Raw genomic sequence first — 71,293 nt, 5'->3', positions numbered from 1 at the left:
AGGGCAGGGTAACCTGGGAGCTCTCAGGGCTAGTTCAGGCACGACTGATCTTCCCTTGGGGCAGAGGGAAGGACAAGGTCACCTCTTCACGTCCTTCCCAGTCTCGCTCTCAGTGCTTTGAAGATCCACCCAGTTACTTTGGAAACAAGGCCCTCCCACCTGTGATCATACAGGTTCCTTTTAGTCCTCCTGTTTATGTCTTACTGATGCTCTTGTTCCCACAGTGTTTGCAGTGCTTGTGGCTCTGGGGTTGCGAGCGGAGGATTCAGGGAATGACACTCAGAGAAGTCCTTGATCCAGGAGCTCACCCACCAGGAATGTGAATACCTCCAACACATGTCACCGAGGATAGGGAATGCAGAGGTGCTCCTGACTCCAGGGCAGGGAGCATGAGTATCCACTGGCACATTTTGGGGCTCAGAGCGAGTGTCAGCATTGTGGCACGGAGATTGTGTTTGTTGGGAGGTCAACAGATAACGGCCAGGGCTCCCTGGGTGTTACAGGGAGTCTCGTGGGTGGGAAGGTGTTAATTTCTCCTTGGGTGTGGAGGGCAAAAACTGGGTGTGTGTCAAGTAGGCACAGAGTGTGAAGCACAGAAATGGCATTACCTGGGAGATCTGTGGCTGGATGTGTTTCAAACAGCGGCTTGAAACCCCTCCAGATAACTCAGCTTTCCCAGAGGACCTGCCACAGCAGGGTTTGAGTCCCTGGGCCAGACTGGTGTGGGGTTGCAGAAGCAGGATGGGCAGGCTGGGAGACCCGCCAGTGACAGACCTGAGGTCCTGGGAACACGGTGTCTGTCCCACCTTTGCCCTGGTGTAAATGATTAAACAGGGCACTGAGTAACAGAGTCCTTTCTGTGGCTCTGGGCCAAGAGGAGAAAATCATGAGCCCCACGGAACAACCATCACCAGTGTTAACTCCTGGGATAAGGAGACAGTGGTTGTGTGGTCATAGTCCAGAGCTTCATCGTCCTCGTGAACTAAAGAAGGAAAGGCGGCTGTAACGGAGTCATTTAGGCTGTAAAAACCTCGAAGATCATTGAGTCCAACAATTAACCCAGAACTGCCAAGTCCACCGTTAAACCATGTCCCCAAGTGCCACATCTACACATCTTTTAAATCCCTCCAGGGATGTTGACTCAACCACTTACCTGGGCAGCCAGTTCCAATGCCTGACTACCCATTCCATGAAGAATTTTCCCATAATACCCAACTGAAATCTCCCCTGATGCAACTTGAGGCCATTTCCTTTTGTCATGTCACTTGTTACTTGGGAGAAGAGACTAACCCCCACCAGGCTACAACCTCCTTTCAGGGAGTTGTAGAGAGTAATAAGGTCCCCCTTGAGCCTCCTTTTCTTCAGGCTGAGCCCCCCAAGCTCCCTCAGCTTCTCCTCATCAGACTTGTGCTCCAGACCCTTCCCCAGCTCTGTTGCCCTTCTCTGGACATGGGTTGACTGTTGTTATCTCCTTGGCTCACACATAAATACTGGTCACAGGTCGTGTTGCTAAAAGCCCTGTTCAGAAGCAGGAAGGTCAATGACCTGCTGGAGAGGGACCAAAAGCAACACCCTGGCCCTGTTGTGCTGTTGCCCAGCGTTGGATGAAGGTGGTGCTGGTGCCACACCTGTGGCAGGCTTTCCACAGTCAGGTCTGCACAGGCCAACCTGGGCTTTGCTGTCAGGGCAGAGCCCCCCAGGCCTCCTGGCATAGAGGAGATGTGAGCGAAGGACAAGTGGCACAAGTGATGCTGTTCTGTAATCAAAAAAAACTGCCCCTTAAAGAACCCTTCCTGACATGAGGTCACACTGTTCACATCAGGCATCCATGCTTTGTTGCGGGAGCCTACGACTGTGGGATAATTCAGGTTGGAGTGGATGCTGGAAGGTCTCTGTTGCAATCTGTGGCACACCTCGGGAAGAACAAGGGGAGTCTTTTCTCATGTGTCACTCCTGGGGAGCAGAGGGTGACCAGAAGAATTTTCTGCAATGTTCCTGACTGGTAGCTGGTGAGTCGCTTGTAGAGGTGTGGTCAGCAAGGGAGCTGTGCTGTCTTCTCACCTATGGATGTTATAGGCTTCCAGGAGGGGTTGAAGTGTGCAAATCCATGCAAAATATAGATGTTTGGTGTTTGGTTTACCTTGGGATTTCCACCCAGATGTGAGGTTCGTATAGAAGGCCAGGACTGAGTTAGGTCAGGTGCTGAGCATCATGCCTTTACCACAGAAAAAACCCTGTTGTGTTGTGATATAACTGAAGTCTGTCAGTCAAGTGCAGAGCTCTGGGCTCCTCTTGGCATGGGGGATGGTATGTCAGAACACTCAGTTGTAGAGGAGCAAGCTCCAACATCTCCATGTAACTGGTGAGGGGCCACACCATGAAGAGATTCTGTGGGTTTCAGTCAGAGGGACATCCAAGCATCTCAAATAACAGCTGGTGCTTTTGTTTAGGCAGGTGGGTTAGCTGTACATTCACCCAGTTAAATTGCTAATTAGTCTCCAGTGACAGTGCTGATCAGCTCCTTGGTGGCTGTAACGTGAGATCAGGCACTAACACCCACAGAGACACCAACAACTAAGCATTGTAACCTGCAGCTGCCTACTGTCCCCAGTGGATTTCCAACTACCTGTTTGGAGGTCATGCAGGAAGGTTGTGGTTCAGATGGGAACACCTCTGGTTCTCCTGGCTCCCTGACTTGCACGCTAATGCCCATTCCCTTGTGCCAGGGTGATGACACGTCTCATGTCCCCACCTTTCCACCTCCATTCAGCATCTCCCCAAGTGGCCTCATGGCTTGTGCTTTGAGGCTTGGGCCACCGTGGCCAGCTTGACTCAGAGGAAACCTGGAAGAGGGGTGTCCTCACCAGTGCCCAGCACTCTGAAGTGCTTCAGGGTTACAGGTCAATGACCACACCATATAATATCAGCAATAACTCTATTACTCTAATTGCCAGAGGAATAACAATGATTATTATCATTAATATCAATAGCAGTGACAGTAAAAATAGGTCTCAATATCTACAGTTAATTACCATTACTGTGAGAGCCTCATGAAGTTAAACAAGGGCAAGTGCACAGTCCTGCATGTGCATTGGGGCATTCCCAAACACAGATACAGGCTGGGTGTGGAATGGATTGAGAGCAGCCCTGAGGAGAATGGGTTGGGAGTGCTGGTGGATGACAGGCTGGACATGAGCCATCAATGCATACTTGCAGCTCAGAAAACCAGGGGCTCCAAGAGACCTGGAGAGGGACCTTTGACAAAAGGACATATAGTGATGGGACGAGGGGTAGTGGCTTCAGACTGAGAGAGGGTAGATCTAGATTAGACATTAGGATGAAATTCTTTATTGTGAGGGTGGTGAGGCCCTGGAACAGGTTGCCCAGAGAAGCTGTGGATGCCCCATCCCTGGAAGTGTCCAAAGCCAGGTTGGATGGGGTTTTGAACAACCTGGACTGACCAGGGTGGTCAGGCATTGGAACAGACTGCCCAGGGAAGTGGTGAGTCACCTTTATTTAGAAGATGTGTAGCTGTGGCAGTTGGGGACATGGTTTAGTGGTGGACTTGACAATGCTGGGTTAGTTGTTGGACTCAATGATCTTCGAGGTATTTTCTAACCTACACAAGTCTGTGAATCAATGGTTCTCTGTGCAGAGATAGCAGGGACATAGTAACAGGGGCAACTTTGTCCACAGTGGGGGACAAGGGCTCTCTAGACCTCCATTAGCAGGTGAGTCCTGCAGGTGCAGGAGAGTCACTTCTGTGGCCGTATCCCATCCTGCTTGATGGTCTGTCACCAGTAAATCATATCCTGGGCACTTTGGAAACTGAGCACTGAGAATCCATTTTTAGTTGTGTGGGGATTGTGCCAGCTCTGGGATTGCACCTGAAGCTCAGCAACGCTGCAGCTTGTAAACTGCTCTGCTGACATCTGCTGCTTGCTGCTCCATTTCCTGAATGGATTTTGGGTAGCTCTGCAGGAAGGACTGGATGTGAAGGGAAACAGACTCAATTCTGGTCACCTTGATGGAGCCTGAGCACTCATTATTGCCAGATTGGTTGCCTGGATAATTCATCACTACAGCATAAGGATGCTCTTACCATGCCTCTGCTGCGCGTGCTGCCCAGCAGTGACATGTTTTGTAAAACTGGTGGATGTGGAGCGTGTTACAGACCTGCCCAGGATGGGGCAGAGAGAGCTTCTGCTCCATGGAACAGTGCTGGAGGGGAGAAAGGGAGCATTTCTGTTGTCTTAGCCCTCCCTGAGATAAATTTATGCCAGTGCTCTACCAGCAAAGGAGAAATGATGCCCTGAGGACAGCTCGGTGTGAACATACAGCCCTGGCTCAGGGTGTTTCTCAGCTGATTACACCAGCGTGGCTAAAACCTTACAGTTGTTTCTAGCAAAGGGATTTGAGGAGCAACAGCCTGAATGTGTTGATCCTGCAGTATTTCCCACAGGAGCTTGGGACTATATTTGAAATGTCTTGGATGTACTTTGCTGTGTGTGCAGATTCCTGCATGGCAACATCCTGCCCCATCATGAAGGTGGTGTTGTGTTGTCAGTGGGAGAAGGGATTTTGCGTGTGTTGGGGAGTTATAATGGAAATGTTGGGATGGGAAGGAGTGGAATTTGGATGATGATGGGTGTAGAAACACCAGAAGGGACAAACAGCAGAAGGACTGCAAAAATGAGAGGTGTAGATGGCCCCTAGATGAGCAAGTCAGCAAGATCCCAGCACAGCTACGTGCAGTGTCTCAGAACACCCAGGCTTGGAGACAAAAATCCCAGTGACTCACAGGATGGAGAGGCCCATCTCTAGCAGCTCCTTCAGGGATAAAAAGGTACATTCAAACCCAACACACTGTCACCAACCTGAGAGAGATCCAAGGGCTTGAAGCCATTGTCCCCTGTGCCTGGAGCAAAGAAATAGTGAAGGGTGATGGACACCCACGGTTTAGGATGTGACAAGATCCCAAGAGGGTGCTGCGGTGGGAGTAAGCCTCATCCGTTCATATTTCTGTAACCAGTGAAAAGTTGTCCTTGGATACAAAATTGGATCTGAAATTGCCTTTGCCTCTGAGTCATTCCTGAAATCTCTCCCCATTGCTATTTGTCAGATGCAATCACTCCACAAATAGCAAGTAGTGGCAGAAGCAGCAGCTGTGGCCCAGGGAATACACTGTAGACTTCAGGAAAATGGTGTTTGTAATGTGCCCAGCTGATGCAGAATTAATCAGGTTTGAAAAAAGAGCACGGCTCTCACACCCTGGGGGACTGTACCTAAAAATTCCTGCCTATGTGGATCTTCCCGTTGTGCTCCTTGACATAACTTCTAAGAGAAATAAATGAGTTTATCTCCCACATTACCCGCAGACCTTTCACATGGAAATAGTGGGATTAAGGAGATTAAGATTTAGCTTCAACTTGGATAAAGAACAACAAAGAATGATTAACACTTGAAATGGTTCCCAGTCATTAGATCTGAACTCCAGTCTCCCTGTGTTTCCTCTAGTGAAGAGCTTTTCTGTTGTGTTCATTGCTGTCACATCTGATCCCATAAGACAGCAGGAGTCAAACAAATGGTTCCCTATACTGGGATGGGCCATGAAGGCTGTAGAAGGGATGGAAGAGAAAAAGGAGACTGGTGAGGTTTGGGGGGTGGATGCAGGGAAGGCTACTCCTGAGAAGGACAGGGACTCAAGGAGGACGGGGTCACTGAGGTGGAGAGCAGAGTCTAAGTGTTAGGGTCTTGGTTTCAGGTGAGCAGGAAGGAGAAGAACGTGGAAGTTCATAGACTTGAAGGGGATCTGAGTGATTGCTGGGAATTTTACCTTTCAGAGGAGATCCTACTTCTCCCTGTGGGATCCAATCCTTCCTACAGAATTCAGGCTTGCTTCCTAAGCAGCTGCTCACAAGAGCTGATGCTCAGTGTCTCTAACTGGATGCACCATATGAGGTCAGAAAAGGGCATGTTATCCTGGTTCCAGGTCTTGCATTTTAACAGAACTCTGGAATCTGCAGAGCAGTGCAGACCAGCTTGAAGCCTTCCTCATCTTGGCCTGATCATCAGGTCATTATTGGTTTCTTTGCAGAATAACTTGGTCTCTTTGTGCTGCTCCATATGTTAGATGACACACAGATGTTTTCTCTCACAATGAGTCATTACCACAGCTGTAGCTGTCAAAAAAAATGTGGGTTTTTTGCAGCTGGATCAGGGAAAGTCAAAGCCTTTAGCCTGCTTCAAACCACAGAAGTTCATGTGCTTTTTTGGGAGCCTGGGGTCAGCCAGACTCAGCAGTCCCAGCAAAGGAATCCCTGTCTGCGACTGTTGCAATAATAAATTTAGAGTGAAGGGGCTTTGAATCGCTTTTTCCCCTGCCCAACGCTGCCTGTGCCTGCTCTGCCCTCTCTGCCCTGCCTGTTTATCCCACTTGGGGTCAGGGATTTACCACGTCTCCATATGACAGTATAGCAGGGCCTTCCTGAGTCTGAGGTGTCCAGGTGTCACTGCCGTAGCAGTTCTAGGGTCACTCCTTGTGTGTGTGGATTGCATTTTAAAATAAACGAGGGGAAGGGACTGTCACTAGAAAAACAATTTGTGCTAATGGTTTTTATGATATGGTGACTTATCTGCAGGATTTGACCTTCACAAAGGTCCCTGGGTACATGTCTTGCTCGGTCTCATCCCAGCTATATTCTCATATCCCATTCCTATCTCCTCTGACACTCACTGTGGTTCTGGAATTTACAACTGTGTGTCAAAAACAAATTGTGTTTGCAGACCATTAAAAATAATTCATGAGCTTTTAAGCTGAGCAGACACTGCCAGTGCAGTCTTTGCAGTTGCCACTCAGAGCCAGGCCAGACAGCATGGGAAGAAATGGTGCTAGGAAGAAGCAAAAAAATGAGCAGAAGTAATTTTCCTGGTCCATTGCTGTTGTGCTGTCTGGCAATACAGGTGTGGTTGCTCTTAGGGAAGAAATGAAGCTCCTGGAACACTTCCTTCTCTTTACTAGGAAAGTAGAAAAGAGCCACTGGAACTTTCAGGGGTTTGTGTGTTTCATTTAGAGGGACAGCAGAGGACACAGGCAATGTCGCTGCTCTCTGCTATGGGTGTGCATAGAGCTCACACCCTCACACAGGTGTTGGGAACCCTAAAATAAGAGGATAAGTCTGAGAATGTTGGAAAAAAGCAAGGAAGGAATATTGAATTAAAGCTGTGTCAGAGAAGTGAGGGAAAGTGAATTTCTGCCCTTGTAAGGAGGGCATGGAGGTCTCCAGGGTGAGGGCAGAGGAAAATGGCACATGCCCCAAGGGATCCTAGTGTTCAGCTGTCCTGGAGAAATAGCCACCGCAAACCTAAAGAAGGGAAGTTATCCATAACCTAGAAAATACAGGGAAATATTTTCCGTGCCTCTCTGGGAGACCAGGAAGTTATTTTTGGTTTCTGTAGCACAGTGAGTGTCTTTGGGAGCATGTGCAACAACACAGTTTTCAGCAGCTCCCATTGTATTTGCTCCCATTGACCTTATCGCTAATAAGTGCAGGATGTGAATTATAACGGCAAAGATGTAATCAGAGAGGCCTGGAGACAGCTCGTCTGCTGGGGACGAGCAGTTGCCATGACAGAGCCTCTCATGTTGCTCCTTCTTGAGTGGAACATCAGGTAAAACAAGGACTGTGCCGCTTCTGTTGATTTCAGTGTAGTTTAGGGGATAAGTGACTTCACTCTTTCCCTGGATGTGGGAGGTGAGGACATTTTTATGATAGTGAAGGACAGGACAAAGTCATGTTTTTACACTCCTGGTGAATTACTTTGATATTCTGCACAGCACTCAGTCTGGGAGGCTAAATGTTATTCTTAGTTATTGCTTATTAAGTCACAGTACATGCAGGGATGCTCCAGAGGCAAAGGATGCACAAGATCCTTCCTGATTTACAGCAGCTTAAACACCTTTGGTGGTGCTAAAGTAATTTTAACCAGCTCAAAACCTGGACCAAAATTTCCAGGTGCAGCACCAGGGGTTTAAGAGGGTAAAACAGGCAACCTCTGACTAATGGCCCAGAGCTGACCTGTGCCAAACAGCCCGACCAAGTGAGCGAGGAGTGCCTGACCCCGACATCCTCTCTTATAAACAGGCCAAGGGAAAAAGATCTGGAGCTCTGCAACATGTGCTTTATGTCTGCTAGAGGAGCAGTCCATCAGTGCAGTCCCTCATGGCCCAAGGTGTGGTTGGAGAGCTTGGCCAGGCAGGGATGTTGCAGAGGGCTCTGAAGGGCTTGGAGGCACAGATGTCTTCCAGATGTCTCTGCCTGATCATCAGGGCTGTGATCCAGGTGGTTGTTAGAGAAAGGAGTCTCTGGAAGTTTCTGTGACCATGTCCTTTTTGTCCATCCTCCTGTTTTGTCTCTGCTGTGAAATCATCTTTGAAACAACAAGAACTGCCAGTGACTGTGGAGCCTCAGAGCAGGCTGAGGGAAGAGGTCTGGACTGGTGGGAGTCTCTGATCTCCAGAGACAACTGACAAGGGTAGTTTGAAATTTAGAAGCAGAGACAGATGCAGAAATTGTTCCAGTTCATAACGGTTTGAAAGGAAAAAAGAGGCAGAAGCCACCTTGCAATGATACATGTGAGTACCTAACTGTCTGCAGCAGGATTTATCATAAGATGGGAAAACAGCATCATAACCTGCAAATGTCCAGAAGGACAGTGGGAAAGGGGACAGATTGAAGGGAGATGGGCCAGCAGACAGTAATATTGTTAATGTCAAGTATATAAATACTAATGATTCTTGTTTTAAAAGCAAGGGACACATTGTCATTTTAAGGGGACTGATTTTTATTCCTTGGCAGTATCTGATTCATCTTGCAGAACCTGGATCCACCAGTGAAGACTTTCAGATGGGAATGAAAATCAGCACAAAGGAAGATTTTTCCAAAGTGCTAAAAAATAGAAATGTTGAAGGGAACTGGGGATTTCTTTTGGAAAAAAAAAAAGCCCTGTCCTCCCCTTTTGACCTGAGAAATGCAGTTCAACTACCAGATGCATGGACAAGGTAAAAAGTCCCAGGCATCTCACTCTGTCTTTAGCCAAGACCCCACAATATTTCACGAACATCAAAAGATCTTGAGGTGGATCCGACTGCTATTTTGTAAGGGAGGAAACAAAAGAGGATTTTGTCTGGCTGGTGTCTAAGCAGACATCTGCTGCAGCTCAGCCTGTGCTCTCCTCTGAGCCAGATTTCTGCCACCTCCTCCAGCCATTGTTCAGTTTATAATCACTTTTATGGGCTGCTCAAATTTTCCAAGTGGGTGTTATCCCCAAAAGAGGAGGATGGAAGCTGGTATCACAGCAGAGCTTGTTCTCCATGTAGGCCACCTTCCAATTCTGGAAGTGTCTGAGTTCCTCTGGTCAGATCCCAAGGAGCCTTGTCACTTGTTGAAGTTTTGTAGCAGGTCACTGATGACAGCAAGGCTGTTCTCCTGCAGAGCTTGGTGGGGTGAAGCGCAGGGTGCTGCTCTGAATGACACCCATGAGATCTGGGAAGGCACAGGGCACGACTCTGGCCTTGTCTGCACCAAGGCTCTGCCATTTTCCCTGTGTGTTTTCTTACATCTGCACACCTCAGCAAGGTATTGCTGCCAGTTTTAGGGCACTGCAGAAGAGGTGGGGCCATGATACGCCACAGCTATATTTTGCAAGAATAAAGAGTTGTTGACATTGCTATTTACACAAATCCCCCTGAATGTTAACCATTAATTCATTTCTTCTCATGGTCAGCCTTCCCCAATACATCCAGTGCCAGAAACACCATCAGGCCAGTGTTTGTGCTGCTGGATCATGACAACGGGATGGTTCATGGCCTGTGGAACATAAAAGGCCTCATGATAGTCAAGTAATGGCTTGTGTTGATCTGCAAAAAACTCAAGCTCTTTGGAAACTTCATTGTTTGAGGTCTAATACAGCAGTCCACATGGATTTGGGTTCTTCTCAACATCAGGGTGCAACATGGGATGCTCCCAGAAGCAAGGTCTGTATAAACAAACTGCATCACCAGCTCCTGCACCTGTTTGCAGCGAGCCAAACTCCCAGGTTCTCCAGAGCACCACTGACTCTTCTAACTGCCTGTGTCTCCCAGTGGAGAAGGCAGTGGAACTCTGTGGGTAAAACTAGAACCCTGAAGGCAGCCCCAGTGACCTCTGTGCCCCAAGATTCTGGGAACCATGAGGAGGAAGGGAACAATTTGCAAGTATTGTAACTCTTCACCTGTAGTGACCACGTGTCACCTGTGAATACAATCTCTGTGCACAGATAAGGTCTTGTGCTGTGCATGGAGGGGCTTGGATAGAATCCTAGAATAGTTTGGGATCAAGGGACATTTAAAGGTCATGACTTAAAAGTTTTGCAGCTGAGTGGCAGATTCATTTTATTCCTATAGCCTTAGTGGTTTATAAATGAAACTTATAAATAAACCTATTTATTTTGACCATTTGGGCTTTAAAAGCCTGTCAGAAACGCTCCTCACCAATTTGCTGTGGAAACAGGATGAAGGAAGGGAAGCTGATGGTAAGTGCTCATATATGCCTGTTGTCTGCATAAATGTTATGTGAAGTATGAGCTAAAACTCAAATGCAAATCCATGGTGCTTGATCCAGTGCCAAGGGAAAGCTTGAGTTCAATTGCTTCAAGGCACGTCTGTGTAGACAGAGGCAATTTGAGGTTAACTGAGATGAAGCCACTGCTAATTTCACTTATTGGTTATAACCTTGGGCAGACTTGAACCTTCTCCCAGAACCAGAATGTCAGCTGAAACACAGTGACTGCCTGTGCTGCAGCAGCAGAGTGAAGCCTCTGAGCAATTTGTCTCAGCTGGGGGGATTTTGGAGGAGTTGGTGTCTGGAGTGCACAAAGGCTTCCTTCAAATGATGCATTTCCTTGGTTTAACAGAAGACTACGCTTCTATGGAGATACATATCAGCTTGGACATCCCTGGGAATGCAAAATTTTCAATCCATGGGATATCTGATCTATAAGTACAAGCAGGGGCATAATTTACACTTTTAAAAATACAGTATCTATCTCATTTCATCTTACTCTGAGCTTCCCTTTGCATGCTTGATAGTCCTGAAGACATCCATCATGTTCTCTGCTTTGGAAGGATCTATGTGCACCATGATATAAGAAAGATATTAAGCCATTAAAGAGTGTCCAAAAGAGGCCCACAAGGATGGTGAAGGGTCTGGAGGGGAAGCTGTATGAGAAGCAGCTGAGTTCACTATGTCTGTTCAGCCTGGAGAAGTGGAGACTGGAGGGGAGTTGTTATCACAAAATACAGGTTCCTCACAGGGGAAGAGAGGGGCAAGTACCAACCTCTTTTCTCTGGTGACCAGTGATAGAATCTGAGGGAATGGCATGAAGCCAGCTCAGAATATTCTATGATTCTGTGATTCTAAGCTTTGCTGGCTCCTGAACTGTCAGCAAGCAAGAGAATTTGAGATGCAGCTGGGCCTCTTCACAAAACTATTAGTGCCTTTTCCTCTTCCTTGTCTTTGGCTTGGGGTCATCCTCTACTTGAGAGGTTGGCTTGGGTGTTGTTTTCTCTGGGAGTGAAGGAGGACGCCCTTCCACCACATTTCTGTGTGCACAAAGGATGGACTAAGAGTTTAGAATTAATCTGAGCCAGAGGGTCCTGCACTATTGCTCTCTGAGCTGTTAACACTCTCCTTTTTTCAACCACCATGGCCAGAGACTTGCCAACAACCCCGCAGCCTCAGAGGGATACCTGGTCTACCTAACATCCCTGCCCTGTTTCCATGCCCATCTGGTGAGCTGAGCATAACCCTTTGGATCTGAGTTGATACCAAAGCCGTGGTGTGGGGCAGGGCAGGGGTGTCAGATAGACCAGGTGTCCCATTCTGCTCCTGCCAGCTCGTGCTAGCCCCTCTCCCTGGATTGCTGTAGCTGTATTTGCTCTTCTCCCCATGTCTCTCTGCCCTCCCATATTATGGCTTTGGTATCAACTCAGATCCAAAGGGTTAGGCTCAGCTCATCAGGTGGACATGAGTAGGAAGAGGATTAGGTAGGATTAGGTCCTATGTGAACAAGTGGAGGGGAGAGTAAATACAGTCAACACTTACATTGAATCATCTCAGCTGGGATGTAGACAGCACCCTACAAATACTATCCAGGTTAGTCCTTACTGCTGGGGTTTCCAGAACTTCCATTTCCAGAACCATGCTAAACTAAAGCTCAGAGAAGCCTGTGATGTGCACTAAGGAAGCAGCACAGAGCAGTTAGGTGGGACCTCATCTCTGCAGAGACATCTTTGCAACTTAAACTGGACTACCCAAAGAGTTGAATTGAAAGGATGTTCATTAAACCAGGACAAAGTGAATGAAGCTATTTAGAAATAAAGTTACTTTAGTTCTCACAATGGTGATATAAAGGCTTAATAGTGTCTAAGCAAGGTGTCAATATACTGACAAAACCATAATATCTACCAGTGTAGGTTAATGTTTTAGGGTGGTGGGTATAAGGGACTCCAGAGAGCTGATGGACAACAGTGCCAGGGAGGTATCATTTCTCCACACGGATATTTAGCGAGATGTAGCCACTCACTGCGCTTCCTCCTTGGAGTCTACATTTCATCTGCAAGGCTGGGAACTCCTCTGCCTCTGAAATAGCAATGACCTGTGGGATACAACACTGCAGAAAAGACGGAAAGGAGGAAGGTTTTGGAAGGTTTTTCTGACTGATGCATCACCACACTTCTCTGCATTGACTTGTCACTCAGGGACAGATCAAATGGCCAACCAACCGAGCTACCCCCCTCCTTAGTCTAGGTTGTAAAAGAGGCTGCTTATGTCAGAGCCCTGCTCTGTTTTGGGCCTGTGCAATTTGCTGTGTCACCGTTTCACTGTGGCTCTGTGTTTGGAAACAGGCTCTGCAGCTGCCGCTCCTTCTCCTGTTTTATTTGGAGCAAAGCAGCGGAGAGCTGTCCTGGGCCACTCTGAGTGTTCTTCCTTTGTGGCACTTTGCCTGAGAACCAGATGAGTCACAGGCAGGTTACATGCCCTGTCCCCGTGAGTGTGGATTAGAGGGAAGGCTCTGGGATTACGGGTGATTGTCTCCCTGAGCACCCCACCGAACTGTGCATTTCACAGGGTTGGAGGCTGCCCGTGGCCTCCTGGGTCCTTTGGGTCCTGCTTAAAGGGGGATGAGCTCTTCTGTTCTGCTCTGACAGCTGGGAGCAAAACCTGTTAGGTCTGCCTGACCTGTCAAATTGTTAGGGTTCAAATGGATTAGGAAAGGAACGTCAAGAAATGTTCCCAGCATATGGAGGCCTCATGGCCTTGCAGCGGGCTGTGTGTCATGGTACGTGCAATGAGGGATGGAAGGGGGATAATAGAAATATTGACTCCCTTGCTGCATTTGGAATCGCTGAAGTTTCTGTGCCTAAGGAAAATCAAGGAGGAATTCAGCACTGAGGGTTACAAGCTGTGGAATTCAGCATAGTCTCAGAGAATTCAGACTACCCTTGGATCAGGGAAAGGGGGATGTATTTTTTGAGAAGAACATATGGATCGCGTAGTCAACCAAGGCTGAAAGATGCTCTTTGCAAGTAAAGCCAGAGAAGTTTGGAGGCAAAAGAAGTATTTATGTTAAATATGCTGCAGTAAAAAGTATTTATGTTAAAAGGTATTACCAGTTCAGGATCAGGTGACAATAAATTGGACATGAACATCTTCAGCTAGGGAAGGAGAATAGTATTTCTAAGCCTCTGAGATATTTTAGGACACCTTTCCAAGAAAGGTATCAAAGCTGTTTCAGCATGCAACAAGTAAAGTTGAGGAAGGGACTGCACAGGAAAGGTGCTGGAGTGAGGGTGTGGAATTTGTCAATATTCTCAGGAAGGCGTTGGAAGGAGATGATCATTGCTGTTCTCAGTTTGTCACATGCCATTTTGATTATGTTGAATTATTCCCATGTTTCAGGGTTTCTGCCAGGAGGAAGGAAACCTTTCCCTTAATGCAGAACTTAGCTTTGGGTTTAATTTGTTTCTGGGTTTTTTTTTCTTTCCTTTCCCAGCTAACATTGGACTGGCCCAAGTAAAAATCGGCTTGGGATGAGGTTGAGCACTTCACTTATGCTTTTAGAAGGAGAAAGAAATGTTTCAAGTGCCCAGCTCATCCACACACCCAAAAATGATCTCAGAGTCAGACCTAACGTCACAGAGGAACAGGGCTGGGTCCTTCCTTCTCTGTAATGCAGAGGGTGGGTGACATTATTTGACATGGATCCATGACCTTGGCAACACACTTGCTGTCTCCTGCCTTTTTTGCCATGGCACTTTGTCCTTGGAAGATTTTAAGTCCTTTTTATTTCAAACCTTTTCTTGACTGGGAACTGCTGAGGATGCCCATGGAGGGTGGTGGTCAAGTAAGACCCTGAAAGGGCTTTTTGGGGGCTCTCTCAGACTTGCAGTTACTGCCTGGGGACAATGCATAAGGTGACCATGGTGACCTGGTCTGGGGCTCTGCGCTCCAAGGTAAGTGGTTCCCAGGACTGAAGTGTGGTGACTTATTTCCATCAGGACCTTTTCCTTCCGTAGTGACTTCGTAACCCAGAGGAAATTCCTGATGCAGGCATTGCCCAGTCAGGAGTACTTTGTGTTTGAGAATGGAAGGGATAAGTCATAGCTCTTTTTTCCCCTTCTGATTTACGAAGAAGATGACAAATAAACCAATTTCAGACAGGAAACTATTAGAGTGTAGTGCTGTGTATAACTGTGCAGGTTTATACTGGAGCTGAAGCGTTCCCATATATGCTGCCTGTGATATGACTGACCCAGAGCATTTCCAAGTCCTGGATCCAGCAGTGCTCCTAGGCCATATAACTGCAGTTCTCTTGGAGGCATGGGCCTGGACCAGCTGTCCCTGAAGTGGATGAGTTCCAGACCATCACAGCAGCTCTAGACAGGTGTGTCTGGGACACTGAACACAGCCTGGAAAACAAATCAAGACACAGATAGTGACCCCCTCATGCTCCTAGACAATCAAAGGGGTTATTTAGACCAAACCAGGGCTACAGCAAGTACAGAGGAGGGATATGTAGAGGGAAAAGTTGTCCCACGGCTATCTCATGGGCATTTACACAAAAGTTTGCCAAGGCAAGAATGGGAGAACCCCTCTCATAAAGATGCCACCACTACTCAAAGAGGAGCAGGGTCTGTAGCAGGCTGACATCCCTTCCAGTGCTTGGCTTGAGTACCTGCCCCTGCATATCATCACCTAAAGCCAATTCCCAGCTGTGGCCCTGTCCAAAGACAGTTCTCAGCCCTGATCTTGTCCCATGTCTGGCTGCCACTGACTTTGGGATCACTTGGGCAGTTCAATGCCTGGAGCAGCTGAGTGATGGGGACAAACCCATGTTTGTTATGTGCTGGGGTGGGTGAAGAGAAAAGCATGTCCCGTTTCCTGTGTCACAGGCTGAGGGAAACGGGGGTGTCTGAAGCATCTTTAGGGTCCCTCTATTGCTGAGCCCTGAGTGCCTTACTATGGCCATGGTCCCAGCGGTCTTCCCCTTGCCCATGGCCATCACTATCTGTCCTGGCTTCTGCTGGACCAGTGTCTGGAGAGCTTCAACACCCTGGCTCTGTCATGGAGGGTATGGAGCAGGGGATCCTGCCCTTGAGGGGATGAGACCTGAGGACCCCACGAGGGGATGGAGTGGGGGTCCTGCCCCCGAGGGCTTGTGGTCTGAGCTCTACCACACGGCAGGGGGACCCTGTCTCTGCAGGGACATGATCTGAACTCCCTTAAATAAGGGACAGAGCAGGGATCCTCCCTCAGGGAATGTAGTCTGAGCCGGCACCGCAGAGAAGGGGAGTCCTGTCACTGGGATCGGGCGTCTGATCACTGAGAGGCCGAGGTCTGAACCCCCGGCAAGGGACCGGGGTCCTGTCGCTGAGGGGCCGAGGTCTCAGCCCCAGCCAAGGGACCGGGGTCCTGCCGCTGAGGGGCCGAGGTCTCAGCCCCAGCCAAGGGACCGGGGTCCTGTCGCTGAGGGGCCGCTGCCCCTCGGCCTCTCCCGCAGCGCCATCTCGCGGCCCCGCCGTGCCGCTCCCGCTCCCCGCTCGCCTCAGCCTCCCCCGCGCTGTCCCCTCGGCCCGGCGAGGCCCCTCGGAGCAGCCGTAAATCAGCTCCGAGCTCGCAGCTCGGGCAAGGGCTGAGGAGAATGAGGAGGGGAAACTGCCCGTCCAGTGTTCGAGGCCCTGCCGAATGAGCGGTGCCGATGAGCCGCGGGAGGGACATGCAGCTCCCTGCCTCTACCCCCCTTTCAGACACGGGCCAGCATCGACCCCCTCCCCTGCTGTGCCCACAAGATGATTTGGCTTGAGTCGCCACACAGGTTTTTTTTTTTTTTTGCTTGTCTTCATAAAACCATAGAAAGGTTTAAGATGGGAGAGATCTTAAAGATTATCTGTTTCCAAGCCCCCTGCCATGGGCAGGGACACCTTCCACTAGACCGAGTTGCTCAGAGCCCCATCCAGCCTGGCCTTGGACACTTCCAGGGATGGGGCAGCCACAACCTCTCTGAGCAGTCTGGTCCAGGGCTTCCCCACCTTCTATCTTCAGATAAAAGCAGCTCTGGGGTCCATTTCCATCCAGGACAGAGGGCCTGAAGCAGGGATTGCCCTGGAGGCAGTGGTGACTGATTCTCAGGGTTTTGGGGACAGGTATACAATGAGCTCTGAGGGGGCCAAGAAATCCCGGAATCACAGAATCATTTAACTGGAAAAAGACTTGTAGCAACATCAAGTCCAACTGTTAACCCAGCACTTCCGAGTCCACCTCTAAACCATGTACCTAAGTGCCACACATATATGTCTTTTAAATCCCTCCAGGGATGGGAACTGCACCACTTTCCTGGGCAGCCTGTCCCAGTTCTTGACCACTCTTCCTGCAAAGATATTTTTCCTAATATCCATTCTAAATCTCCTCTAGTGCAACTAGAAGCCCTCTTGTCCTATCACCTGTTAGTTGGGAAAAGAGGACAACCCCCACCTGGCTGCATCCTCCTTTTGGTAGTTGTAGAGAGTAACAAGGTCTCCACTGAGGCTCCTTTTCTCCAGGCTGAACAACCCCATCTCCCTCAGCTGTTCCTCATCAGACTTGTGCTCCAGACCCTTCCCCAACTCCATTGCCCTTCTCTGGACACACTCTAGCACATCAGTGTTTTTCTTGTGAGGGGCCCAAAACTGAGCATACAATTTGGGGTGCAGCCTCACCAGGGCTTACTGCCCTGGGCCATGCAAAAACGATGCTGTCTGTTGGCATCTGGAACTCAGGGCCAGGAGACCCCACCAGGGATTTCTTTGGGGTCCAGCACACTAAGGTGTGCATGAGGAAACCCTCTGGGGCTCCTGGGGTTCTCCTAGTGAGGGAAACTGAGCTCAGACTGTGCTAGTCAAGAGAGTGGTTATTCTGAGGTTGAAATAGGTATTAAAATGTGCCATAGAGATTCAGTGGTGCAGCAGGGATACACCACTTTGGCAGCTGCCCTGAAGGAGAGATTCATGATCTAAGACAGTAGTTTAAGTTTTCCCATCTTCCCAGCAAAACAGGATTTCAACCATGATTTCCTGGACGGGAGCTCTGTAGGGATTCTGGGCTGTGTTCAGCAGAGGGCAGTGGTTGGTTTGGTCACTACTTGGCTGGCAGCATCAGACCTCTTAAACCACTGCCACAGAGTATTTGCTGAAATCATTCTGCTGTGGAATATCCAAAAAAGCTGTAGACAAGGATGTGACAAACAGATCCTCCCTGCCTTGCATCAGTGCAGTGAAGAGGTATTGGGAGCCAGTGAAGTCTCTTGGGGAAATTCAGCAAACATCCCTCTTCCCATCCATGCACTAGTTTACAGATCTAAAAAAGAGTTTCCAAGGAGAAAATTATGATTCCTTGACCTTGTTTAAATCTGCAGATTTATTGCTGTTTTTCAAGAAGTTTGGAATTTTGTTATCCACAATTGAAATAAATAAAAAGAAAGCTTAAACCTGCTGTATGCGTTTATAAAATTTCCCTAAACAGTATCTGTAACCAGTACTGAAGTGAAGGATACAACAAAGTGTCCCATCACTGGGGCATGCTGTTCCCGTGGGAAGGGAAGAGATGCAGGAAAATGGAAAGATTCCTTCAACACAAGGATACCAGCCACCTGGACTGAGCAGTGCGTCCTAAGCAGCCTTCGGAAAGTCTCTTAAACACAGCAAAGTTGGTGTGGAGCTGCTCTGAGCTGCTTCAGAAAGCCTGGGAAAGGGATGCTGGGGGACAGCTCCTGTGATGGTCCCCCTGTGGATGCTGGCACGGCAGATGCTGCTGCGGGAAGGGAGCCAAGCCCAGGGATTCCTGGCCAGTTGCTCTGTACGGGGTTGGTGACATCAAATTTGTCGGTGCAGAGCAGCCTTGGGGTTGCTGGAGTAGCCCAGTTATAGGATCTCACCTCTGTGAAGGAAGAGCTGGAGTGCAGTTCCCTGGGTGCACTGGTGTGAGTGAGGATGGGTGAGAGGGGAGGGGAGGAGACTGTAACATGGGTGTAAAAGCAGAGCAAAGCTTGTGAGGAATTGGAGAGCCTGGGTGGACTGGAAGTGAAGTTCAAAAATAAAATCAAGCACTTGGCCACAACCTGCCTGCCTGGAGCACTTCATCCCACTGTGTTCCTGCCTTAGGCCTGTGCCGTTCCCCACATAGGGCTTTTAAAAAGTGAAACCTAGGTCAAAATCCTGCTCAGGAAAAATTATGTATGTTTTAATTATGTATGTGTTAATTTTAATCAATATGTTGTATATCATATATGTTCTAGCTGGGAAGAACTGTGAAAGTATGGAAAGATGAAAGGACCAGGGACAAATGGGACATTCTGTTCTGGTGTAATGCCCAGGACAGATGTAACACCAATCCTGCTTGGTGCTGAGCATCCTCTGCTCTGACTGCAGGCAAAGGGATGAACCTCTTCTTAGGATGAGGTCTGAGTCTAAAAAGAAAGGATGGGATATTTACGCCTATGTCCAGCAGCTTTATCTTCTCTCCTGTTCCTGGAAAGCCCTCAAGCAGTCTATTTCCTGTGATTTTATGCACTGCAAGCCGGACAAAGAGGCTCCCCTGGAGAGCCATTAAAACATTTAATCTGTGAAAGATTTTTGCTGATGGCAGGGATAAAAAGCATTGCACCTTGCCATGTATGGGAAAGAAATTTTGTCCTTGAGGGGGTTGGAGAGAGAATGAAGGGATCTTCTTCCTCACTGAACTTGCATTAAAAGGCTACCTCCCCCCAGAAAAGTTATCTTGTGTTTTGGATCTGCTCGTGTCATCTGCTGGTGCCCACAATACTGTCTGCTCTCCCACCACAAACATGACTCATGGGAAGGGGAAACTCGCCTTAAGGAGACCCATGGGTGTGGTGTGGATAAACTCTTCTTCATCTTTCACTAGAGGCTGAATGCAGAGATTGTGCCTCAGTTTCCTTCTTGCTTTCACCCCACACCTCCCTGCTGTACCTGTTTCCTGCCTCTCATCTCCATGGTCCCTTCAGGGATTGTGCCCTCGTGGTGGGGGTCTGTGAGTCCTCTCCTCAGCCGTGTTGAAGTGTCTCTTTCTCTTGTCACATGCACACTCAAGGCATTGTTGCACAGACTTGTCCTTTTTGAATTTATAATTCATTTGTTTTCTTGCTTTTTAGGTGTTTGTGTCCTCAGGTATTCAGCCAGGTGCTGGGGTCCTTGGGCAGTGGATCTTGCAAAGTCCCCAACTGCACCACACCACTGGAACTGCAAGTGAGAAGTTCTCCCAAGAACAGCCCAGAACAGACACCAAACACTGAAATCCTCTCTGGCTGCTGGTGGGTGCTGGATTGGGACTGGGTGAGGTCTTATTTGTATCACGTAGCAGGAATTTGCTGGTATATTAAACAGGCTCCTGCTACCTGCCACAGAAGAGAGGACTTCCCTGCCTGTAGCTGCCTCTGCCAGCTCCTTGACCTGTTTTTCCATCACACAGTTGCTACTGCAAACACACACTCTACATTACCACCCTTACCTGCACACCTGGGCCTCTGTGCAGGTGTTCTGCCCTCTTCTGTGAGTCTCTCCCATCGGATTCTCCTGCTACCTCATTCAGCATTGCTGACAAACAACCCTCCAGGAAACTCTTGGCAGAACTAATTGATTTTTTTTCTTGCCCCCCACAGGAGCTTGCAGGACAAACAGCTGTGCTATTGATTGTGAAAGTCAGGTTGTAAATGGCATGTCCTCATGCCTTGAACTGGCAGCTGCTGCTGCTGGTGGTATTAAACATGGCAGCTGTAGAGACAGAGTGCAGAGAACACCCTCCTACACACTCCTCCAGTCCTTGTGGGCTGGGAAGGGTTACACACATGGCTGCCAAATGCTGAGTATGTGGGTTTTTCTGAGCAGATCTGGCCAGATAGTGTAGGAGCTTAAAGGAAGGCAAAAACATTAAGGATACTCATTGATGCTGGCAGATCTGGAGCTCTGGGTGGTGGGTACAGAAGGACCATGCTCCTGTGTCCTTGAGCATCAGCTGTGTCCCTCAGTCCCTTTGTATCACCCCCCAAACTACTTGTGTACAGAAGGAGTTTAACTTATGTTAAATCAACTGAGGGACTAGCACCCCTCTGTCCCCCATTCTTCTCTGATGCCTTGAACTGCAAAAGGTAGCTGAAACATCTGAAGAAGCTCAGCAAACAACCACTAGAAAGTCTGACTCTGGAAACATGCCTCATAGGAAGAGACTGAGCAATTTAATTTTTTTTGGAATGCAGGAGTGGAGTGTTGTTTACAAATACCTTTGCTGGGAGGAAAAAAAAGTCTGGTATCTCGGTGTGTAGTTATCTGTTAGACAACAGAGCAAATATTCCAAATGGCTTTGGAATGTAACACTGAAAAGACAAAGAAGGAGCTGTATCTTCACTAAACCACAAAGAGAAATTAGAGCAGAACTGTGGGCTTTTCTGGAAAAAAAAGGACTCAAATTTAAAGGGGTTCATGCTGGGATGACTGGGAGAGGCTTTCTGATCTCTGAGAGGCAAACAGTAATCTTAGCAAGAAGTCCTGCTGGCTTCCAAGTCCTTCCAGCCTTGGGACACAGCAGGGTCGGGCCTGGTTTGATATTCCATGGGTTAATACACCATACAGCGCCTTGCTGAAACCTCTGCAGGCCAGGTACGGCATCAGCAGTGGCAGAACTGTTAGGATTGTATGGATAAACCATCCAATCATTGGCTTTAATTATGACAGTACGAATCTGTTTGCTTTATGCAGTGTTTGTCGTAAGATGAATCATGGTTACCAAAATTATCGCGTAGACTCCTCTGTATATAACAGCAGGCCAAGAGGTCAGGAGAGGAAGGGTTTCCGGGTTGGGCAGGAGGCACAGAGTAAAGCTACCAGATAAACAAGCCATAACTTCTGTCAAGAACCTATCAACAGATTCCCACCACACGCTCTGCAAGCGGGCAGCTGTGCAGAGGAGTCCGTCTGAACTGGCGTCTCCAGTGCTCCGCGTTTTCCGAGCGATGCGGGCAGGACGGCATTTCCAACTCTAAATAATATCAATCAAGGGAGGCATTCCCCGGGAAGACGGGATTTGGGCAGTCTCCAGGCTACCCAAAACATCAAGGGGTTGCACACTAGGCTTTGGTCTGGTCTCCTGTCTAATGAACTTCAGGGATGAATTTATAGGGGTCCTTCCCTGGCTGGAGAGATGCAGCCTGTGGGATCAAAGGATGGATGAGCCAACAGCTGGGCTCTGGCCCAAGGCTTTCATGCCATGCCTACTCCAGTATGGGCTTCCCCTGGGCAAGTCTCTTGGGGAAATCTGTTTAACTGACCTGCAGCAATCTGCACTTTTCTCCATCTGTTGAGACAAACAAACATTTCTAGGCCTATTTTAGAGGCCTCTTTTGGAGGAGATGGAAGTAAAACTGCTCTGAGTAAAACCCTTGCTGCTATTTTGCTCCTGGGTACTTGAACCACATAGAGGGCACTTTGGTTGGTTGCTTTAAGGTCATGTCAGGAAAGTCCCATTAAGGTCTACTGAGGGATGAAAGAGAAGCCAAGGGGTCTCCTGCAAGGCCTTCAGGACATCTCCAAGAATGCTTTTTTGGGGCTGGAGCTCAGACTAGTGCTTCTTCTTTGGCTGTTCCCACTGAGAAGAGCAAATTTCATGTGGTTGTTGGAGATATGTTTAGATCAGAGCTCTTGATTGATATTTAGACAAAATGAAACAGTTTCTGGCAATTCTGCCCATTCATGAAGCACTGTACTTCTCTACATGGCTGTCACAGAGTCAGCTGGTGCTCAGATATATTTCCCTGCATGACCCACATGAGAGCCAAACTCTGGGCCACATTTACTCACTGAGGCATGGCACTGCAGCCCACTCTGACCTCTGCCTATGTTTGTTTATCTTTCAGTGGGTAGCTGCAAGTCTGATCTCCCTTCTTGGAAGAGAACTTACATGCTGTGCAGCACCTACTCCATCTCATCTTGCATTCAAGAGTAGAGTGTTTGAGGAAGATCAGCTTTTCATGTCCCCTTCAGCCCTTTTACAGCAGCTGCAAATCAGATGTGTTACCTGAGAGAACTGGGCTGAGTGGGTGATAGGGTTGGAAGGAGGTCGGTGAAGGGATTTAAATGTCCAGCTCAAACTGAGTCAAAAGGACATAACATCAAGAGTGATGGGGACACCTCACCATGGCCTACAGCTTCCTCATGAGGGGAAGTGGAGGGGCAGGCACTGATCTCTTCTCTCTGGTTAGCACTGATAAGACCCATGGGAATGGCATGAATCTGTGTCAGGAGAGGTTTAGCTTGGATATTAGGAAAAGATTTTTCACTGAGAGTGGAGTCGGGCACTGGAACAGGCTCTCTGGGGAAGTGGTCAGAGCCTGAGCCTGCTGCAGTTCAAGAAGCATTTGGACAACACTCTCAGACACATGGTGGGATTCCTGGAGTGTCCTGTGCAGCGTCAGGAGTTGGACACAATGATCCCTGTGGGTCACTTCCACCTCAGGATGTTTTATGATTCCATGATTCTGCTTACCTTTTCACTGGAATGGCAGAAGTTCCTCTCTGTGAGCTTTCACTGAGATTGCCGTGAGGTGAACAAGAACTTTCTCCTACATGTAAACTTGGCTTTATTTCATCTGACAGGCTTTTTCTTGTTACATAGCAGCTGGAAAGAAGAACCTCAGCCATGAGTTGGGCTGTTAGCTCTATGTATAGCCACAAAAGAAAAGCAAAATCACTTGTGTTAGAACTCACCCATGCCTCCATGCCTGAATTAATCTGATCTCTGACACTACAGTCAAGAATCCTGAAGAAGGATAGTTTCATGAACTAAGACCTTGATATCCAGCCAGCACTGACAGTTTATAAAGCACTTAGAAAAACTCACATCTCTGCCAGGGAAGTTTTGGTGCTTTTTGCAGCATCTGAAGATGGAATGGGAAAGATGGGAAGTGGGTGAGTCACTGGAGATGTTTAAAAGATGTGTAGATGCGGCACTTAGGGAGATGGTTTAGTGGACTAAAATCCAGTGACACAGACTTGTCGGTGCTCGGTTAATGGTTAGACTCGAGGAACTTATGGGTCCTTTCCAACCTAGACAATTCTATGGGTCTGTGATTACAGTGACTTTTCTCCCTTGCACCCCTGTTAGGTCCCCAAAGCCAAACAGTACCCACCACAGAGCACTGGAATACTGCAGTGAAGTGATCAATCATTTCTTGTCCTTGGGGACATGCTGCCATCTCTCAGTCTGCTCTGCCTGGGATGCCCTGCAGAGCATGGGACGTGTGCTGTGAGGTGACATTTCAGATGGCACCATCTCTCATAAGTGCCACCCAGCACTTCCCAAGACAATCCTGCTCAGTATGTAGCCAACATACACAATGGATGCTGCTGCTGGTCCATGAGCACCCACACCACACCAGATCCAGCACCCACACCCTCCTGCATTTCCAGCAGACTCTTCCCAAGGGTGGAGGGATGAAGACCCTCTTCCTCTTTCCCAGCACTCAGGAGACCTTCCTGTCTTCTGCTGCAAGACCCCAAAAGCTCAGGTGAACATAGGAGAGATCACTCTCTTCCCTTTCCTGGGCCTCACTATGGGAAGGGGATAAAGTGCTCTGCTTTTATGCTTTTTATTCCTAAAATGGGAGTCTTCCAGCTCTGATCCAAGTACTGGCATCCTCCCCAGAGCTCCTGTTCTGGGACTAATGATGCCCAGAAGGGCAAAAGCAAGCCAAGCCCTCACTTGTTTTCCTGTGTCATCCTTTGCTGGGTATCCCTGCACAAGGTAGTCCCTGTGCTCCCTGGCCACTTTCCCCTGTCTTAGCTTCCTAATCCTTCTTCTTACAAGCCCTGCCCTCTGTGGTGCTTAGCTTGGTGTTTAACCCATTGGATCCCTCCCTCTCCTTTCTCTTCCTCACTTATTACTTTGTGACTCTGGTTCCTCTCCAGTGTCTTCCCCATCTTCCACTGTCCTGGAGTAGCTGTGGAGATCAGACCTGTCTTCTCCCAAATCCTTGGCCAGAGCCACTTTGCCCTTACAGCTGGAAGACAGAAGGTACAGAATAGGCAGAGTGGCCTGTGCTGATGGCCCTAACAGGGGCAATTCCACTTTCCTCAGCCTTTCCCCAACCGGAGCCCACACCTGCCAGCAGTACTTATTAATGCTGATTAGCCTGACTAATGAGACTGTTGTGCACACTTCTGAGGGACAGCAAAGCCCAGGGGGACAAGGGAGGAAGAAATTGCCTTTGCACGTGGCGGTGCAGTTTCCTCTTGGCAGTTGTCAGATGGCTGTGGAGGGAGGGCAGGGCTTGCTCAGAGCCCTGGAGGAAACTGGTCTGGCAGATAACCCCGCATGTGGAGTCAGGGGCTCCTTTGCTGGTGCAGAATTGAAGATTTTCAGCCTTAATGGACCCTGGTATGTTTGCAGTGTGACTGAGGCCTGGCTGTTCTGCACCTCTGCCTTGCTACAGGTTTCTGGGCTGTAATAGGAAAAGCTTTGCAAAGACAACATGGGTTGTGCTGGGTGCAACACAGGTGAGACACAGAGCAGAGAGAGAAAGAAGCTCAGCTGTGCCTGGATACCCATGCCCTGGAATGCCAGCAGACTGCAGACATCCATGTGTTGTGACTCAGGCTCAAGGTCAGCAAAGATCTTGTGTCTCAGGAATGGCCATGATCCATCCCAAGAAATACATGTGAGATTTTTTCCACCATCTTTCTTCACCTCCCTCTGGGCAGCTGGTAGAAGAGGATATTTCTAATTCACTTTATAGGATTTTAGATGCACAAGAGAAGCACAACACATCAAAGAGGAATGAACGCTGTAATTCCCTGAGAGGTCGGGGCTTTTTACAGAGCTCTTTATTGCTGTTAAGCTCTTTAGGGAATGCTGCATTCTGTCTACCACAGGCTTGGTGGTGGTAGTATGACATGCAATGCCCATCCATCCTGATTACTATTTCAGCCTATGCAGAATGATACAGATCCTCAAAGGTTGTTAAGTGCCGGATTTAATTCGAAATCATTGGGAATTTGGTATCTAAATCTTTAAATACTCTGCATAAGAGACTGCCCTGCAACAGCTGGCTTGTGTATGCTTTGCCTTAGCAGTTTTTGCATGTATTTAATGATGCATTGAATCTCTCACATTGCTCTTGGAGGCTTCCCTGTGGTGTCATCTGTGGCTATTCTCATTGGAGAAAGGACAGGTTGGGGTGGGAACAGGACTATTGCAATTCCTGTTGGAGATCACTAAGAGGCACCCCAAGGAGATATCCTGAGCAGAGGGATGGTGCAGGTCAAGGGGTAAGAGACCAGTCTCCAGAAACACATAGAACTGAGGGATGCTTCACCTGCAAAGAGAACTGGCAGGTGGAAGGTGCTCATTCAAAACTGTGCCATTTGGGGGAGTATTTCTGAGGGCAGATGAGTTTTTGGTTTTGATTTTCAACTGTGTGCCCTGAGCACAAATGGGTGACTTTGAATAGGACAGAGTTTAGCAAGTGCTGCACCCTGAGGAAAAGCAAGATGTGTAAACAGTAAAGATTGAACAGAAAGCACAAGAAGTCACAAAAAGTAGGTTAGTTTGTGAAGGATTTGGCCTTCTTCCAATTTTTGGAGACTGTGATAAGGGACTCTGATTTGGAGCTGGTTTGAAATGAAAAAGGACCACTGAAAACTCTGGATAAGGCAATAGGCATTACAAAAAAAGGAGAATTATCCAGTCTCGGGTGATTATTATGGGGACTGAAGAATACACTGGCAGTAAAGGGAATTCAGACTACCACAAGTGAAGTTTACAGCAGAAAGACAGAGCTTAGACTGAGACGCTGTTTAGGAACTTAAAAAATCTAAGCAAATCATCTTAGAGATTTTATACTGACCTCAAATGAACAACTGCACTGAGCAAGATGTTAAGACATTGCTGTATATGGCAAAAATACTGTTGATAGCAAGAGAATGGGAGGTGTGAATCTGTGGGTTGTTGGAACAAAGAAGCTAAAATAAGCTATGCAGGAGCCTGCACATTTCCTCCTGTTTCTCTGAGTAGTCTTGGCAAAAGACAGTGCTGTTAACAGCTCTGTTTATGTGACACCCTTTTTCATTACAAACAGCTTAGGAGGCATGGAAAGGTCTGACAGTGTGTGGTGGGTTGGTGGGCATGAGATTTTGGGGGTTTGCAAGGAAGTGCAGACCTCTGAAGCATAACATTATCGTCTCCAAATGAGGTGTTTGTGGAAAATTGTGGCAGAAATGTGAAGTGGCCAGTCTGGCTGAGAAGGCAGAGCCTGACCCATGTGTGCTGATGAATCATTTAACAGAGGTGTTGGCTGTGAAATGCCTGTGTCAGAGGATTAAGGAAATAGATGAGGTATAAGGAAACAACAGTACAATCAGGTCCTGGGAAAGCTCCCCATGTTCATGGCCACATCTAGAATGGGAAACAATAACCAGAACAACAGTCTTACCTCCCATGGGATTGTGCCACGGTGTTGTTGTCCCTCATCACCACATCTTGGAAAGACGACCCTCTACAAAGGAGTAGAGGTCCAAGCAGAAGGGCACTGAGGCAGCTGAAGTGTTTGGGAAGGAGGTCACAGTCCTGGCAATGGCAATTACTGCACCCCAGGATGATCAAGAGCCTGAGTTAATGGACCAGCTTTAACTGAAGGTGTCACTCAGCTGGGAGGTCTCTGATTCCATGAGCTGAATGACTCCCCGTGGACCCCACTGTCTGGAACACGAACTGGAATATCCACTGATATTGATGGTTGGGGAAACAGTTTTGGGGAAACATATATATGTGTTGCAAGTGGCAAACTGTTGCAAACCCCACTGCGAGAGGCAGTTTGAGGCGTTGGTTATGTTGTGTTCCTGTGAAATGGGGGTGGGTGTCCCGTGGTCAGATTCCAGGGAAGCAGACTACTCTAGGATGCTCTAGCTTGGACCAGCACCTGCTGTTCTGAATGGTAACACCAGTGAGTACCAGGAAAAGCTAGGTTTGATGAATTCTTAGTAGTATTCCAGTTGGAATGTCCATAGGCATGTGAGTGAGGAGACCTGAAGGAACAAGAACAGTTATTGGTGCTCATGCAGCAGGTTTTGCTGTTTTCCCAGGATAACTTTTTTGTTTTTGTGTTGCTTCGCTGGTACAGTGTCATCTAAAACATTTACCCACCACTGTGGACAAAATTTTGGGTCATCCTTACCTTCACACATCTTTTAAACACAGCTCTTAGATCATCCTAATGATTTTGTAAAGGGGTGAATTTCTGCCTATGTGCTGGAGATGGATTCTTTTTCTGTGCTTAGAAGTACCAGCATTTAAGTGTCTGAGTGGACGGACTGATAGTGGGAATTAGGACAGCAAGGCCTGATTTTACAACATGCCCAGAAGAAAAACCAAACCAGACTAGTATAGCATCACAGTCTGGTTCTGGGTTTCATCTTGACTATTCTTCTGCGACAGAGAGAGCACAGAACAGCAGAGTTTGCTGGCAAGCATGTTCATTTTCACAGATTTTTCTATGCTCGTCAGCAGTTTAGGAGATTTAGTGGTCCAAATACAGGTGGGACATATCCTTAACCTCTCCCCAAGCCCAAGTAGTGTGTATGAAAACATACACACTCACATGTATGCTTTTCTTATAGCTGAGAGAGAGGAGACTTTACATCCTGAGTTCATCTCCTCATCCCTGAGAAGGTTCAGACTTTTTCAGGAACAAATGAGTAGTTACTAGTGACATGTGGGTTAGAATACTTTCTTTCCTGCTCCATTGGCATCTACAATCTTTGCAGCAGATGGCTCTGGAAACATTCCTCTTACCCTTTATTCTTAAGCATATGCCCAAGGCACAACAATCTTTCATTACAAACCAGAGATATCCTGTTTTCTAAGTAATCCTAAAAGTGCTGCATTATGATGTCAAACACGAAAAGAAAACCACAGTAAAGAATTTGTTGCTAGCAAAATGTCTGTATTAAAATACAAAGAAACCTTCCCTGTTGGGAACAGTCATTAATAGACTCTCTTTTATATTGGTACTAACAGCACTGTAAGTTCAATTTTCCAAGCAGACCACAATGTTCTTGAGGAATAAATTCCACAACTGTCAGTCTGAACCTCAGCCTGAAAAACAAGGAGTTCAAAGACAATAGCATCGTGCATCCTAGTGATATTCCAGCATCGTGGCACTGGCTTACTGCAACATGTCCCACCAGATGTTGTTTATATCTGGACACCACTTGGTGATGGCAAGCTCACAGGGCTCCCTATTGTGTTTGAGAAGGCGATGATTGCGTTGGAGCCCTTGGTGCTCTTGTTCATGCCCGGGATGTCCACGCTGGTTTGCTCTGGCTCAGCTTTCCTGAAGATGTTTTTCATGGTTGACTGGAAGTTGTTGGTGACAAAGCAGTAGACAATGGGGTCCATGCAGCTGTTGAGGCTACTCAGGATCACTGTCACGTGGTAGACGAGGAGGCTGACGTTATGGGGCATGTCTGGGTTGATGGAGATTGCGACCTGCCGCACGTGGAAAGGGGTGAAGCAGATCATGAAGATGATGAGGACGGTGATCAGGAGCTGCACAGCCCTCATTCTCCTCTCCCGGCTCTGGTGCATGAGGCTGGGCTTGGACAGGGCACACATAATCCTCGTGGTGAAGAAGATGATTATGATGAGGGGGAAGAAGTACTCACAGACCATGAGGACCAGAATCTTGGAGAGGCAGCACTCAGCAAATTTTATTGCCATGGTCAGGATGGAGAAAGTCACCACTGTGGCAAAGATCCAGATGAAGACGCAGATCCCCTTGGCACAGGTGGGGTTCCTCCATTTCCGTGAGGCCTCCACCTGGACGATGGCCAGGTATCGGTCAACGCAGATGCACGTGAGGAAGAGGATGCTGCAGTACATGTTGACAAAGTAGCCAAAGATGTGAATCAAGGAGCAGTGCTGGCAGTCCCCTGCACTGTAGAACATGATGATCCGGACAGGCAAGGAAAAGCCCACCAGGAGATCAGTAACAATCAAGTTTATGGTGTAAATAACAGAGGTGGTTTTTGTCTTGGTACGGAAGCAGAAGACGTACAGTGCCAAGCTGTTCAGCACAACACCCACGAGGAAAATGATGGCGTTGACCACCATCAGGACAATCCACAGGTTGTAAAATTCTGTGGACAGTTCTTTGTCTTCGTGGATGAACTTGGAGAACAAGTAGATGCTGGTGTTGGGTTGCTGGGTGGAGTTGATGGCGTCAGGGGCTGGCAGTTGGGTGGAGGAGGTCGGCATGGTCGCTGACTGACAGCGATCTGAAAGAAAAGAAGGAGTCAAAATTCATTAGGGCTCAAAATCTTGTCACCTAAGAACATTTCAACCAACAGGTTTGTACATTCCGAGGAGTAGATCCCCATCCGCCAATATAGGATTACCAATAATTGCAAGGAAAACATCTGAGTTTATAATTACTGTCTTCCAGTGGTGCCAGATGCATGTTTTGAAAAAGACACACAATCCTCGCTTCAAGTTTCTCTTCCTCTTCCCGTGCAAAAGTGGTTTTAAGGCCAGAAGACCTTTGCACAACCATAGCCCCAGCACCTGTCTCCTAAAATATCATATCCTTCCCCTGGGCAGGTGATCCCATTAGAGAGTTACATGTAGCAGCATTTTCAGGAACTGCAAGACTTCCTTGAAATCAAAGGATGGCTGAATCTTCCAGGAAAGCAGAAGCAGATTGTGTGGCATCTTCTAGAGATCTGCACTCACAGCAACAGCAGCCGGAAGATTTCAAGCTAAGGGCATCAGCCACTGCTCCTGCCAGGGTTTGACAGTTTAATTTGCAAATCATTCCCGACTTATACACTATTTTAAACTGATTTGTATATTAAAAAACTTTTTTTTTTAAAAAAGAGAGAGTCCCAATATATACAGAGACTTGGCTGGTTTAAATAAAAATAAATGATTGCAAAATGTCTGGAATACCTCAAAGTGGCTGGGCAGGGCTTTGAGGTTAAAAAAATCAGCTTGAATCAGCAGAGAATGATGCTGAAAGACTTGATTTATGAGGGTTTGAAATCCCTGCTACCAATGAGCCAAGTGTGGAAGTACTAGGAAACAAGGAGCTGCAAATGCAGATCCCAGCACTCACAGAACTGCAGGGTGCCTGGTTGTGTGTCTCAGCGTGGAAGACTTGAATTGCTGGGGGAGTTGGGATGTCCATCTCCCCAGGCACTCCCCATCCTCTGGCAGCTGGCTTTTTTCCTGCACTAGTCATTTTTGCTGCTTATGGGGATCAGGAGGATGGACCAAAAGTGTTCCTTCACCTGTGAGGTGCATCAAGCCCAGTGGTGGCCATGGACAAAGTAGGGGAGGAAGCTACCTGGGACAAAAGTGGATCCTCCTGAGAGTTCCTGCTGGCCAAAAGCAAATGTTTTGCAGGTAACAGTTCTAACTGTGTCCAGAAAAACATCACAGCAGCTCTGAGCTTGCCTGATGAGTGCCAAAGGCTTTTCCTGCCTGGCCACCAGAAGCTTGTTTGTCAGGCTAACTAATTACAGATCCCTGCTGACTGTAACTCTCCAGTTCTCAAACTCCTCCACACCTCCTTCCAGCACTCTGGGATAGAGAGCTGGGGAACTGAGATTTAGGAGAAGAGATTCCCAAGTCTCTCTGCATTGTCTGGATACAGCAAATGTGTCTCACCATTGAGAGATTGGTCAATAGTAAACATTCAATATCAAGGGTCCTCATGGGGTGCTGCAGCCTAGTGGTGGTTATTCTGTATGGCTCATTCAAGCCAGGTGAACGTGAAGCAGAACATTTGTTGAGCAAAAGCAGAGATTAGGACTGAGAATTTAGAAGATCAGGTGTGGAATTTCCAGTGGAAATTCTTGGAGAGGTGATTTTGCCATCATGATGAAGCTTGGGGTTGTTGGCCTGGAGTCTGGGGATTGCTGTAGTTTCCTCTTACCTCTTACCTAGTCTGGAGAAGTGGAGTAAGGGAAAAAGCTGGTTTTCAATGAACTTGAAAGGCTGTTTCTAATCAAATGGCAATTTTTTCTGTTTAGGTAGCCACTCAGTCAAGTCCAAGGACTTGAATTGTCCGTTGGAATGGCTGGTGCTCAAACATAAAGCCCTCCTGAGATGAAACCCAGTGGCAGAGTACACTGCAGGACTGAAATCCTGAAGCTTGGGTTCAGGCCACCTGTAATATCCCAAAGAACTACCAGGCAAATAGGAACAATGCTAACTTCTGTCCACTTCTGCCATCAGGCCATCCCCAGCAGCAACCAGATGCTGGAACATCTTGTGTTTCAGGAGTGACCAGATTACCTCACCCTGCGCTGAGCTGCGGTGGCAGCCAAAGTAGCACATGTTCACAGCATTTTGTCTGGGTCTGACTGAGCCTGCAGACTCCTGGGGGACAGTCTTGTCTCTTCACATTTTGTGCCAACAGCTCTGTCAGTGAAAAACAGGAAAAGCTGACCCCAAGACTGGCTGAAGGTAGTGGAGCTGCGGAGTCTGGCACCTGAGAAAGATGCATGGTGAGGACGCAGAGCCCTGGCCCGTTTTCTGATGGTTTCCTAAAATTCTCACCATCTGAACTCCTCCGGTTGTTTGTTTCACTCTTTAATTGCAAAAACAAACTGAAATGAGCAGATGCCTGGATCAGCTCCCAGCTTTCTCTTTGCAGATGCTATCAAGAGGAGCACTGCGGAAGCCAAGGGATAAGGACTTCATTGCCCATTGAGTGCAGTGTGATCCTGTGTATCTGTGTTCAGACAGATAGTTGAGCAAGGGGAGAAGACAAAATCACCCACCCCATCCCTTAACATGCACTAAGACTGTTTTGAATTGCATATGCATTTATCTTCTCATTGGAATTCTGTGGCACTGGCTGTTTGCTCTGATTCTGCATCTTGTTAGTAGTTTGCCTCCTCTGGGAGATTTTTCTTCATTTTCAGATCCTTTATCACAAACACCTGATATTCATCTTATTTTGCCTGTCCTGCCTCAGTGAAATCAGCAACTCCAAGTGCATTCAAATGTTTCTCATCCTCACAATGCCATGGAGGGATGTAGGGCAGGTCACAGACTAATAGAAAGGGATCCACTATGAGTACTGTCCATGCACACAAGTTAAAATCATCAGCATATACAGTGTCCTGGTTTGCATGTTCACCTCTTCCACTGAGCCCCATGTGCAGTGAAATAAACTCCAGATTTTTTTTAACTGCTAAAAAACAACAGGTAACATTTCTTTGCCAAATTGAATATGCAGAGGAGGAGCTGTATTAGAGCTTGTGTCTTTTCCCAGTCCATTGCTGCCCTATCTGAACTCAAAATCTAAACAACTACATGAAAGAAGACTCAGCAAATTTAATTAATCCTGAAGATTTCCTCCCTGACAGGCTATGGAAAAGCTGCCTCTTGGGCTGTGGTGGGAAAAATCTTCCTCTAATCAAATAGCTACTGATGGATGTTTGGGTGAATGGCCTCTTCCTTTCTTTGTGGGACTGCCCTCATCTCATGGCTCACAAGCAGAAAGGATGGAGAACTGGATTAGCAAAGCAACAGAATTCCTCTGAGTGCTTTCAGTGGGATGGAGCTGGACCAACCCCCTGGTTAAGAGCTACTAAGGATTTTTCCACTGTGGGACTCCAAGCCCTTGAGAAAGGTACATTGCCTCGTTTTGTAGCAGGCTGAACCAGGCACAAAAAGGCAGCCTGACCTCGTGTCTGAGCAGAAGCAAACATCTCCAAAGATTTTCAATGCTTCCCCTCTCTAAGTCCCAAAATTACCCCAACCAGATCTCTGCCATCAGAAATACTCTTGTGGGTGTAAAAGTGAGTCAGTTCTGCTACCCATCACCATGCAGTGGTGGCGTGTGGAAGTCAGTGAGGGGCATGGCTAAACATATAAGGTGTTCTGGAGCCTCTGCAAACCTTTTTTTTTGCTGTGTTTCACACTTCATTACTTGTAGCTATGGTATGAGCTCATGCAGAGCTGCCACAACCACCTTTACCTAAAGAGTAAATATTTTTTGGGCTAACCCTCAAAGTGCTTGGAGCTCAGCCTTCTTCGTGCCTCATTCAGCCCTCAGCACCCCAGATTTTCATGCAAATCCTGGTTTTTTGGAGATGGCAGTCTGCAAAGCCCAAGATGGGTAAACATGCATCCTTCTGAGCACTGTCTGACTGTGCCAGTTGGCCCACGCTGTTATATTATACCTCTCAGGCTGGATTTTGTCTGTCGGTCTGGGAGACTGTGGGTAGCATTTCCTTAAAAGTACAGCAGACATCTGGGTAGAAATGGGATAAGGGGAGGGACAGAGACTGGAGGTTGACCTGGTTTCCCTTGTTCTGATAAAAGTCTCTGCTCAGCACTGGGAGAGGGGACCCTGCTCTGAATTACTTTCTCATTGTTGCGTGATGCAACCAATTCCATCGCTCTTGAGCCAAATAGGAAACAGATGGTCACTGCAAGCTCTTCCCTCACTCACTCACTGCTTGGCATCACTCTTGTTCATTTAGCATGGGCAGCTCAGTGCTACATCTGCCCTAGGAGGAGATCCCCGACCACCCCATATTCCATTCCACCCAACTCTTTGCTTGGTGTCAGCCTTAAGCCTCACCCTCCACTTGCTGAAGTTAGCAGGGTTCGCTTCCTTGGCCCAGGGGACTTTTGCATCTGGCTCAGTGATTTAGGCAATGGGATACAAAAGAAAAGGCAGGTCAGGCAACTGAGCTTTGTCCAAGAGCGTTATTTATTGCTGTGTGCAGACTGGATCTCTGTGTGCAGACCCAGAGAACACCAGAGCCACACACTGGGATCGGAAAGTTGAGAAGGACATTAACAAGTGTGAGTGTTATTTAGTATAAACAGCTTCAGCTTTTCTCATCTCCCTGTCCTGAGTCAGAAAGTCTGATATGTCAACCTGTCTCCTCCATCATCCCTCCTGTCACACTCACCCTGTCTTGCTTGCTGGTGTTACTCTGCTGCCTGAGGTGGCAGCAGCATGTGTTTAGCTTTGCTGCCTTCCCGTGTTTAAAGTTCCCTGGGTGATTTATCGTCGTATTTATAAAGGAAGGGTTAAACTCACTCTCTTTCAGTTTAAATTGTATGATTCTCCTTCTGGCAAGCTCTCAGTCAACTATGGCTCAAACTGGCCAAATATGGTGTTTTTGTGCATGTCGACCTTGCCCTATACATGGTAGAGCTTGTTCTGTGTGCCTTGTGCTCAGCCCGGGGAGGATGGGTTTGCTGACAGTGGGAACAGAGAGAGAAAGGGAGAGGAAAGGAATGAATCCAGCTGCTGAAAGGGAAAAGCTGGTGCCCATCTAGCCCTCAGGCTCTGAGAGGGGAGCTAATGTCTGTGGGAGAAAGATCCCACCCTGAAGCAGAAATGGGGTCATTTTCAGTGCAGGTACAATCCCATATTTGCAGGCACCATATCTCTGCTCTCACTTGATTCCTGGGCATTGATGTTTCCTAGAAGCCTCCAGGTCTGAGGATGGCTGGATAGTGTGTGAAACACCCAACTGCCAGGGAATTGCAGTTGGATATAGCCAAACCCAGTCCAGAGCTGGATTATTCCTTCCCCTCTAATGCCATGGACATAAAAGGCACTTTGGAGACACAAAACACATAGTTCTGTGAGCGTCAGATTAAATGACACCTGCTTTCTTACAGCCTCATGTCTCGCAGTGGCTCACAGGGCTGGGGGAATGCTCTGCCCTGCTTGAGATGCTTATTATAATTTTTTCCCATGTGGACACTTGGCTGCCTTAATGACCGCTCACATTCCAGCTCTTCCCTTGGCTCTGACACTTGTTTGACTTTCTCCTTTCTTTGCTGCCTAATTTCCTGAAAATTGAGGTGATCTTTCCCTTCTGCCAAATTTTGGTTGAAATTAGCCAGCAGATTGAAAAACATTGGGAGTACGGAGGAAATCAGAGTTGACAGCCACACAAACAGGCACTGAGAGTGATCCTTGCTTCCTCTAACATGAACCTGCAAGGCATTTGCTAGCACTCTCCACCACACATCCTTTCATTCAGGTGGTGTTCTCTGCAAATTCACAATTGCTTTGGCATTGAAACACGGCAAACAGGGCTGGGTGGTTTCTCTGCAAAGAGGGAGCATTGCCTGCTTCTCATTGTTTTCCTGAAGAGAAATTACTTCAGATTTGCACCAAATCGTGGCAGAACCAGCCTGATCATAGCTAATTGCTGGGCCTGATTTTCCCATCTGTCATGAAGATGGTCAGCAACTCTGGCTTTGTCCTGTGGTTTGAATGGTCATCTGCTGAATTACAGCTTTTGTCTGGAAGGAGAAAGGAGTGAATTTCTTCGTAAAGAAATAACAACCCCTCCACATCCTCTTTTCAACTCTAATGCTGGCCATGAGAATCACATTTCCCACCTGACCAGAGGGAAAACTTGTATGTCCAGTCCCAGGCAATAGCCAGGGGTTGTCCTCCAAGTCATGCAAACAATCACTGACTGAGGATGTGTGGAGGCTGATGGAATGCTGGTTGTTGTTCTGGTGTTGCTGCTGTGCTGTTGAGCTGTTTGACTCCTGCCTGAGATGTCCACTTAGCCCATATGTGGTCTTTCATTTCCAAGGCCCTGCTGTGGATGGGTGATGGAGATTGCTGTGAGTTGTGATCTGAGCTCCACCCACTATGCTGTGTGCAATGCTGGGTGTGCACATGGGTTGATCCCATGCTGTCCAACAAGCCCAAGGCCACAGTCTGGTCCTCTGAGAACAAGGCACCCAGATTCCTGGCTCAGTCTGGGACAAGCAATAGCCTGTGGGTGCCCAAGCAATGATTTAGTCCAACAGGTCACTCTCGGCCATGAGGGATCAGTGCCAGTTAGAAGGGGGAGAGCACAACTCTCCAAACTGCATTCCTCTTCTTCACAGAGCAAAGTGACCCAGATGGGACAGATGCCACTTGGCTTGGCCCAGACATCAACACTCTGCACCCAGACTTGAACCTGCTGCTTTAAACCAGGCAAAGGATCACCAGTCCTGGATGTCCCAGAGACAATCTGCTTAAAACTTGGAAAGATCTGCGTGATTCTCCCTCAGCCCTGTCCTGAGCATGCATGAAAAATAGGAATTGAAACTCCTCAAGGTACACAGAGCAGGAAATTCACATGCTGGCAGATGAGCTTATATCTCCTCTGTGGCTCTTTGAAGCATTAATGCCTCAGCCTTTGAAAGAAGGAGCTCAGATGTACATGTGGAAGCAAACAAAGAAGTGGGATTGTACACACATTGCCTCTCCAGCCCCACAAATATCCACCCAGCAACCATGGGCAGGCAGAGGTCCCTCAGCACATCTGTGTTGAGACTTTCCAGTACTGGTCACCCATAATAAAGGTGCTAAAACAGGCTTTTTGCCTCTTCTTCCCTGTTTATACCCCCCTGTGTAGAAAAGTCCCTCCTGAAACATTTAGATGTCTACGATGCCTTATCAACAACACTGAATTTTTCATACCCCTCTTTTCTGCATTACCAGGTCTTGGCCTCGGAGTGACAGAAACACTAAATGTCTTGGTGAAAGCTCTACAAATCATGCTGTCAGCATTTAGAGGACCAATATCTCATACCCTGTCAGGGCTCGTACCAAGTGCCATCTGTCACAACGGAGCATGGAGTGACATCTCTGCAGTAAGTGCTGTGTCTTTTCAGCTCTGATACTTTTAGGGAAATCAGAGCATGACTCCCTGCCTGTATCCCTCTCTGTCCCTTGTGGACCAGTATATGTGAGGGGAAACCACACATTGTTGGGGGAATATTTTTCCAAGAGGGTTAACATTTGTTTTGAAATCTAGACCTGGAACAAAACACATGGATTTGGATTCTTACGGGTCCAGCCAATAGAGATGGATTTGAGCCTGTCTCCTTGGGAGGTTGTAACAGTACAAGAGAAATGCGTTTGATTTTATTGGGATTACAGTAATCCATGTAGAGATTCAAGGGTGCCTGGGACAAAGTGCTAGAAATGTCAGTTTGGAATAACAGCTATCGTGGCTGTGCACAAGGAGAACCCTGCAGTGAAAATTACCATATAGGAACATTCAGGAACTTCACAGGCAAGTGCAAAAACATCGTGAGAGATTAAACTGATCAACATCTGGCCCGTGCATCACTACTTGCTTTTGAGAAGGAAATATTTAATTGCAAATTCAGCAATCTTCCCCCTTTCTGCCTTCAGCTCCCTGTTTGCCCTGTCCCTTGGCAAGGAGCTGAAAAGGACAGGGAGGGAAGAGCAGCAGCAGAGGTTAGCTGTTGGGGAATACCTGGGGTCCTGCATGGCCTGGGAATGCAGGACTGATGGAACAATGCTCACACCCAAAGGAGCACAGGGAATGAGGATGACACCAGTGCAGGTAGGGATGAAGGGGTGATGCAGAGGGGTCAGGTGCACCATGAGGAGCAGCCAACCTGCCACCAATCCAGCTCTGCCTCCCAGCACCCTCTCCAAGTTGTACTGCTCTCTTGGCTGCAGGGAGAAACTGAGGCACAGAGCCCTGTGTGGGCTTGGCCCAGGGAATGCAGTGAGATGGAAGACCCAGTCAGGGAGCAGACAGTTTTTGAGGCATCCCAGGATGGACAACCAGTTCTTAACCCATTGGGAGACCGGCTTCAGTGGTTTCCTTGGCTAGGCACATATGACACTGTGCTGTGCAAACCCCACAGTGCCTTCATGGTTTTGCAAATTTTGGATTAAAGTCTGGGAAAAGTCTGTGCTGTTGGTGTGCTGCTATGAAAACAGGGAGCATTTCTGAAGAGGTCTGGCTAAAGACATTGGAAAGGATCTGCTTCTCTTTCAACTGACTCAGCAAGTGGGTTCAGAGGAGGGAAACAGCACCTTTCCTAGAACCGAGTTTGCAACCTGCTGTGTGGCCAAACAGGTAAAACATCCCCACTCACAGCTGACCCCTTTATAGGCAGTACAACATCTCTTCTCCCAGCTTCCAAAACCTTCCTGAGTGCTTTTTCCCAAAATTCAATTATGCCTGGGAGTACACAGGTACAAACAAGACATCACACCCCTCTTCATGAGAGCTGGAACAGTACTTTTCAATAAGGGAAAGCCAGTAACTTTTCACACTTCTCATCACCCCAATCTTCTTGAAAAACCACCAAATATCACTACACCACCCCAAAACACAAGAGCAGAGACTCAGAGGGGGAAAAGCCTCTTGCAGCCTCTCACAACTGCTGGCACAGCCTGGCTCTTCAGGTCAGGCACCTCCTGATGAACTTCCACGCCTGCTGCATGGGCAGAGCCAGAGACTTCCCGAGCTGCTCATCCACCTGCTCAGCACAGGACCCTTCCCTCTGCCAACCCTGCCAGGGCTCCCTGCTGCATTAGCCGTGCTTTCCATTGCAGACTTGGAGTCCAGTCTCCAGCAAATCCCTCCTGGCCCCTCACTGTCTCTTCTCCCATCCCATACCCCCCTTACTCTCTGACCAATATCCCAAAGCATTCACTGCAAGGGACCCTGCAGTGCATCTCTCCATGGCAGACTGACTTACCTCTGGCTCGACCTCCCTTCTATGTTAGAGGAGCTGCTGGCAAGAAAATTTCCTTGTGGACCTGAATGCTATCACCCCAGGAAGGAGACATCTGTTCCTACAAGCAGAACAACTGGAGTGACTACGGAATATGAAGAAATGCCTAATCTCTCTCTTGTGTTCTCTCTCTCTCCCCCCCTCTCTTCTAAATATAGCCTTGCAACTAATGGGAAAAAATACACACTACCAAAAAAAAAAAAAAAAATATTTCCACTTGTCTTTAGTGTTCAGAATTTCTCCCCAAACATCTGGCTCCTTGCCCTAAATCTCTCTGAAATTTATGAAGTGCTGTGAACGCTAAAGAGGGCTCCAGCCTTACTCACGGTGCTAATGCCTGAACATCTCTAGTAAACTAAAACTGATGTTGCTGCCCCCAGGTCAATTTTCCTGTGTCTCTGTGGGAACAAAATCTCCTTGCCAGGAACTCACCAGCTCAAAGCCACTGTAACTGCATGTGACATGAGGAAAATACCCCTCTTTTCATCTTCCTGCTGTGAGCTGGGATTAGACAGAGGCATCCCTGGCAGTTGCAGGAAGGTGCTGGACCAAATGCCACAAAGCCTGTGACATGCTTTGAACCAGCCCAGCTGTCCAGGCCCCGAGGAAAACTCTGGCACAGGGAATCAAAGGATGACCCTGCACACTTTGGTGCATAATAATGAATTATTCAATGATTGAGGCGGGTTCAAATCATATGGCCAAAATGGCTTGCAAGATATCTCTGTTGATTGATGCTTTAATGACTCAAATCTCCCAAATCCCTAGAAGTCCTACCTCAAATCCCACTTCCTGCTCTAAATTGGGTACCAAAAAGGACATCTTTTGTGGGGCTTGCACAGATGTTCTCCTCAGGAGGGTTTGGAGGACCATTTTGGGAAAAAAGGAAGAAAAAAAAAAAGTGAGAAGTTCCATCAAATTCAGTTGTTTAGAAAGACGGAGAGGATGGATGCTGGATTTAGTATCAGCCCTGGCTTGCTCTTTTCCATCCCCCTTTAGATAGAGACAACGCTGGTGCCAATGCAATAAACATGCAGGATATGGCCCGTCACAACACGACAGGATCAACTGAGAGGCATTGAATTCCAGGTCAAGAGGCCAAATCCATAAATAGAGGAGAGGTAAACTCCACACATGCGTGTCTCACTGGAGCACAAACAGTAGCTATGGTTATTAGAGAAGGTTGACCTCATTTTCTGGAATTAGTTTTTCACTCTTGGATCTTTCCCAGGAAGACGGAGCTGATCTTTTTGGTCTGGTTATTTTATTGATATTCTGTTTTGAGTTTCCTCACACTGAGGGGCAGATTCTTCCCCCAGTTTCAGGAACATCCTCCTGGACTTTATGGGACCTGTGATCCAGGCATCCAGCCTTCCACAACTGACCTCCAGCTCAGGCACGTGCCTGTGCTCTCATCTGCTTTTCACTTCCTTATGTCTTGGGAAGCAAGTGTGGTTGGAAGGTCTCCATGAGCCCTGTCTGGGGGATCAGCTTGCCTTCACTTCCATCTCGGGAGTTGAACAGGGGGAAGAACAAAACCAGCTCATGGTCCAGTGTTGGGCAGGGTGGATGAACTTGCACCCTGTGGAGACACTGGGAGAGGTTACCCAAAGAAGCTGTGGATGCTCCACCACTGGAAGTTTCCAAGGCCAGGTTGGATGGGGCTTGGAGCAATCTGGTCTAGCGGAAGTTATCCCTGTCCATGATGGTGGATTGGAACAAGATGGTCTTTAATGTCTCTTCCAAGACAAACCATTCTGTGATTCTGTGATTCCATCATTCTTAATACCCATGGTGGCTTAAGTTTCCCCCAGCCTCTCAACAACAGTTTTGTATTTAGGGAATGTCTCTCTGTAGTTACAAATGTGAGGCTGTAAGAAAGAGGAGACTTTTCTCCAGGATGAGCCATTGATACCTGTGCCTGTTCACCTGCTCTGGGACTGCCAGGCCCTTCTTATGTGAGGACTGGCTTAGTTTTGTACTTCCACATAATGCATGTGAGCCGTGTTCCCATCCCTGTGCACGGGATAATCAGTGCCCTGCACTCCCCCACTATCCCAGCCTCTCCCTCCTCGCTGGATTTAGAGCTAAAATCTGAGTGGCAACAGCTGCAGAGTTTCAAGTTGTGCCTGAGATAGTGCAGAACAAGCCATATTGGGAAGCAGATGCTGCTGTTAAGGTGGAGAAGGCACATCCGGGCTCAGGGCCATGCTTTGTCCCAGACCCCGTTCCCACACTCAGCTTCAGGAGGAGTTGCAACTGTAGCTGATAAATGAAGAGCTTCTATCATATCTTGATTTTCAGTCATTTATCACCCTCCCAGAGGGAGGGGGAAAGGCAGGAAAAAAAAAGTAAACTCTTAGTAAGTGGAAAATTTTCAAGCTTGTTCATTGAATATACAATGGTATTAAATATTGGAGTGAGATTGTAGGTGGAAGAAGGTGTTGGCTCGGTCAAAATGAGCATGTAGGAGAAAGATTAATAGTTACAGCAGGAAGAGATCCTACTATCCCATGGTAATTCCTAGGAATCAATTAACCTTCCCATGTAAAATAGGGCTCTGCTTAAAAGTCTTCTGTGACATGGAGCAGCAAAGCAGGAGACCAGACAGCTCTTAAAGGAGGTGGAGAGAAAGCTGAACATCACCCTGGGGAGATGTCTCCCTTGTTTCTGTCAGGAGAAGGGTGTACTTTTCCAGTCCTATTCAAAAAGGGGAATTGAGTGCCTTTTCACCCCCTGCTGCAGGAGAAGAGATTGAGATTGGGCACAGTGCGGTGAACTGTAACAGAGCTGAGATGGGCTCAAGGCACGTGGCCAGATCAGCTTTCAAGATGCCTCTGCTGACCAAGTCTGTAACGACCCAAACCAGAACCCCGTGTCTGAACATGCCTGGCTTTATTTAGGAAGCTGAATTTCAGCTTTGTTACACTGATCCTCACAAATGAATTATCTTCTCCAGCAAGGAGAGAGAATTCCTACCCAAGGTCTTGGACACAGACATAACAGAATCAGAGCTCAGAAAACTGAGGAGCCTTTACCCATGGCCATGACTGTGTGGAGGACACTAAAGAGTGTTCCTTGCTGCATGGAGGACACTGAAGGGTGAGATCTTTACTGAGCTGTCCAGGAAACCTTTTTATTGTCTGCTTCAGAGAAAGTGAGCTCACATGACCGTAGGCCACCTCCATTGAATGTTCTCCTGAGGTATTTTATCACTGCTTTGGTCCTGCACCAGGAGGCAGGAGAGCCAGGAGGAGAAACTGAAGTGATTAATGGCCACAGTCACAACAGACACACACAAGCACAAGCCTGTCCTCAGAAAACTGCTTGCAGGGGTAGTTGCCCGGCTGATGTATCTGCAGGTTTGATGGAGAGGGAACTATGTGGGCTCTGCTCCCTGCCAGGTGAGTAACCTTTGCCATGGCAGATAAAGTTAAGGGCACTACTCTTCCTTCTGGTATAACTGGCCCAGAAGATCTCCAGGCCTTAAAAAGTGCTGGAAAACATTCATGTGTGTGTCTGTATGATATGCACTGCCCATAAGACCTAAAATCTTAATTCTCCACAGTCTGCAGGGCTGTTGTGGGATGCTGTGAATCAGGTTCACACAAAATTGACCCAGAGAACTGTGTAGACTCCTAAAGATGAGCCAAGGGTGGAGAAGCTGCTGTGCTGGACCACCCTGCACAATCTCCACCTTTTACAGAGGGAACTACCAGGAAAGCACCAGATGGCATTTGGTTTAGGAGAAATCTGCAGATATTGAGGCTCTCCCCAGAAGTGTAGGGATTTCCTTCCTTGCAGAGGGGCTTGAGCAGGTGTGTTTCAATCCCACCATGCTTTCCTATCTTTAAGAAGTAAGAGGTACATTGCCTTGCCCTTGAATGAAAACCTGGGACAGCAGTGTGGGAATACACTCCCCTTTGGTGACTCCTGAGCCAGTGCTTGGTGGAAGCAATAACATGGCAGATGGATGGATCCTGAGAGCATATCCATTTTTGCTTCTGGTACTTTTGGTAGAATCAATGGGAAGTCCAGCTGAAATAACCTTGAAGATCAGGGCTGACATCTGTATCCAGCCTGGCTTTTAGCTTGTGGCACTTGCTTATTTGGAGCCAAGCAGAGGAACATGTGGCTTCAGCTGCTGGGTTATTGAGAGGTCATTCTCTGCTGTTTCCATGGTAATCCAGGTTTGCTGTGCTGGGACATCTGGGAGATCCTGGGACCACTTTGGGGTCTGAACCCTGAGACATTCATGGTTATGCCTAAGGAGATAGATGGAGGGACTGGAGGAAAGCTGGGCTGTTGCCCCCTGTCCTCAGAGGGCTGCAAGGGGCAGAGGCCACCACTGTTGTGTGTCCCTGCCTCTGGACAGGCTCCCATTGCGCAAGGAGGGAGATCAGACAGCCACCATATGGAGCCTGTGCTGATGGGATCCAGCAGCGATTTGTCTGTTTGATGAGGGACAGGGAAAGACAAGTGTCACCCAAATGACGGTCATGGCTCCTCTTGGGTGACTCAGGCACGGGGGAGGAAGTGTGGAGGAGCCAGTTTCCTGCCTGCCTGCTGCATACTTGGGAACTGACCCTGCTGGCCATTGCCTCCCCCTCCATTTTTCTCCTGAGGCTGAACCAGAAGAAAAATGAAGACATCTGCAGGGCACAGAGCGAGGTGCTCCTGTGGGCAACCCTGAGGTTTCTCCTGAGTGGCTTGTTTGGAGAACCTTGGCCCTTCCTTTCACCAGTTCTTGCATGGCAAGGGGTATGAAGTTGGATGTGCCCTGTCCTGGTATAAATGTACCCTGTGGGGGTGAGCCAGGATCACTCTCTCCACCCCAGTTTGCCCAGTTCACCACAGGTCTCACAACAGTGAGGTTTCTGACAAGGTTCTGTCAAGGCACCAGCAAATAGTGAGCCACTGAGACCCTCTGGCCACCCAATAAAGCATGTCATGTCTCAGCTGCCCCTACGTCCAACCCACATTGAGGTCCCTTGTAGAGTCCTGTTCTGACTTTTCTGGCCTTCCAGCCCAGGTCTGGCCAGTAGCCACCTCTTGTTCTTCTCTTGATATTTTTTAAAAGTTTCAGAAATGAATCGCCAAGAACTCGATGTCCAGTGTCACAACCTCACTGCAGAGCTCGCCCCAATTCCCAGCAAAGTATTTCCTGTTGGCTTTGTTTGTCACTGGGCTCATGGGGACACTGGTGCTTGGAGGGAGAAAGCTGCACAAGCTTTGGGCTTTGGCACTGCTTGGACACCGTGCCCTGGGAGGTCAGCGTCCTTCTGGGTGGAAAGGCTCTTGTCCAGCTCTGGATTGAGGGCTGCAAAGCAGGAATCTGCAGGATGGTTGGTCCTGGGTGGTTGAGGGACCCCCAGAGATCTCCCTGCAATTTGAGAGGTGGGAAGCACAGTGTGACAGGGCTGAGCTGCAAAACCTTGAACTCAAGGTGTGCTGTGCCCTCTGAGGGTGCAGAGGACAGAGGGACATTTGTAAAACCCATGGCAAGGAAGCAGTGGAGCCTTAGAGAACCAGTCTGGTATCTCCACCTTCTCTGATGACCACAAACCTGGAAAGGGGCAGTGGGATGCTCCTGGGGCCACCTATTGAATTTTTGAGGTCCTTTGCTGTGTGAATAACCTTGCCCAGGAAGAAGGACACCTGCAACTCAGAAAATCTGCTATTTGGACCCACAGTCCTAAAAAAGGGCTTTAGAGAAAGACATCCTCTCCCTGCTCTCTCTCCACAGACATGCTGATCCTCCCCTTTGTTTGCCTGGTTTGGAGAGATTTGGAACAGCTCAGGACAGGGCTGTCTTTTGTTAGATATGCACAGAGCTCAGCAGTGCTCTGATCTGGAACAGGGCAGCATAAATCTGATGGATTATCGTAGGAAATGCCACAGTGATGAAAAACCCTATAGGAACAGGAAGAAAAGAAAGGGCCCCATTGGGGGAGGGACAAAAACCCCAACCCAACAACCACCCTGCTGCCTGGTTACGAGTGATTCCTCAAATTGCTGCCTCTGGAAGAGGCTGGTACATTTGCTGATTTTTTTTTCCTGTTTTTTGGAGGGGGTGTTTTCCTTTGTGTTTTCAGCTGTTTGGAATTACATACCCTGTCCTTGCAGGCAGTCCCTGCTCCCACAGTGAGTTCCGTGTGAGGGGCCTCATGAGGGACAAAAACCCCTCTTTCTGGGGAGGTGCTTCATTTTTCCTGTGGTTCAAAAGATCCCTCTAAGCAGAAGGTGCAAAAGTGCCCTGGGAAGATTTCAGGAAGGGAAAGAAGGGATCATATGTGTGATTTAAAGTGGTTCCTTACTGGAAATTGCAATGCCAGAATAATCGATTTTCTCTTGAAAACAAATGGGTGGGCAGCAGAATTCATCAGGCACTGTTTGTGTGGTGGTGGGTTTTGCTGTGAGGCCATGGACCCTATTTTCTTCCACATGGAGTAGAGGGGACCTGCTGAGACCTGAGTCAGATGGAAACATGATGGTTCAGAAATCCTCGGGGGTGTTTTCTCTGGCTCAGATGAGGTTATAGACAGAATCAAATTGTCACTGATAGTGATCAAGGAGGCCTTGAACTTGTTCAGGTGTGGGCAGTGGATGAAGGGAAGACTAAGACTCAGCTCCACTTTGTGTTTAAGGCCTCAAAGCAATTTTTCTACCAGGAGCAAAAGCTCAGCCTGCCACTGCTGAATTATTGCTTTCCATAACTTCATCTTCTCACTGATAGTTTCAGTCTTTGTCACATTGGGAGTGCTGCATGGTGCTATTTGACATGCCCTTCATGTCACCTGGAGGGATTGTTTTCTACAAAAGCACGACTAGATGAAACAATTAGTGTGAAATGACTAATTAAAGGGCATGTGTCTTTGTCTTGGAAAAGGCCCAAACCAAAGCAGTGGGAATAACCTGAGGGTTGGCAAACATGACCCATCAGGGCAGACCAGCAGAACTGGACTTGTTTAATCCAGAAAAGAGGTGACCAAAGGCAAACCTGACAACAGCTGCAGAGATGTCCGTGGCAGCTTTCCTGGGAATGGTGAAAGGAGGGTTCATTGTGGGGTTTAGTTCATTAATGGCAGTCAGCACCAAATGACCAGCCTCAGTTTGTGGTGGTCTCGGTGTAGAGGCCTCCTTTGAGTAAGAGGAATCCTATTGCTTGTGTCTCCTGGGACAGTCAGGTGCAGTCACCATCCCTGGCCTCTGTAATTCAGAGTCAGAGCCACAGCAGCAGCCAGGGCAGTGGGGGCTCCCTCCCCCAGTGCTAGAGCCACAGGTTAATCCCATGGCTGTGACACAACCTAAGTTGGCACCTCCTTTTGGGCAAATTCTGCTGGTTTCTTTAAAGCAAATATCCAGCCTGCTGTGGTTGCTAAACTGGGCTATGCTTCTTTGGGTGTCTTTCCATTTTCCAAGCAAAATAAACCACAGGCTCTGTATTTTTAGATATGCCATCTGATCGTAGTTAGTCATATATCAGTCCCAATATTGTGAGTCAAGACGCTGAACTCCACTGCTGAACTTCCTCAGGCAAAAACTAGTGGTTTGATCTATCCTGGGTATATTAATAAATCTGCATGTTTAAAAAAATCTTGCTCTTTCTTAGGTAAGCTGCTCATGAGGAATAAAGCCTCTGGGATTTATTGATGCCAGTGTCTTATTAGCTCTGATTGTCTGGGTGAACATGATACTGTTGTGAGTGGGAGATGAACAGCCTTGGTATGAGGCAGACCTAATCTGGGCAGGGACCAGAGGCAGCACGACTCCTCTTCCTTTCCCTCTCCTGCCACTGACTCCAATTCCTGACATCTGCCCCTTGCTATTTCAGTCCTGGGTATCCTCTGAGGCGGCTGCTGCTCAGAGTGAGCTTTGTGGTGGCCCCTGCTCAACCTGCCTTGCACAGCAGTGCACAAACGTGGAGTTATTGGAGTGTTTTAAACCTCTGCCCCTCACTGGCTTACTACAGTCTTTACAAGTCTGTGTCTCTGACACCACCATGCCTTGGAAACAATTTTCTGTGTGTTTGATCAAAGCAGCAGGAGACCTTGAGGCTGGTGTGTGAAAAATGGGCTGCCTTGGTCCTGAAAGTTTATTTGTTGTGCTACCTCATCACTCTAACGGCAATCAATTTATCTACATAATTGCTAGCTGGAGACACATAATGTGGCTTGGCAGCCAGGATTTTTCTCAGAGATGTATTGCTTGGTGTATTCAACGTGGGCAAAAGGAGCCAGCCTGGCTGCTGGGGAACTGCAGCTCTGCGAGTGCCAAGCAGGTGAAACCTGGCATGACAACCCAGCTTTCCCTGTTCGTCCTGCCAGAAATAGCCTTTTGGGATGAGGATGAAACTGCACCTGGCTAAAAGTCCTGCTTTGAGTCCCTTCCTATCCAAGCCATTCTATGATTCTGTGTCTTTCACTTGGACAGATAGTGATAGGACAAGGGGCAATGGTTTTAAGTTAAAAGAAGAAAGATTTAGATTAGGTGTGAGGGAGAAATTTTACTGTGAAGGTGGTGAGGCACTGGCACTGGTTTCCCAGAGAAGTCCTTCTGTGTTAATCACTCTGGAAGGACCCTGGAGGGTTACAAACTCCTGCTGTGATCTCTGTGCGGGTCTGGGTGCTCAGAGCTTGGTGACATTTTACCTGCTAATGCCTTCCTGTGGTGAATGAGCTGCTCTAACATAGGTTAACCTCATCCATGAGGCCAAAGCCTACTTGTGACAGCTTCACTAAGGGACAGATCCCCAAAGTGACCCAAATCCATCTCTCCAGATGTCCTATAGAGAGGATGACAACCTCAATGCATGTATGGACAGGGAACTGTCTGCTGGACTGGAATCCATACCCTACATTTTTAGCCTAAGGGGCATTTCCTAGAGCCCCATCATCTTGGTAGGAGCCACGAAGAGGAGGACACATTTGACAGTAAATCTTTTTACGTCAATGTGGAAGAAGTCATCCTTTCTGTTGTGTGATAATGGCTGTAGAGGTGCTTTTCAGGCTCTGATAGATGAGATGTACATCTTTTATGGATTATGTGTAAGAGGCAATAAAGAATTCAGTTCCTCTGTGTCTATACACTAATGGCATATCGATCCCAGTAAATATCACGCTGAGACTGAACAGCAGCATCCCTGGTTAGTGTCATCCTGATGGGTGACATCATTTCTCTGGGTGTCACAGCCAGCTCAGCCTAATCCCCTCCGACCCCCACAGCTTTACTGATCCCCTTTGCTCTGGCCTTCACTTTTCTATTCCCCTGATTCATCCTTCACCTCAGCACAACTACTGCTGTCTCTGGACTTTGTCATGCTCGGCTGGACTCTGCTGTGCCTCTCTGGGATTTACTGGATGGAAAGCGTTTTCCTGCTAAGCCGAGCCATAGGGTTTGCTCGGCTATTTGTGATCTACAAAAAACTGTGCAGCTAAAAGCTACAAATTAAAATGCAAGGATGAAAAATGGATGAGAGGTAAAAGAGAGAGGAATGTCACAGTCTCCACACTATTTAGAGATGCAGCAGACATTCCTTGGAAGGGACTGTAGATTTTACCTTGAATTCCACAGGACATTCACTAATGTGCATGCTTAGGAAATACAGTGTTTCACCTCTGCCTAAACCTGGCAAATGGGCATTTATAGAAACCTGCTATAGCATCCCAGGATGGAAAGGAAAATCATAGGCATTAAGAATGATAGAATGGTTTGGGTCAGAAGGGGCCTTAAAGATCGTTTAGTTCCAACCTCTCTGCTGTGGGCAGGGGCACATTCCACTAGACCAGGTTGCTCAAAGCCTCACCCAACCTGGACTTGAAGTCCAAACAACTGGAGATTTTTTATCTCACATTTTTAAAAGGTGTAGGGAATTTGGATGTCTCTGTTTTTAAGCATCAGGACTCACATCTCCCTAATGGGTGAGGTTTCCCCCAGTGTGCTGAGCACCTGCCTGCTAAACATCCCTCTTTACATGTCTCCAACCTGTTAAAATGTGGACAGCCAAAATCCCACAGCCTTTCTGACAAGTTGGAGCGCAGGCTTTGGTGCTCCCCTCTGAAAGGGGATGTAGGGCCAGGACAGTCTGTATCCCTGTGGGAACCACGCCAACCCAAGGGCACGATGCACAAAAGGGGGAGCAGAGCTGTTGTACGTGCGCCTGGTGGGATTTATTGCTCTGTTCAGCAGCCTCCTCTGTTCTGCTTGCTCTGCCTCTGGGAGAACGTGCTGTGACAGATGTTTCATGTACAATTCCTTCCTTGGCCTTTGCCTCCTGCTTGAAAGCGGGGGAAGGAAGACTTGTAGGGTGCTTTTGCCACCTTTATGCTCTGCGGGAAGGAAAGAAATGGCTCCTTGTCTGTGTTTTACCTCAACACACTGGGGAGATGGGGAAGGAGGCTTGAGCAGAGTGAAGCAGAACGCTCAGAAATAGATTGATTAATAAACTAGCTGCTCAATTTCATTGCTGAGTTGCCACGTGTCCTTGTAAAAAGGGATGGAGGGATATTATTTCTAACTGTGGGTTGGCAGAGATTCCCATGCACAGAGAAAAGTTTCTGCCCTCACTTGCATTGGTAGGTACCACAACAGGTGGTGGGTATTTCTGCCTCCTTTTTTCCATGGCTGCCCAGCTTTTCCCCACTCAGGGAGAGATTTACATGGCGAGCTGAGAGGCGGCATTGCATCTAATCTTGGGCGACAGAGGCATTTGCCCGGGTGGTTTTCAATTGGGACTGTCGCGCGCGAGTAATAGGGATTAAACTTGTATGCCCACGCTTTTATTTCTGAATGGGGAAGTTTTAGCTCTGCTGAAGGAACTGTCATTTCAGGAAAAGGGCTGGCTTTTTGCTGAAGAAGAGCAATTGGCCCTGGCGTGTGAGAAATGTTAGAAGAGAAGGAGCCTCGTGTTACCAAAGCACAGCTGAAATGGGTCCGAAGAGCCACATTTTTCAATTCATCACAACTGGTGCTGAGCATGGTTTGTGTAAACACCAGGAGATGCTCTCTATGTGATGTACTGGGGCCAGACGTGTCTCACTTGGCAGGGACTTGCCCATGGAGTTTGTGAGGCCATTCATCCCTTTCACCCACCCCAGCTCTGACCCAGCTGCTTCCCCCATACACACAGCAATCAAAGTGAGGACATTTCCATGTTGTTTCCCTGGGGAAAGTTTTCTGCTTTCTAAGGTTATACTATAAAATTCATTCTGAGCCCCCTCAGAACACTTTTTCACGGCCTGAGTCTAAAAACCTTGTGTCTAGCTCTGCATCTTTATACAGAGACAGTTGTGGGATGCATAGGTGTGTTTGTAGCTGGGCTTGACAGAGGTGATCAGTATATGGAGGTTTACCAGCAATACTCAAGACTTCTTGTAGAACCCCTCAGATGGCTCTTTGGCACCCAAACAGATAAACTCAGTATATGGAAACCCCCACATTTCCCTCAATGAGACTTTTTTTTCCTTTGCACCAGCTGTAAACTCCCCGACCCTCCTCTACCCTTCCAGCACCTGGTGTAGGAAACCCTCCTCTCCAGTGCTGCTCCAACCCACGTGGAGCCAAACTGCATTCACACCCATGTGCTTCGCTCCCGACCCGGCTTGCAAGGACTCCCATCCTCAGTGTCTCCAAACCCTCAGCCCAGCCGGGAACGGAGCACGCCGCCTTCCCGAGCTGCAGCCGGTGAACCTCCCACCCTCTCCCCCCTCGCTCCCAGCCCGAAACGCGCCGCAGCCAGTACTCACTCACACAGCCGGGATGAGAAAGCTCAGCTGCTGATCCCTGAGCCCGCTCCCAGATTCCTCGACCGGGTGACCGAGGGCTCGCTCCCCAGCGCTCAGCCCGGCGCGGGGATGATACAGGAATGATACAGGAACCAGACCTCTTTGGTTTACTTTTACGTTGACGTCAGTGTCTTTTCTAGTGCCTCCACGGCTCGTTTTGGTAAAAAGGATGTCTTCAGGGGAGAGGGGAGGGGAGGGGTCGGAAAGGGACAGGAGTGAGGATGAGCTGGAGATGGATTTTTGTGATGTGAGCAGCCAGTGGTGGGAGGTTTTAGGGGCTAATGCTGAAAGAAGGGGTGCTTGTGGAGACCAGGGGATCCTGGGTGTAGCTTATCAACTGGACATAGGTATGCTGGAGACCTCACCCTCACACAGAAATCACTAGGAGGTGACCTTCAGGATCATCTCATTCTAACCCCCCTGCCATGGGAGGGACACCTTCCACTAGATCAGCTTGCTCAGAGCCTCATCCAGCCTGGCCTTGAACACTTTCAGGGATGGGGCATCCACAGCTTCTCTGGGCAACCTGTTCAGGTGCCTCACTACCCTCACAGTAAAGAATTTCTTCCTAACATCTGATCTAAACCTCTCCTTTTTCAGTTTAAAACCATTCCCCTTGTCCTATCACTGACTGCCCGTGTGAAATGTTGCTCTCCCTTCATCGTCAGCTGCTTTCCCACCCTCACCAGCACCCTGACTGGGAGCACAGACCATGCTCCTCTGACCTTTGGCACCTCTTGGTACCTGGGTGCTGGTTCAGGGGGAGAGGGAATGTTTAGGACTGAGGGAGGTCTAGTGCCTCTACACAGTCCTATGTGGACGCAGCTGCCCAGCTCTGCTGCCTTTTTGCCCAAACCAGTGTCTGTCTCCAGGCCCAAACGATGGTCTTAAAGATGGGCCGTGCAGTTGTAGGTGAGTTTCACCTGAATATGCCTGTCTGTGCATCAGATCAGCCTTTTACAGGTCACAGAGTATTCAGTTTTAAGGACCTGAATAACTCACCTCTCCATAGAGAGCTTGGAGAGCACTTGTCTCCTGTTGAGGTCCTGCTCTGTCAGGTTAAGGCTCAGGTTTTACTCTGGGGTTTTTGCTGCATGGTGTGCACAACCCTCCCCAGCTCTCTGCATCCATGTTTTCAGGGCATATGAAGGGCTGATGCTTGTGAGGGATTGGGAGAACACCATCACAAAGTGGAAACCTGCCAGTGCGATCTTAAAGCTGAATTATTCACAGCAGATTAATCACACCTATGTTTAGGGCTCCTTTCTGGCCTGGAGCAAAGCCAGATGTCTTTGCATGGCCAAACAGCTTCCAGGAATTCCAAAATACGACTTTCATGTCCTTAATGCTGATAGCTTTGTGTTGGGTTTGTGAGTACTCATTCACTTGGGTAGTGTGATGTAAACCCTTGAGCGCTGGGATCACAGAGCCTCAGGTAATGGTGAACATGGAGCTGCTGCACATCTGCAATTAAACTTGTGCTCTCTCTGGGTCAGGGGTCACTTTTCCATGACACATTTGCCCAGCTCTTAACACAACTGGCCTTTCATCAATTATTAGCACATTCATGGAATACCTTGATGCAAACCATTCATTGTGAACTCTTAGGAGAGAGCACTGAGATTAGACTGAATTAATCCAGGTACCAGCACTCATAAAGAGCACCAACCACCTACTGACATTGATGTGAGTGGTTTGGATGACCCTTGCAAGCTGTAACAATAAAACCTTGCAGGGAGGAGGGATTATTGACAAGGAGGCATCATCTGCTGATGCCAGAATGATTGGGCTGTACTGGTTTATTTGAGAAACAGTCGTGACAAAACAGTTTTTTATCTCAGTGTATCGTTGCTGCAGAGAAGAAGAGATCCAGAAAGGGAAAGCTCTTAGGTTGTGCAGCACATCTATGGCAAAGCCAAGTAATAAGTCCAGTTTCTTATCCACTGGATCACACACTCCCTGTCATAAATAATGCTAAAAGTTCCTGCTGTCCTTGTCAGAACCAATACACTGTTCATGGCTGAAGAAAGACAGAGTCTTATAAAAACCACAAAAAGAGGTCCTTGTAAATCACCATGCCTATACTTAGAAATGTGTTAAACCTTCTAAGCTCCAGTTCAGAGCACATAAAGTGGGTTTTTTTCTTTTTCCGAGTTGAAAAATCCATCCAAAGGTCAGTCAGAAACAGGAATAAAACTGTATATTGAAATCTAAAGCTGCTGTAATAGCATTTTTGGCAGTGAATGATAAACTTGAGCAGTTGAGATTTACATGGCAGATGAAGTGAACATGTCTTTGTCTATACATTAAATGACCCAACACTGGCCCTTTTTCATTTCTTCACCCAACCTATTAGACTATTTATAGATTTTTACTACAAATGGACCTCCTGAACAGAAGAAGGCAGACCAACTAGGTCTGAAGAAATCATCCTGGTGGAGCTGTGCCCATAAAGCCATCATTCCTGGGCAGGAGTCCCATTTTAGTGATAACCTCCCAGGTAGCAGAAATATTAACTCTTCATTTACCCAGCAGGGATTTTTACAGTCTTTCACAGTTTTTAGAGAGTGTGAAGGGCTGTTCAGGGAGATCTTATGATCATGAAGGAGTTGGATTGAAAGCAAAGTGTGACATATCCTGGCTAGGGCTCTCAGAGATGTCTGGGAAATGAGGTCCACCAGCCACCAGAGGGACTGCACCTGGCTGAAGGGACTTGAAAGGCATGATTCAGATGTCTCAATTTGAATGGGAAGTCTAGGCTTCTCATTCCATAATTCTTGATGGGTAGATGGTGATAACACTGAAGGATGGCAGAGATTTGGGGTTTCTTCTCTGTCACACCTCTCAGATAGGAAGGTCTTGCTGGAGCTTGCCTGGAGTCCTTGCACTGTTAACGATGGAGGAGTGTAGTCATGGTCTGATTTTTCTGAAATATCTTGATGTTCATAAGAGTGGGGAGTGTCATGGCATCTCTTCCATGACCCTGGCTGTGTAACTAAACAATTATGTAATAAAAATCCCTGTCTGTACAGGGATTCCTAGTGGCAACTGGAAGAACTTCTACAGAGGGGAATATGAGGCCCTCACCTCTGGATATTTTATCTTGTTAACTGAGGGTCAGGTGATGTGAATTTGAACCACGAAGATGGGGTGCCACAAGTCCTCTGCTGTGTGGCTGCAGTCTGTGGGATGTTTTCCCCTTTAAAGCTGAATGGCAGCTTTCCAGGCCCTGCAGGGTGGACTTGGCTGCTCCTTGCTTTCAGGATGTCCTGGTGCATATTCATCTGCTCATGGCTTCAAGCAAGATGCTCCTTTCCCCAGCTTTCCCCTTTTCCCAGGACAGGCACCCCAGGCAGTGTCAGACTCGTAGGGCTTCAAGCTGCTGGGGAGGTTTTTAGGTCCTTAAATGAGCTGATGAGCTTTCCAAGCCCACACAGTGTAGAGGAGCACGGAGCAGCTGGGACAGTGTAGGTTTAGCTTGGCACATATCTGAGGAGCTTTCTAGGGTGGAAGAAAATATTCCCTGCACTTCCTAGTGCTGGGAGCAAAGGTGGAGGCTGTAGGAACATGGCCATGTGCTTTGAAAGCATGAACATCCAAGATATCCCGGGAGAGAGAACAGAGTGGGATTTCTCGGCTCCAACAGCTGCTTCCCAACCAATTCTGCAGGCAGGTAAATCTGCATCACTCCAGAACAGCAGAGACCCTTCCAAAAGGGAACATGCAGATGTGGAGTCTAACAAGGGTTCAACCCTTCGTGCTGCCATAAAAAATTCCTCTCACCCAGTGCAGGAGGACACACCACTCTCAGAGTCCTTATGAGCAGGGTGGGAGCTCTTTGCTTCAGGAGCATTTGCAAAGGACATCTCCTCTTTCCCAGGCAGCCTGCTGTGTCCTCCTGCAGAGCCAGCTGAGCACGTCCCCATGGCTGGTCCCACTGGCTGAGTGCTGGCAGCCAGCTCAGCCTGGCACTGTGAGCTCTGTGGGGAAATGCCTTTCATGGTAAACATCACCATGGCTTGGCTTACAGGAGGAAACAAAGGAAAGAAGCTTGGGGCTGGACTCAAGCTGTCTGTGTGGAGGTGCCTGGTCCCATTTGAGGTGCAGAGGAGCCACTGAGCTCACAGGTCTTCAGCAGGACCTGTGCCTTGTATCCCAGCCCTGTGAGGAGTGTGGGTTTTAGTAAAGCACCTCAAACATCACTAGACACTATTGCACAGACAGCTGGATTCAGTCTGATATGAAGACTTCTAAATGTTGGTATTTTCCTGTTCTCTCGGTGCCCAGATTCCTGCTCCAGTCACTGGACATCCAGTCAACACACTTGGATAGCCTAGACAGAGACTCAGCACAAGCCAGGAGGGTCCCCAGTCTGTTGCCCACGTGCAGTTGCCATTTTAGAGGTGTTAACTTGGCCTCTATTTGATTTTCTTTAATTCCATGGGCTCCCAGAGGGGCTGAAGGACAACTCCAATGGCTCAAGGTGCCACCAAGTGCACAACCCAGTTGAGCCCCAGCACACTCCCCCAAGCAGGGTGGGCAGCGCTCTGGTTGCTTGGCCAAGTGATCAATTGAGGGCTGAAACAGGTGAGATTTCAGCCTCTTTTGCTTTCATTTAAACCCTTGAGCAGTGCCTTAGGCGTGTAATCAACAGGGTGTGTGTTGGTGGGATGGAAAATGAAGAGGAACTGCTAGAGGTCCTGCAGCTGAACGTTAGCTGCATCGGGAAAACTCCACGGCAAAGTTTACAGGCATAAGGGACCGGAGCAGAAAGCAAGTGTCCATGAAGACATTTCAACACTGTCCATGCAGCTGTCCAGGGTAAATAACAGCTGGATTCTCACAGCGCTCCCGTGGTGCCCTGACCACGCAGGGACTAATTTCTGTGTTTGAAAACATGTTTTTTTTCCTCTTGCCTCCCAAAAGCATCTCTTTTTGTGAATGAGAGCTGGTCCATCAATGGGAAACAATGGCTCATAAGGACATAATTATTCCTTTGGAGCCCTGCCAGGGCTTATTGTTTCTCCCAGTGTGCCTTTGCCAGAGCTGAAGGTTTGCACTCAGAGCAGCGTTTTCCTTATTTTGCTGATGTGTGAAGGGAGCTTCAGGGTGAGGATGGAGGGAACTCCAGCTGAGTTCATTCTTCTAAGAACTTCTCCATTCCCTCCTTTCCCATTTTGCAGAGGTTTAGGTATCACACCATAACCCAGAGGAACATAAAACCATATCCAAGGAGTTTACTTACCAAATGAACATGTGGCAGCAGTTACACCGATATTTTTCTTCCCTTTCTCAGTGACCAAGTGAAGAAGCAGATAGCAACCACTCCGCTTCTTTACCCTTCCTCTTCCTCTCCTGTGACACGAGCAAATCTCCAGGAGCCTTTAATCAGTATTTACAAAAGCATTTGGCCATACAATACTGCAGTGCCACTGTCATGTGCATATATGGGGGAGCAGCCTGGTCTCATGAGCTGTGTGGCTGTGTAATGGCAAATCTGCTTTCTGTTGTGTAGCAATACATGCTCCATCTCTTCTAGGCTTGCCACAGTAAATAGAGCCCTGAGAAATCACCCTTTCTAACACCAATAAAATCTGTCATTTTAAATATTTTAAAGCATTCTGTTTTGGAGCTATTTTTGGGAGCTCTGTCCTGTGTAAAATTCCATGCCCATTTCAAATACACTTACTACATTTCTTCCATCCTCTTGCTCTGCCATTCTGGCTACAATTAAGATTAAAAATAAAAATAAATGCCCAGCATCAATGTTCTGTACAGCCTGAAGTGTCTCAGACAAACTGGCAAAGCACAGGGATTTTAAGGCTCAGTTGCCCAATCTTTGGAACCCTTAAGGTTTAACTTTCCATTAGTCAACAGCACAGCTCATATGAGTCCTAGTTCAGCTGGTCAGAGAAGGACATTCATGACTGATTGGTAAACAGCATATCACCTGGTACTCAGGAATTATCCATGGTTTAACCTCTGGTGGAGGGGGCTGAGTTTTTGATGGAACCACCTGCTCCCATCCTTGCACTACAACGGGATGGGTGCCCTGCATCATAACAGCAATGCCAACATCAGCTGGGATAGTTCCCAACTTTGACAAGAGTTACCATAAGCAGGGTACCAGGGGAACAGCAGTTCAGTGCTGCACCTTTGTGGGCTTGCACCTTGGCTACTTAGAGTGACTTAGACAGGTAATGTGCATTTCTCCACTGAAAGGGTGGCCAGGCATTGGAATGGGCTGCTCAGGGAAGTGGTGGAGTCACCATGCTTGGAAGTGTTCAAGAAACAGCTGGATGAGGCACTTAGTGCCATGGTTTACTTGCCGTAGTGGTATTTGGTCAAAGGTTGGACTTGTTGATCTCAGAGGTTTTTTCCTACCTTAATGATTCTTTGATTCTGTGGTTCCATTTCATATGTGGGTATGTAATCAGTCACCATCTCTAGTAAAACATGAACTTGGACATTAGAGGGATTTATCTATCCCAGGGCAGAAAAAGGGAGGGATGTAGCTATTCCCTTTATTTTCCAGCTTTGTGGACTCGAGTTCTGCCTGCCCTGCTCTCGTTAAGTGTGCTCTCACTCTGCCTTGGCCAGTTTGCTCTCAGGGTGTAGTGAACTCAACGATTTGTGGCTGGAATGAGCTGAGATGTTTGAAAACAAAATAACAATTAGCACAGCCAGTGGAGGAACAGCCAGGACTTTGTTGGGCCAAAGTCAGCCTGCTGGCGTTAGATGGACTCCTAGGCCATCTCACCATGTTCATGAGTAACAGTGTAAAGAATGTGAACACTAATGATGAAATCAAATGAGTTAATCTTTTGTAGCTAAGTGTCCAGTTGAAAAAGCTGGAAAGGGACTTTCAACAAGGGCTTGTAGTGATAGAACAAGAGAGAAGGGTTTTAAACTGACAGAGAGCGGGTTTAGATTAGACATTAAGAAGACATTCTTTTCTGTAAGGGTGGTGAGACACTGGCACAGGTTGCCCAGAGAAGTTGTGGATGCCCCATCCCTGGAAGTGTTCAGGGTCAGGTTGGATGAGGCTCTGAGCAATCTGGTCTAGTGGAAGGTGTCCTGGCCCATGGCAGAGGGGTTGGAACTAATTCATCTTTAAGGTCCTTTTCAACCCAAACCATTGCATGATTCTATGACTCTGTGAAAATAGTGGCAGTTTTTCCTTTCCATCATGTGGCTTCCAGGCAGGGTCTTCCACACAAATTACGGTAGGCAACATGTCATGCACTCTGACAGGAATAAAAGAGCTGTCACAGGGCTTTTCCTGTCTTTGAGAGAGTATTAGCTGTTTCTTGGCTTCTCCAGAATAGTTATTTTGGGTAAAAAGGCTTCCCAAATCAATTTTTGAAAAAATAACCAACCAAACCTTGAGCTGGAGCTCAAATTAATATGATTTATGTTCTGTATAAACATCAGGTTGCTCATGACTGAGTGGTCCTCTTCCCATGAGCAGGGATTGGTGTATCTAATGAGAGGCCTTGACTACACCCAGATCAGAGGGTGCCAGCAACCTGCCTTGGGAAGGAAACTTTCTGGGCTGCCCCTGAACTATGACTCAAAATGGTCATGCTCTTGTGTGAATATGGGAAACCATCCCCATGCAAGGTGGTGTGTGCAGTGACAGGCTCCTAGAGGCAAGGTGACTTTTGAGCCTGAGCCTGAAACACACAAAGTTTCCCCTGGCCATGCAAAGGAGCCTTAAAAGGATACAAATGTAGTGTGGGTTTTTGTCATGTCTGCTCTGTCATGGAGCAAAGGTATGAACAGGGAAGGTCAAAAGGATCTTGTAGCGGTGACAAAGTTACTGCTCTCGGGTGACTGTTCTTCAGGGCTGGAGGCCACATTCTGAAATTGCCTCTGCTGTCTATGGGTGCTGTTGATTTCTTCTGCTTTGGTCAGAGCTCTGCAGCCTTTGCACCCTTCTCTCCCACCCACACGTGTCTCCTGCCTCATCTGCACTGGGCAAATGCTGGAGTCGGTTCCTAGGAACTGACTCAAGAGAACTGAAGTGAAAGGGACTTGGAAAAATCAAACATTGCTTAATTTCATGCTGGACCAGTTCCCTGACCAGGATTTCTGCAGAAAAGGAGCGTGGGAGCTCATGTGTGCTTGGAAGGTCGTGGAGGGGGAAGCAGGACTGGCCCTTGCTGCAGGAGCGTGGACTCAGCGTTGTTTGGAGATGACTGCAGTTGTCTCCGTCAGATGTTGGTAAGGACACACTGCCATGAGTCATTGTCCTTCTGAGCCCAGAAAATGCTTTTTTTCTGCCTCCAACATCAACCTCTGTGCCGCTGTACCAGCCTGGCCTGTTGGAGGGCCTGTGGTGTGTGAGCCTGGTCAATGTGCACCAAAATGCCAAGCTCCCTCCATCCCTTCAGCCTCAAGGCCATCAAGAAGATGTAATAGTACAAAAGGAAGCAGTAAAATGTTTAAGGAATAGTTAGTTCATTGGTATTTTGCATAGTTTTTTAATCTGCACTCTATAAAGCCTTTCTGTGTGCTTGAGAAAGGAGTCCAACCTCTTTCCTTTAGGAGTTCAATAGAAACAGGTACACATTTCATTCCTGGATGTGATTGCAGGACTGTTATTGATTTATTCCTATTGATGGCTTTGGGAGCTTTTGGCAAAAGACCATGGATATAAAAAGAGGGGAAAGAAGTAGATCTCAGCAGTATATTGGTTTGATTCCATGCACCCAGTGTCCATGTGGGCCACAGATTAATGGGAAAGTGATGTTACTCATCTTTATCTGACAGCTCTGAGGCAAACCCACTTCAAGAGTTAAGGAACAAATGGGGGTTGTGTGGTCATTCTGTGCTGTTACTAGAATTGGTCTCTGGTTCTGAGGTCTTCCAAGGTTACTTCTGAGTGCTTTGGATGGGACACGACGACATAAACATGACCTGCCATTTAGATTGTATTTGTTCTGACCTCTGTTTTATGTCTTTGATCTAATTAGGACTATTCTGACACCCCATTATTTGGAAAGAGTTTGTATTTGCAAGTGACATTCTGATCTGCTTTGTTCTTTGTTTTAGCTCGTTATTCAGTCAAAAGGACTCCTAAATCTCCTCCAAAGTTATTCTTGGTCTTAAAAGTGCTATAATTATACCTTTGATCCCTGCCTGTGATAGTTTAGCAGGTGCATCTGGCAAGTGAACCAGCGGGTCCGATCCTTGGCAGGTCCTTAAGACATGACCACCTGAAGGGAGGTCCACCCATGCCAGAGGTGGGAATGTGGGCAAGGATATGGATAGATTGGCACATAATTCCTTGCTAGGTCAAACCATACCCATGTGGAGCTCTATCTAAACTCACCTGCCCTCCTGAAGGACAGAGAGACCACAGGCAATTTCCTTTTGTTATGCAATTTCTGTTGTTCTTCTGTAGAGTCAGCCAGTGGACAGGATACATGGGAATTGTGAGGCACCTGCTGCCAGCCCTGGGCAGGAGAATGTGCACATGGCAAGGCAAGGCAGGAGCTTTTCAGAGAAAGGAAAATCTCTGGAGGTCTCCACCAGAAACCAGGCTGGAAAGACCAAAGGTTGCATGCACAGAATCAGAGCAGCTGCTGGATTGCCATTTGAAAAGGGACAAAAGACCTGCAGATGCAGAATAGTTATCTACCAGAAGACACACTGACATAGCTGCATGTCCAGTGAGGGAGATCCCACCCATCTGTGAGCCTGCAGATGAGGAGCCTGCTTGCTCCAAGGGAGGATGGAAGGAGGCAGTGACTACCTGTGGCTTGGTGCTTCTCATTTCCTCTCCTGGCTTTGGTGGTTCAGCAAAGATGAGACATTCTCACCCAGGTTTCCCCAGGGCCTGGAAAACAGTGATCTCGGGGATGTCTATGGAGAGTGTGATGTTCAGCTCTAGGATGTGTTTGTACTGGATATGCTGTTTCTTTGACTGGCCTTTGTGCTCTGGCAAATGCAGAACTGCTGCAAGGACATCATAGCAAGGGCTTAACTCACCCCTTGGTTTGCTTTTTATGGGTTCCTGGTCCAGTAGATGCTTGGCTTGCCCAAGGTCATCTTGTGAGGCACTCAGATACTTCAGAGAAGTGCAAATCCCTTCATTTCACATGTGGAAAATGGATCTCTGTGGAGGGCAAGTGAATAGCCAGTCCCAAATCACAATGAAGGTGGCCAAGTGTGGTGTACCATAACTTTCCATGGGTTCTACTTGTGGAATGCCAGATGTATCTCTTCAGCATGTAATGTCTTCCAGCTTAACACCCCTCCTGGCTGGAAGGCAAATACCAGGTCCTTACATCGTGATCTGTACCTGCTCCTTGGACTCCTTTCTTTTCAGTTAAACTCTTTCACCCTCAAAGAGTAGGAATCTTTGGGTTTAAAGATGAACTTCCAGGAGCTGTGTCAGATAGGCTGTGCAGCAAACCCAGCCTACAAAACCTGCTCTTCCCCACTCAACGCTTGCTGTGTAATTCCCATGGTCCCCACACCCATGAAACCCTTTGGCTATGTAGGTGGGAATTCATCTCACCGGTTCCAGGGTGGGATTCAGCTCTGGATGGAGACTCAGATATGTAGGAGTCTCCATGTCCATGTATCCATGGTGTCTGAGCTCCCATTGTACCCTGTGGAGAGCTGGTTAACAAAGACCAGCCAGAAAAGTCTGGATTCAGTTGCAAATGTGTGGGTTCCCAGCACTGTGTGAGATGCTCTCCAGCATCTCACTCAGAATCATGGAATGGTAGAATGATAAAGGTTGGAAAAAGACCTTTAAGATCATCAAGTCCAACTTAGCCTCCAGTTTCTCACAGGTCATGGGTTTTTCACGTCCCTGCTGAATGCTATCCTAAACTTTCCACCTCTCCAAAACATTCTGATCCCCAAGAAGCAGGGGAAAAAAACAACCCAGGTGTTTCCAAACTTCCCTCCAGCTCTAAGAAGCAAAGGGACAGCACAGCCTGATCCACTTGTCCCCCCCTCTCCCCAGCTCTTCCAAGGGAACACTGTGGCCTGTCCTCCTCCAGTTGCTTCGTGACACCAGTTTCTCCGAAGGCAACACAACCGCAGGGCAGAGGCGAGGCACATTCCTGATAGGACCAAGATAGCTTTTTCCCATAGCTCCCAGGCAGTGGGAACGGGGCACTTTTTTCAAAGGACTGTGCTGTGCCTAAAGTTAAAATAACAGGAGGAACGGAGTGGGAGATCCAAGCCGGATTACAGCGCTTGGGGGCTCGATTCCTTCAAAACTGAAAGAGGAAAGAGAAGATGACAGAAGGATGCACTTGGAGAGTTTCCAAAATACTTCTGGGACCACTTTGATATCTCTTTGGTCTCACAGCACCACGGGAATAAATCTGCCTGATTCCAGCTTATGCATGCAATCTGAGCTGCAGCTTTGTTTTCGTTAACAGGGATTACCCAGGCCTGTGGTTTTGTTGTTGTTTCCAAAAGATTTCTTCTGCTGTTGGGGTAGATGAGTCCCTCTTCCTATGGAGTCCCTCCTCCTACCCCCCCAGTGGAAGAACAATATTGATATAAAGTCTAAAACACTTAAAAATCAGATGGGCTGAGTGTTGTTTTATAACTTGGAAGCCCCAAGCTGTCTTTGTCCCTCTGATTTTTCCACGAGTTTACAAGTAATGGAAAATCTTGTCTGTTTTCAACCTATAAATCTCCATCGGCTACGAAACTGCCTCTCACGAGAGAATAAATAGATGGATACTCTGGGGTCACTGTGGTGTTGTAGGTGACAATCTTTGAAGCTTTCACTATGGAGCCTGTAAGAGCAAAGAAGGGGAAAAAAAACCTGCTCCTTGTTATTTTAAAGTTATATCTTGAAAAACAGGAACTTGTGCCAGGACAGTTTATTTTGGTTAAAGCCAAGTTGTGCAGCAAACTCCCCTGAGGGAAGACTGAGCTTGAGAGCACAGAGCAGGAGAGAGACAGGCTAGGGGGGAGACTGAGTGTTTAATCAATGCTGAGATATTGCTGATGCTCAGGAACATCAGCACCAGGGTTGGATCAGGTGGGCAATGTTTTCGTCTCCACACATGTCATGAGGAACGCTGGGGATTTAGGTCGCAGCTAAACTCACCTTGTCCAGCACCTCGATGTCCCTGCAGCTCAGCCTTTGTGCTGTTTTGTTTTCACTTGTCCCACCATGGCTGACACTGGGAGGATGGACAGGCTGTGTTTGCTGCAGTAATTTACTCAGAAGCATTCCAGGAACATAAATATTATCTATACAGTTAAATTGGGTGGACTGCAAGGCAGGGGCTGGGTGAGCAAAGTCCCTCCCCCCACAGGAAATCATGTTCATGGTCACCTGAGGAACCTGAACATACATAAGTCTGTGAGACCTGACAAGATGCATCCCAGAGTCTGGAGAGAATTGGCTGATGCAGTTGCCAGGCCACTCTCCAAGATATTTGGAAAGTCACGGCAGCCAGGTGAAGTCCCCAGGGACTGAAAAAAAGGGAAACATTGCACCCATTTAAAACCAAAAACAAATCCAAAAAGGACTAGGAGGAACTTGAGAATGACTGGCCAGTCAGCCTCACCTCTGTGCCTTGGGAGATCATGGAAAAGGTCTCCTAGAAGCTGTAAGACACATGGAGGGCAGGGAGGTGATTTGGGACAACCAGCATGGCTTGACCAAGGGCAAATCCTACCTGACCAACCCAGTGGCCTTCTTTGATGGAGTGACTACATTGGTGGACAAAGGAAAAGCTTCCTGTCACTGCTGGAGAAGAGCCTGTCAGAACAGGGAATCAAAAGAAGAAACAAACTGTTCCTTACCAGTGACTGGGCTATTTCTCTTGGTTGAAATGGCAGGGGCAAGGACACTTTTGAGTTGCTGTGTGCTGCCCAACCCAGGGTGATTGGAAGTCTCCTCTGTGCTCACAGGGGAGTTGCAGCTTTATGGTCTGTTTGTACATACAGAATAAGCCCACATGGAAGTTTTCCTCCAAGTCCTCTTCCTTCCTCCAATACTTGTGCATTAAAGGTGTCCTGAGTTGCAGGTTAGTTTTGAATGTTAGTTTTACATATTTAGCAACCCTCAGTGTCTTGTGCAGTTTTTAGTGCCCACAAAATCTTGCTGTGACAATTTTCACAGTTTGACCACACGGTACATGAAGAACGCTTTGCATTTGCCTTGAAGCTTTGCTGTGGTGGTTTGATTAAAAGCCTAGATTTAGCACTGAAAGAGACCATGAAAAATCAGTACCCTTTCTGTTCCTTTCGTGGTTTTACAAATCTCTGTCATCCTTCCTAGTCCTCATCTTTTTTTTTTCTCCAGCCTGAAAGATCCTGGCATGCAATTCTCTCCTAACTTTCAGCTTGCCAAAACCCGAGATGAGGTTTTCATGGTGCTTCCAAACCAAGGTCTTGTTCCAGCCCATCATTTCAATCTGAGTTTTGGAACCCCACTCAAACCACTTCCGATCCTTCCCACGTGGAATGAGCGGCACAGCTTGATCCTTAGAGCAGCTAAATTTTCCATGCAGAGGGTTATGGAGATTTCATGAGGAAACAGAAGGCATCTGAAATAAATGTCAGTGGGAATGTGTGGCTGTTAAATGTGAGCAGCAAGGGCAATAATCACCCAAGCCCCATGAGGGTATGTGTCATCTCCTCCCTGTTCACCTGCCAGGGACATGGAAAATGAGCAGCAAAGCAAGGAGGCAGCACGGACTGCGGGATTTGAAATCACACACGGGCCTTTGGAGCCAAATCTCTGAAACTGCCAACTCCAGCTGTGTGTGAGAGAGCAGTGAGCAGGAATCACCCTAGCTAAACATCCCCACTCCTTCCAGGAACATGACTGTGCAACCAGGGCCCTGGGGACTCCTGCAGCATCTTCCGTCCCTCTGCAGTCCCTTGGAGAACTGGACAAGTTGGCTTTGCATGGAAAGGGAAGAAGGGTTATCCTGCTGGAAAGCAGCTGGAATGAGCACAGGTCAAAGCTACCCTGAGATATGGAAAAGACTGGAGGAGGAAATTGCAAAGAGCTCATTGTCCCCTTTGGATCAGGAACTGTCAGGATCCATTTTTCCTCTTGCTCAGACCTTTGCAATGGACCCAGAGGGACCATCATGGGTGTTGTGCCTGCCACCAACTGGGAGGGAAAGGCAACTTTGTTTGATGATCTCTCATCCTGCTGGGCCTGGGTACCCACTTGCTGGAGGCTTTTCTCCTGTCCAACATGTTTGGAAAAGGCAGTATTTCCTTTTCCAGAATTTCTGACCAGCTCATTCCTACCTTACACTTGTTTATTTCTTCATGTTCCTTTGTTTTATTTTTGTATTCTGGAGAATTGGGTGTTTGGAGTGCCTGAAGCACTGCATCCTCTTGTCTCCCTCCACAGCCTTTTCTGTCCCAGGAAAGTTTTCTTTTTCTCATCAGCCAGAAGACTTTTTTTCTGGGAATTACCTTCCTGAATCTGCCAATCCCTTTATGTCACATCTTCTGCATCACAGTTTCCCTGGCTGCAAAGGAGCATTTCAAGCTGGCTACCATGGTTAGGACTGACATGCCCTTGCCTGGGAATTGTTGGACAAGAAAGGGCTGCTGAGAAGGCAGATTTTTCAGTACAGATCAAAGTCTTCCCATCATGGACATAGGGAGTAAAAAAAATGTGTGGTTTAAGGGCTCTGAGAGTTAACTACTATACTCCTGTCTGTGCTTTTATTTTGTTTTATTACACTGTATTTTATTACATTTTATTTTATTATTTGATTTTATTTTATGACATTTTTTCCTCTAAATAAATCCTCAGCCTTTTTTTTTTTTTTTTTTTTCCTCAACAGGGAGAGCCTCACTTCCCAACATAAAAGACAAAATTCTGATTTTGCTGCAATTAGACAATAATGAACATCTTAGTGAGGATTAAACATCCACAGGGGATGGCTGGTCCATAGGAGCAGAGTGGGAGAAAGGAAGGAAGATGGGGAAAGGCAAATTTTCTGACTCAGAACAGGGTGAGGACAGAGTCAGGTTACTTGGACACCACTCCCAAGGCAGGGTGTAGCTGAGAGAAGGATTTTTGGAAAGAGCAGGAATGGCATTTCTGAGGATGTGACCCCTGTTGAGCACGTGGGTTCCAGAGGGTTGAAGAACCCCCAGGTTTTGTCCATCTTACCCTGTATATGACTGCTGGGTCCATCTCAAGGAAATCTGGGTGTTTTTGCTGCTGAAGAAGGACAAGAGAATCAAGCAGATGGCATTCACTGTAGGAAAGTATCTCCCAGGGAAAGAGATGGAAATAAAACCTTAGCCATGGGGTCAAGAGGCAGAAATTAGCCATGAAGAAATAGGTGGACTGCAAACAAATTTTACTCCATTTTATTTTGTACAAATCAAGAAGGAGCTCTTTGCTTCAGTGACTTATGCTGACTGGGTGCAAGTACTGGAATCCCTGGGTGTTGGTGCCTGTTTGTCTGACATGGATTTGGAAGCAGGAGCAGGAAGAGGAGGATGAGAAGGTGATCAGCCCCAGGTCTCTAAACAGCTCCTGAAAAAGGGAAGGATCCCTGTTGGGAAGAGATAGGTGATCCTGTGGTGTGCCCCTGACAGGAGGGAGAAGGATGGTGGGATCAAACACAAATAATGAGCTCAGGGAGGAGCTGGGGGGGGGTGCTAAAAATAGCGTCTGTCGCAAATGCTTTCGTAGAAGTGGTCCCACCTCGGCACAAAGGGATGGCCTGAGCGGCTTCTCAAGGGTTGATCTTGCCTTATTTTTAGCTGGGTTTTGTAAGGAAATGGGCGCCTGTCCATCTTTCTCCCTGTGGTTTTCCCAGCTCTGAATTTTCAGGCTTTCGGCCACTTGGAACCAAACATGACAACAGGTTGGAGGCCTCGAAGATAAAATGTGCTGGTGAGTTTCTCAGCTCTCAAGAGAGCTGCCCATGTTGAGAGAGGTTGCTGCACCACAGATGCTTCCCACGCCTTGGTCAGCAGGGATGTGTCCCCTGGACAATCTGCTCCGCTACCCACTCACCACGGGGGCATGGCAATGACCAGGGTTTGCTCCACGGGGAAGGGACACGTTTTTGTGGATGTGGGTGGCATCTGTGATGATTCAGGGGTAGGGGATGGTGTGGGACTGGGGCATCCCAAAGAACTGTTGTGTGGGGAACACAACATGTTGGATTTGTTGGGTTTTTGCCCAGCGTGGGCAGGGGACCAGGGGAACAAATGGGGCTGGTGGCAGAATGTATAAAAAGGCACTTTTTGATGTTGGCTTTCCCATTGCAGGAAATGTGGTGAAATTCAGAGTTCCCCTATGGCAGGAGGAGAGCTATGAATCTTGGCATTGCAGTGAGTTGGGGAAGGACTGCAGGGCACCCTTGTTGGAGAGGTTGAGCTGGGAGGAGCCACAACCATCCCGGAGCAGCACAAGATGCCTTTGGCATCCTGCAACCTTGGATAGGCCACGAGGAAAAGGGGACTGAGGGGATGGGAAGAGCAAAGCCCCTTGAACCACCATGGGTAGGATCATAGGCCTGCTTTCTCCTGGGGAGAGATGAAAGAAGGTTGCTTGGCTGTGTCCATCTTCAGCAAACATGGTCTTGTGCTGCCTTGTCTGTGGGTGCTTTGAACAGAGCCTGTGAGGGGACCTGACCCCAGCACGGCCAAGGTGAGTGATGAACAGGTTGCAATGAAAAAGGAGACAGGTGGTCCAGTCTCCATCTCAGGAGATGACTCTGGATTCAGAAGCAGGGATTTATGGGCCAGGTCCATCCCAGGCAGCATGCCTGGGATGTCCATCACCACAGCATGGTATGTTCCAGGTTGCTGCTGGGCCAGGAGGAAGTTGCTGTGTTGGACAGCATTAGTAATGGATACAGCCTGTCTTCAAACCTCTTATTTCCACCCTGTCCTTTACACTTGCTTGACTTTGAGATTCCAGCTTGGCCTACCCTGACCTTCAGTGGTCTGTGTTTACTGCAGGGTCCCCACAACCAGCACTGTGACAAACGACTGGTTTTGCTTCTGTGCTGACCAGAGATTGCCTCTCTCTCCAAACCCTCTTTCCTGTTCCATTTGGAACAGGATCGCCAGTGGTCACAGCACCAAGCCTGCCAGAGTTCAAGAAGTGTTTGGCCAACACTCTCAGGCACATGGTGGGATTGTTGGGGTTGTCCTGTGCAGGGTCAGGATCTGGACTGGATGATCCTTGTGGGTTCCTTCCAGCTCAGGATATTTGATGATTCTTTGACTCTGTGGTTTGATGTCTCTCTTCCAATCAAGGATAAAACCAGTCTGCAACTCTTCAGAGTCACTGGCAGACCTCTGCCTGACTTCAGCAGCCTTGGGATTTTGCATCATTCCTCAGTAAATTGCCCAAAACAATTTTGGGAGGAAGCATTAAGAAAAAAGGTCCTGTATATGACCAGTAGTCAGCCATCAGATGTGAATCTCTGGATGCTCTCCTTCACCATCTGTATTAACTCCAGATGTGCACAGATTGAACAATATGTCTGAGGAGCATCTACTGGCCTGACAAGTTGAAGTAATTTCCCCTAAATTTCCTTTTTGAATGATTTGTTCCTATTTTTCTGGACATAGCTCCTTTTTCACAGAAGCTGTGGGATTGCAATTGGAGGGGACGGGACACCCACATGGTTTTTTTAACACCTCCAGGGATGGCTCAGCTGCTGGTTCAGGTTGAGACACAGCTTTAAGGGGCACGATGAATGCCTTTTTGGGAGTGTGGATTGTGTTTGGCCTTTGGATCTTACCTGGTCATGTCTGGTTTTCCTCTTAGCTGGTATCAGGATGGCTCCACAGCGGCTCCAAACATCATCTTTTCTGCTTGGTGTGAACCTCAAATCTTCCATGGTTTGTAATGAAGGACACTTCAGAGAACAACTCATTTGCTGTAAATTATGTTTCTCTAGAAAATCCTTTGTTTTGATTTGAGGCATCAAGAACTGGCAAATCCACCCCTTCCCATTACTGACTTGTTTTAGTGGTTTATCCCTCGTATTGTTAAAACATGTGCTTAATTTTTCTTTTGAATTTGTTTGGTTTCCTAAATACGGGTTTGAGCCATGCTGTCAGACATTAAATCTGTCCTGCAGACACTCCAGAAGTCTATGCTGACCTTATCTCACTCTCCCTTTGCCTGTGGACGGCCAACCACTGGGGCGGAACAGCTGATTTATGCTGATGTAAATCAAAGCACAGACACAGACCCAACCTATTTTTATTTGGCCAAGGGAGATTATTGAGCACAACTGCGATTATGGGGATGCAGGGGGTGACCCCTGTGAAATCTGGGCTGCTAACAGGCACAGATAATCCTGTGTGACGCTGTTATGACTGTCACAGTCACAGCACGGCCCGCAGGGTGGGCACAAAGCCTGTGCAGGTACCAGTGTGCAAACACACACAAGCACAGAGAGCCCTGCTATTCCCAGCTTCCTGTGCTGAATCCAGAAAAGGTCTGTGGATGGGGAAATGCGGTCCCAGCCCACGTTGCCATATTTCTGCCTCTGCCTTTGGACTTGTGTCCCTGTGGATTGAGCTCTCCCTGGGTTCATGTGCTGAGTCTTGCCCTCCAGCACGCTGCATTACGTTCCTTGACCTCCTCCTTACCAACTGAAGAGCCAGGGAGCATCCTGAACAAAAGCTAAGAGCAGGACACCTGCCAGAGAACTGCAATTTTTGCCTCAGGTAGGTGGGTACGAGCCAGATTTGCCCTGTGTTAGAGCTTGACCTTTCATCATACGCTCACCACCCTCCACTAAACCCTTTTATTTTTATTTTTTTTAAATTTTATTTATTGGTGTTTTGAAAACCTGAGAACACCCATGACTCTGCTGTTGTTTTTCCCCAACAGCACCTGCCACAGAGGGAGCTGGCTGCCAAGAAGAACGAAAATACTAATCCCAAAGCCTCCCAAAGCTGTGCTGGCTTCCAATCCTTGCCCTGCTGCAGCAAACGTCTCCCCCATGGCAGTGCAGGAGAGGTAGTTACAGATATCTCTGGCTCCTGAGTAGCTCGTGTGGAAAGCTTACTCTGCACCCACTCTTATCTAAACACGCCTAAGCCCCAGCATGAGGCTTCAGCTCCCCCGGCTTTACACTTCGGGCTGTTTTGAAAGCGAATTTGTAAAGCCATTAACGTTGTTTAAACAGTTTAGCCACAGAATTACCCGGTGGTGCAATCCAGCTGCCAGAAACGCAGACGTGGAGGCTCCTTTTGCGCTGCGGATCAAACGAAACGTGGCCAAAGCACGTGGGCCCTGGAGGATGCCAAACCCAGGGGTGATGGAGGGGAGGGAGAGCTCGCTGGCTTTCCTCTCGTCGGGAAATGTCGTCAAGTGTTAGGTTGTAATTTTCTTTTTTTTTTTCTTAATGAGCTGGTTTGGGTCCAAATCAGACCAAAACCAGACTTTTTCTCCCCTGAGGTTTCTGGAGGACTGGAGGGCATCAGGCTCCTAGTTCTCCTGATGCAATTGGCTTCCCAGGGAGCCTGTTTCAGCTGGTGGGTCCAGGGCTCGGGTTTGGGACATGTGGGGAGATGAGGGTTTGCAGACACAGCTTCCCATGCCCTGGATCTTGTGGCAGACCTCATCTCTTCTTGAGCAACATCCCCCCAGCTCCTGGTTTCCCCCATGCTGAGGTCAAGTCTTTTTACAGTGCTGGAAAGGGTCAGGGGAGAGGCACCCAAGAATTTGGGGGGAAGACTCTGGAAACTGAACTTTTCCAGGCAGTTGTAGATGATTAGTTCCTCCAAGCTGAACATGGGATAAAGATGATGGGGGTGGTGAGGCCCTGGAACAGAGAAGCTGTGGATGTCTCATCCCTGAAAGTGTTCAAGGCCAGGCTGGATGGGGCTTGGAGCAACCTGGTCTAGTGGAAGGTGTTGGAACGAGAAGGGGGTTGGAATGAGATGATCTTTAAGTTCCCTTTCAACCCAAACCATTCCGTGATTCTGTGATTCTGTGATTCTAGGACATGATCCTTGTCCTGAATGCAACTATAATAAAGACAGACAAAGCATAAATGAGTGGAGAAACTGAGGCACAGACACCTCAGATGTCTCTGAGGATTAAAGAGGGTTTCCAACAGAAGTCAAGCTTTCCTCTTGCAGATCCCACTGGTACATGATATTCAAGGCAGGATCTCTCATATTCTACTACACAGGAGAGCAACTGGATAAAAACAAGCCAAGGTCGAGTCGTCAGCATTGTTGAGGTGTCTGAATCAGGATTCTTTTCTCCTGTTTCTCTCATTCTCTTGGCTGCTGTCTTAGGACAAGCCCCTGAAATCTGCCTTTGTTCACAATAAAACATTTTCTTATGTACCA

The 71,293-nt window shown here is 47.8% G+C and overlaps 1 protein-coding gene across 2 annotated transcripts; it reads right to left on the bottom strand.

Annotated features, from left to right (window-relative positions):
- Positions 1-28,624: 28,624 nt before the first annotated feature.
- GPR20 (G protein-coupled receptor 20) lies at positions 28,625-50,990 on the bottom strand. Of its 2 annotated transcripts, none has more exons than XM_050317810.1 (2): positions 50,939-50,990; positions 28,625-29,914 (listed from the first exon to the last, which is right to left on the bottom strand). In XM_050317810.1, exon 2 carries the CDS (start codon positions 29,892-29,894, stop codon positions 28,833-28,835), a length of 1,062 nt encoding a protein of 353 aa, XP_050173767.1. In that variant the 5' UTR covers positions 29,895-29,914; positions 50,939-50,990; the 3' UTR covers positions 28,625-28,832. The 2 variants fall into 2 exon arrangements, with proteins under 2 accessions (XP_050173767.1, XP_050173758.1); XM_050317801.1 differs by lacking the exon at positions 50,939-50,990 and adding an exon at positions 39,159-39,260.
- Positions 50,991-71,293: the final 20,303 nt, after the last annotated feature.

This window comes from Myiozetetes cayanensis, unplaced genomic scaffold (assembly GCF_022539395.1).
Source record: "Myiozetetes cayanensis isolate MyiCay16 unplaced genomic scaffold, myiCay2020 scf1, whole genome shotgun sequence".
In the NCBI taxonomy this organism is placed as follows: domain Eukaryota; kingdom Metazoa; phylum Chordata; class Aves; order Passeriformes; family Tyrannidae; genus Myiozetetes; species Myiozetetes cayanensis.
The sequence above is the reverse complement of the archived record's forward strand: the minus strand, read 5'-3'. Positions and strand labels throughout refer to the sequence as shown.

Bases quoted from the DNA above. Each gene is read 5' to 3' on its own strand.
- GPR20 (XM_050317810.1), bottom strand. From the start codon at position 29,894: ATGCCGACCTCCTCCACCCAACTGCCAGCCCCTGACGCCATCAACTCC.